A 71,536-nucleotide genomic window follows, 5' to 3' on the forward strand; every position below is an offset into this window, starting at 1 on the left:
ATTCCAAGCTTTCCCTGTGGATTTGGCTTGAGGAACTGGCCTGTGACAAGACCGCCACCTTCAGATCTGTGAGATTATGGTTAGGTAAACAGAAATGTTCTGCCACTGGCTTCTGAGTATTTTCTTTACATATATCCAATTTGTGTCCATTGATTCTTTCACGTAGAGAACGTCCAGTTTGACCGATATACATAGTAGAGGGGCACTGTTGGCATTTGATGGCATAGATCAAATTATTAGATGAGCAGTCAAATGACCCTTTGATTTTGTGGCTAGTGTTGTTTGCTCCAGTGATGAATTCGTCAGTGTAGATATGTGGGCAGAGTTGCCATCTTTTCTGGTTGCAGGGTCGGGTTCCTGGAGGCTTATGATGTGGTTGTGTGGCATGTGGTTGTGTGGCAGAACATTTCTGTTTACCCAACCATAATCTCACAGATCTGAAGGTGGCAGTCTCAATATACTCTCCTTCCATGGCTTGGCTCTCCAGACAGATCATTGTCCTTACCTTCAGGGTTCCAAAGTCTTACTGGATGACTATCCCAGGCAGTCTTCTGCCCTACTGCCCACTTAGCGGGTAGTCTGCAGCAGATAGTAGGGGAACCTAGGCTGAGTTCCAGCCCAGGGACCTTGCAACAAACATCTGCACTGTCACTTCACTTACATCAGACTTTCTCCAGCCTCTTCTCGGGTCACTTTACCCACGGGCACAGCTCCAGGGCTTCTATTCTCTCCCTTGTTTCCTTCTTTCCACTGCTGGTGCACAACAGCAGGCCTCATATTATAGCCCTTTCTTGCCTCAACTTCTAGCTTTTAAACCAACTCAGCCTGTTCCTCTACAGCTAGGCTCTATCTTGTAATAGGGCTTGCCTCACCCACTTTGTTCTCTCCCAGGTGCACCCTGTGAGGCTAGTTTTCCCCTTCCCAGCTACCTTAATGCTTTCAAGGAAAGGGGTGGAATGAACCATGTATCACCCTTGACAAAGCATTTCATAATTAAGTCATTTTGAAACAAAACCCAAAATCAAAAAACATGAAAGCTTTTTGTTTAAACAAAAATCATCATCATGGATACAATTTTACCAAAAACCATCAACTCTAAACAACTTTATTTTATGAAAACAATGTTTATGTAAAATTTTCCAATCACATCTATGAAGAAAAGGGAAAATAGTTTTCACACTGGCATGGTTCACAACATCCCATGCTTGAATTTCATTACCTAACCTACCTAGTAGATCCCAACACTTGGCAGCTCACACCACAGAATTAATGTCCTGAAGAAATCTAATATTTGAAAAGAGTTACCAAAAATATAGAACTAAAAGAAAAATTATGCAACTGTAATAAATGCTGCTTATTCCTCTCTTGCACTATATCATACTCACTGAAAAGGATTAGATTCATACTGGCTATGAGCAAGCTCCTTGGCTGATGTAAATCAATGTTATTCCATTGAAATCAATGCTACTATGCAGATTTTGTATCCGGTGAGGTTCTGGCCCTATGGCTCTCTTCAGCATGAAGTTACATCAGGGACTACAATGTCCCAATGTCTTGTTCGGACAAATTGCCTAATAATAGCTTCCATTTCTGATAAGGAGATGTATTATACTGCTCTACCATTATGGTTTTAACTTTTATAACAGAACAACGAGTACTATATTTTCATATCATGAAGCGGAGGCTATTAAATTGTCAGAAAGTAGGTGTATAGGGAGGAAAAAATAAGATTTAAAATGAGGCAATGTTGCATCAAAATGTATTCTTTAAGGTGTACGAGTCCTGGGATTGTAGTTGCTGCTCTACACCAGCTAACAAAAGTAGTAGTAGTTCTGGATAAGGTTTATACCCTCTGCTAAAAATAATGAATGATACTGCTATTGCTCTATATTCAAAGGGATGTCCCTCAAATGATGTAAACTGTTACGAGATACAGTCAAAGACAACACTAGAGATAACGAGATAGAGTAAAGGACCCCATTATCGGGATTTAGGGAGTGGGCAGAAGCTGCCCAAGGAAGTGCCAGCAAAAAGTTGACCATGCTAACCAGGGAACACAAAGACAGAGGTTTTGAGGTGGACAGTGTTTCTCCCTCACCAGAGAAGCTGGGCTGAAAAGAATGTACAGAAGCTAGCAAGGAAAGATAAGTATGAGTAAGTCTATGTCTAAACTACATTCCTCTTTCAAAAGAGGAATGTAAATGAGGCCAAACGAAAATTTAAATGAAGCATGGGTTTACAAATCTCGCACTTAATTTGCATAATTGCGTGAGAGCGCTTTTTTGAAAAAGGATTTTTCAAAAAAGAAAACGCAGTCTAGGCAGGGTTCTTTTGGGGGAAAAAACCCTTTTTGAAAGAACCCATACACCTCATTTTTTCAGGAATATGGGTTCTTTAGAAAAAGGGGGGTTTTTTCCCCTCAAAGAACCCCATCTAGACTAGTTTCTTTTCTTTTTCGAAAAACACTTTTTTGAACTAGCGCTCACGCAACTATGCAAATGAAGTGCAAGATTTGTAAATCCATGCTTCATTTGAATTTCAATCGGCTTCATTTACATTCCTCTTTCAAAAGAGGAATGTGGTTTAGATGTGCCCTAAGAGCCAGGCCTTTTGCTGGTTTTCCCCTTTGTGCTAGATACATTGTACCTTCCAGTGAATAAATAACTTGGCTTTGAAGACCTATTTTTGAGTCACTCTAATCAAATTGTTGGTCACAATCCCTCCCCCTCCATGCTATGTCTACATTCGCAGCTTCTTGTGCAAGTATGGCCGTTCTTGCACAAGAATCCGCAGAGCATCCACATTGCCCGCCCACTCTTGTGCAAAGAAATTTACAGTACGGCGTGGTAAGAGAGGGCTTCTTGTAGAAGAGCTTCGCTCTTTTTCAACAGGTGTAAGCCCTCTTGCGCAGGAGCTCTTGCCCAAGAGGGCAGTGTGAACGTTCGACAGGGATTTCTTGCACAAGAAAGCCCTATGGCTAAAATGGCCACCAGAGCTTCCTTGTGCAAGAGAGTGTCCACACTGCCATGGGCACTCTTGTGCAAAAACACAGTTCGCACATGGCAGTGTGGACATTTTCTTGTGCAAGACTTCTTGCACAAGAACCCTTGCGCAAGATGTTCTTGCGCAAGAAGCCGCCAGTGTAGACATAGCCCCAGAGGGAAAGGGCTTACAACAAGTGGCAAATCTAGGTAGGCCTGTTGTGTTAACATGGTTGTTAAACAGGCAGAAGGAGAGCAGACACCTAAGGACCTACTTCCAGAGTGATTTGGACCACGTTGTTCTGCTCAGAAAGGTACAGGGAGTCGGGCCTGTCACCTAAAGGGCCTCTCCTAAGAAGGACTAAGAAGAGTCTAAAGTATAGTTCGCCTGGTAACCATGACAGAAAGAAAAAAAACAGTCTTCATGTAACAGGTTAGCAATGTTTCTTGCGGAAAATAATGCCTTTTCCAAAATATCCCTTATCCCTCCATAAATGAAACTACCTTCAACTTTTACTCAACAAGCACATTTATTCCTTTGGTTTGAAAGATTTTGGTTCAACAATTTTTCAACAAACTTCAAAACGCGTGCTGTAAATATTTGGAGCATAGCATCTTACTTTGCAGTGGTGTTCAGAATGTTGACAAGGTTTACCACAAGGTTTACTTCAGTTATACAATAGGGCTACGTCTAGACTACATCCCTTTTTCGTAAAAGGGATGTAAATTAGGCGTATCGCAATTGCTAATGAAGCGGGGATTTAAATCTCCCCCACTTCCTTAGCATAAAAATGGCTGCCACTTTTTTTCGGCACGAAGCTTTGCCGGAAAAAGCGCCAGTCTAGACGCTGATCTTGAGGAAAATAAAGCCAATAGTTCACCAATGTACTACATACCAGAAAATAAGGGATATTTTCCCTTTTTTTTTTTAAGCCTCTCATTGTACAGCTATTGGAAACCTCTGAAGGGAGTCATTTGTGCCATCCTTTTCAATAAAGAAACAAACTTTTAATTTATTCCATATTTCTACAAAGATTTGTTTTCATAAAAACTAAAATATATAACTGATCATACAGCAGATGATCCCCACTACTGGGTGAAAGGAAGGTACAGTTAATAGAGGCTGAAGACACAGAGTACATGTACAATAGGGCAGTCTTGGCACAAGTGGGGCTAACCAAGGCCAGCTGACACAGGCTAGCGAGGCTTAGGCTGCAGGGCTAACATTTGCGATGCAGACGGACGTTCAGGCTCAGATTAAGCCCGGGCTCTGAAACCCCACAACTTGGGGAGGGTCCAAGGGCCTAGACTCCAACCTACTCCCAAAAATGTTTACAATGTAATATTTAGGCCTGCAGCCCCAGCCTGAGCCAGCTGACCCAGGCTCCAAGACTCAGTGCTGCAAGTTTCTTATTGCAGCATAGACAGACCCCACTAACAGTAGAAAAAGCAAGACCACTATTTTAAAAAATAAAACAAAAAGAATATCAAACATGATTGGATTTTTCCCAACTATTTCTAAAATAATTTTTGTATTTCATAAATAAAGTAGAAAAATACTAAAATATTTTGCTGTATAGTATAAAAAAGCATTGAAGTGTTTTTCAGTTGCCATTTAAGCACTAGATGCAACTGTGTAGAAGTAAGTATTTGGAGATGGTTTTATATTCTGGTCATTACAATTTTCCCAGCATGGCAGGGCTGCCACCAACAGAAGAAGTCCACCAAGCAGAACACAAAGCCCACTAAAGCAGAATGCAATGTCGTAAGTCTGTGTCCAATCATAAAACCAACCTGAAAAGAAAAAAAAAAGTGCGAGCTCAAATATACACAATTACTGAACATACAGCAGAAATATATTGAAAATCGTATTTGAAGAACAAAATGTATCATTACATACTAAACCAGAAAGCATGCAAAAGTAACAAATATAATCTAAAAACTGTTAAGAACAGCAGGCAGTATTTTGTCATGTTTTTCCATCATATTCCCCTTTCAGTAATCTGGTCAGATAAAGGGAAACCTCCAACTTTCTAAACTTTCTTTAATTTTATCATTCTACTATCATTGTAACTAACTAGAACCGACTTCCATATAAATGTATATAATTTGGGCCTGAGAAATTCATGAAAATTACAATCTGACATCACTTAACACAACATCTTACCAACAACTGGTGGTCCAAGGCTATTTCCAAGTCCAGCAAAGAACATTAATATTCCATATGCGTGTGCCAATTTCTCAATTCCCACAATCTTTGTGGTTACATATGGGAAAATTGACCAATTCCCTGTAAGAAAACCTAAAATTCCGGAAAGTATTGCAAATACAATGTAAGTTTTGGCAAATGGAACTGCAAACAAGGCCACTCCAGACATTATTAATGTAATTACATACAGGTATAAAGTATTAATCCATTTAAAATCAGCCAGTACTCCTAAAACAAGTTTGCCAATTGCAGTCATAATCCCTAAAATGGAGATAAGAGGCATAACATATTCTTCTTCACTAATGTTTGAACTTCTTGCTACATCTTCCATAAGCAGTGAAGGGGGAAATCCACCAATGTCAAAAAGTAAGATTGCAATAAAAAGTGATAAGAATACTTTGTTTTTAAAAAGAATCAGTGTTTCTTCCCAGTAGTTTAAATACAGTTGCCACTTCTTCTTGGCAAGCTGTTTGCAAAAGTATGTTTGTTCTACAACTTTCTGTTTATAAATGCCTGTCTCTTTTGTATATGTTGATGATATTAATCCATTCTTATTTAAAATGCTCTCCTGTTTGCAATCATGACAAGACATATTATTCACACATTTTTCTTCATTGTAGCCCTTTTCAAGGATGCTTATATTTTCTTCAACAAGTTCTTTCTTCTGGAAAATCAAGTATTGATCTGAAACTTTTTCTACGCCTGACTTCTCTGGCAAAGGTAAAGCAGATAACTTCAAAGGTCTCATTAGACTGCCACATGGTAGTATATTTAGAGATAATGCACCCACTATTAGCAAACATCCATCCACTCCATATAGCTCAATAAGTTCTCTTTGTAATGCTGCATATATAAAAAGTCCAACACTTGAACCTAGAAAAGGGAACAAGATATTTCATTAGGTTACCTCAATTCTTCAAAAGGAAACTTTAATATTACAGTGACTATGAAATAAGGGTATGTCAACACTACAAAGTTAATTCGAACTAATGGTTGTTAGTTCGAATTAACTTTCATAGGCGCTACACATACAAACCGCTAGTTCGAACTTAATTCGAACTAGCGGAGCACTTAATTAGAACTAGGTAAACCTCATTCTACGAGGACTAACGCCTAGTTCGAATTAAGTAGTTCGAATTAAGGGCTGTGTAGCCACTTAATTCGAACTAGTGGGAGGCTAGCCCTTCCCAGCTTGCCCTGGTGGCTACTCTGGGCCAAACCAGGGAAACTCTTCTGCCCCCCTTCCAGTCCCGGAGCCCTTCAAGAGCCACAGTCTGGCTATGGTGCTTGTGCCAGGTGCAAGCCTGCGAGCACCCAGCCAGCAGACCCTGCACCTGGCACGGCATGAGCCAGCCACCCACTGCCACCCAACCCTCCGCCTCTTCCTGGCTCCCAGGAGCCTGCCCAGGGCCCAGGGCTCCCGCCTGGTCTAGTGCGGATATCGTGGACCTCATCGAGGTTTGAGGGGAGGCCTCCAACATCCATGACCTCCGCATTAGGCACAGAAAAGTGGCCATCTAGGGCAGGATAGCTGCCAGCCTGGTCACCAAAGGCCACATGCGAACCCAGGAGCAGGTCTGCATGAAAATCAAGGTGGTCCAGTGAGACCCCCGACCCTGAGCCCTGAGCTTAGAACATAAGAACGGCCGTACTGGGTCAGACCAAAGGTCCTTATAGCCCAGTAGCCTGTCTGCCGACAGTGGCCAACACCAGCTACCCCGGAGGGGATGGACCGAAGACAATGACCAAGCCATTTGTCTCCTGCCGTCCATCTCCAACCTTCTACAAATAGAGGCCAGGGACACTGTTCCTACCCCCTGGCTAATAGCACTCCATGGACCCAACCTCCATGAATTTATCTAACTTCTCTTTAAACTTTGTTATAGTTCTAGCCTTCACAGCCTCCTGTGGCAAGGAGTTCCACAGATTGACTATTTGCTTTGTGAAGAACTTTCTTTTATTAGTTTGAAGCCTGCTACCCATTCATTTCATTTGGTGTCCTCTAGTCCTTCTATTATGGGAACTAATGAAGAACTTTTCTTTATGCACCCTCTCCACACCACTCGTGATTTTATAGACCTCTATCATATCCCCCCTAGCGGGGTAATGTAGGCATACCGCACTTGCAAATGAAGCCCGGGATTTGAATTTCCCGGGCTTCATATGCATAAGCGGGGCGCCGCCATTTTTAAATCCCCGCTCGTTCGAACCCCGTGCCACGCAGCTACACGCGGCACGAACTAGGTAGTTCGGACTAGAAGCCTAGTCCGAACTACCTAGTTCATGCCACGTGTAGCCGCACGGCACAGGGTTCGAACGAGCGGGGATTTAAAAATGGCGGCGCCCCGCTTATGCAAATGAAGCCCGGGAAATTCAAATCCTGGGCTTCATTTGCAAGTGCGGTATGCCTATATTACCTCCTAGTTTGAACTAGGAGGGTAGTGTAGACATACCCTTAGTCTCCTCTTTTCTAAGCTGAAAAGTCCCATTCTTTTTAGTCTCTCTTCATATGGGACCTGTTCCAAACCCCTAATCATTTTAGTTGCCCTTTTCTGAACCCTTTCCAAGGCCAAAACATCTCTTTTGAGGTGAGGAGACCACATCTGTACACAGTACTGAAGATATGGCGTACCATAGTTTTATACTTCCCCTCCTCCTTCTTCCCCTGGCTTCCCCCTTCAAGCTCTCTCCTCCCAGGTTTCCCCCTCCCCTCTCCCACTCTCTCTCTTCCCCTCTCCCACCTCCTTTTCCCAGTCTCCCCAGAGGTTAATCCCCCCCCCCCCAGTTTTGTTAAATAAAGAAAGTTTCTATTTTTGAACACACGTGTCCTTTATTTTTTACATCAGGAAGGGGGGTTAGGGAGGAATAAGTGGAAGGAGGTGAGGGAGGAATGGGGTACGAGCCCCCGATGGAGAGGACTGGGGTGGCTCTGTGGGCTCCTCGGGGTGGAAGCTCTCCTGCAGGGTCTCCTGGATCCTGACAGTCCCCCGATTGATCCACCCCTCGGATGGCAGCCTGCAGCAAGTGCTGTGATGTGCCGAGTGTGGGCACTCAGGGCACTCCAAGACAGGACTGCTTTGCTGTCCCTCATCAAGGTAGGCAAGCAAGTGAGGAACCCTAAGAACTGTCTGTCCGGGGTGGGGGTCGGGTCCCTTTAAGCACAGCCCTCAGCTAGCCTGAGGCAGCAGCTCCACACTCTAAGTCCTAACCTGATGCTCTGCCGGCACATGTTCTGGCCAGCCTTAACTTCGGTTCAGGGTACACTCAATGCGGACATGCTAGTTCGAATTAGCAAAACGCTAATTCAAATTAGTTTTTAGGTCTAGATGCACTAATTCGAATTAGTATAGTTCGAATTAACTAATTTGATTTAAGTTAGTTCGAATTAGTGCTGTAGTGTAGACATATCCTTCGTGACAGGGCAATTTCCTTGAAAGATCTTAATGTATTAAGCATATCTATTATTGTGGGCTGGGATTGTATGCAAGATACAAAACTAGGAAATGAAGACTGTGTGTGTCAGACAAATATGAACTTTTGGGGAAACAAAAATTATTGAAGACCTAGAAAACATGAGCTATGACGGAGGTTTCACGAGGTTTTCCGCGGTCGAAAAAACTGCTGCATTCTTTCGATTTACTTTCGAAAGAACGCGGCAGCAATCTAGATGCAGGGAAAGTTGTTTAGAAAAAAGGCCACTTTTTTTGAAAAAGCCCTGTAGTGTAGACACACCCTCAGTCTTCGCATTTCTCAATTAAACAAGCCCAATTTTTTGTCTTCTCATAGACTCATAGACTTTAAGGTCAGAAGGGACCATTATGATCATCTAGTCTGACCCCCTGCACAGTGCAGGCCACAAAATCTCACCCACCCCTTCCTGGAATAATCCTCTCACCTACATCTCAGATATTGAAGCCTTCAAATACTTTGAAGACCCCAAGATGCAGAGAATCCTCCAACTGTGATCTGTACCCCATGCTACAGAGGAAGGCGTAAAACCTCCAGGGCTTCTGCCAATCTACCCTGGAGGAAAATTCCTTCCCAAACCCAAATATGGCGATCAGCTAAACCCTGAGCAAGTGGGCAAGACTCACCAGCCACACATCCAGAAAGTTCTCTATAGTAACTCCTATCATCCCTCCATTGACCTATTTCGAAAGAGGCTTCCAGGCTAGACGTAGCCTGAGATTCATAGAACTGGAAGAGACCTCAGGAAGTCATGAAGTCCAGCCTCCTGCCCAAGGCAGGACCAATCCCAACTAAATCAACCCAGACAGGGCTTTGTCAAGCAGAGACTTAAAAATCTCTAGGGATGGAGATTCCATCACCTCCCTAGGTAACCCATTCCAGTGCTTCACCACTCTCCTAGTGAAATAGTTTTTCCTAATATCCAGCCTAGAACTCTCCTGCTATAACTTGAGACCATTGCTCCTTGTTCTGCCATCTGTCACTACTGTGAACAGCCTCTCTCCATCCTCTTTGGAACTTCCCTTCAGGAAATTGAAGGCTGCTATCAAATCCCCCCTCACTCTTCTCTTCTGCAGACTAAACAAACCCAAATCCCTCAGTCTCTCCTCATAGGTTGTGCGCTCCAGCCCCCTAATCATTTTGGTCACCTCCGCTGGACCCTCTCCAATACGTCCACATCCTTTCTATAGTGGAGGGCCCAGAACTTGACACAATACTCCAGGTGTGGCCTCACCAGAGCTGAATAAAGGGGGAAAATAACTTCTCAAGATCTCCTGGCAATGCTTCTCCTAATGCACCCTAATATGCCATTAGCCTTCTTGGCTACAAGGGCACACTGTTGACTCATATCCAGCTTCTCATCCACTGTAATCCCCAGGTCCTTTTCTGCAGAACTGCTACTTAGCCATTCGGTCCCCAGCCTGTAACAATATTTGGGATTCTTCCATCTCAACTGCAGGACTCTACACTTATCCTTGTTGAACCTCATCAGATTTCTTTTGGTCCAATCCTCTAATCTGTCTAGGTCACTCTGGACCCTATCCCTGCCCTCCAGAGTATCTACTTCTCCCCCTATCTTAGTGTCATCTGCAAACTTGCTGATGGTACAATCCATCCCCTCATCCTGGTCATTAATAAAAATGTTGAACAAAACGGGCCCTACAACTGATCCTTGGGGTACTCCACTAGAAACTGACCGCCAACCTGACATCGAGCCATTGATCACTACCCGTTGGGCCCGACAATCTAGCTAGCTTTCTATCCACATTATATTCCATTTATCCAATCCATATTTCCTTAACTTGCTGGCAAGAATATTGTGGGAGACCGTATAAAAAGCTTTGCAGAAGTCAAGGTATATCACATCCACTGACTTTCCCAAATCCACAGAGCCAGTTACCTTTTAGAAGCTAATCAGATTGGTCAGGCACAACTTGCCCTTTGAGAATACCTGTTGACTATTCCTGATCACTTTCCCCTCTTCCAAGTGCCTCAAAATGGATTCCTTAAGGATCCCTTCCATGATTTTTCTAGGGACTGAGGTAAGTCTGTAGTTCCCCGGATTGTCCTTCTTCCCTTTTTTAAACCTGGGCACTGCATTTGCCTTTTTCCAGTCATCCAGGGTCTTTCCCAATCTCCACGAGTTTTCAAAGACAATGGCCAAAGGCTCCGCAATGACATTTGCCAACTCCCTCAGGGTATGTCTACACTACAGCGCTAGTTCAAACTAACTTAGTTCGAATTAGTTAATTCGAACTAAGCTAATTCGAACTAACGCGTCTAGAACTAAAAACTAGTTCGAATTAGCGTTTTGCTAATTCGAACTAGCGTGTCCACACTGATTGGACGCAGGGGGGCATTTAAGGGCAGCTGAAACCGGTTCTGGCAGGGCATCAGGTTAGTAGTTGCTTTGTGTGGCTGCTGTCTGAGGCTATCTGAGGCTCGTGCTTAAAGGGACCCCCCTGGACAGCCGGTTCTCAGCTTTTCCTGCTTGCTTGCCAACCTCGCCGAGGGACAGCAAGGGGTCTCTGTGCCCGTCTGTGTCGGTGCTTCCCTTCGGGGGGGGACCGCCGCAGGCGGCAACATGGAGCCACGGCTCGCCCTGCACCTTCTGGTGCACGTTCTGGACGTGCTGCTGCAAGCCTGCCAGCAATGGCTCGAGGCTGCCTGGCACCACCTGGGGAACGTCAGCCCCCTGCCTCTCCGCCTGGCCGCCTTGGGGGCCGTGGAGGAGCCGCGGCAGCGCCCCGGCACCGGCGTGCCCCGCCGCGTCTGGCGTCTGGACACCAGCACCGACTGGTGGGACCGCATCGTCCTGGAGCGCTGGGACGACCGACAGTGGACCCAGAACTTTAGGATGAGGAGGGACACCTTCCTGGAGCTCTGCGAGTGGCTCGCCCCTGCCCTGCAAAGAACCCCCTCCAGAAGCGGGTGGCCATCGCCCTATGGAAGCTCTCCACGCCGGACAGCTACCGATCCGTCGGGAACCAGTTCGGTGTGGGGAGATCCACCGTCGGAGCGGTGCTCATGCAGGTACGGCACTCGTCGGCCACCGAGCTGGGGGGGAGAGGGGCTGCGAGGAGGGGATGGGCCGCCCCAGGGACAAAGGGGGGGGCGGGAGGAGGCGAAAGAGCCCCGCACCGGAGAGGTCGGGCTGTCCCGGCCGTACTACACGCCGCCAGGGGGTTGCTTCCGGGAGTGGGACGCGGGGCACTGCCAGGACACGCACGCTCCCAGCCACCCGGGCGTCCCACTGATTGGGAGGGAGGAATGAAGGTGGGAGAAGGGAGGGGGAAACCTGGGACGAGGGAGCTGGAAGGGGAGGGGAGGGAAGGGAGGAAGGGAAAGGAAAGCTCAGGAGTGGGAGTCCGGCTGCCTCTCCCGTCTCGCCACACTGCGGGTCCGGGGGCGTCGGTGGGGAATGGTTGTGGAGGGGGGGGGCAGGAGGAACAGGGGGTGTGGAGGAAGCAGGAGCGGAAGCAGGAGCAGGAGCAGGGGGAACAAGAGGAGGAGCAAGAGGGGAAGCAGGGGGAGGAGGAAATGGGAAGCGGTCCAGCAGACTCTGGAGGTGGCCTCGCAGAGCACGGCCCTGCTCCTCCAGGGCCTCCAGACTCCTCCGGCGCAGCATGAGGTCCTCCTGGACCCAGTGGTCCTGGAGACGGAGCTGTCGATCCAGAAACCGGAGGTGCCGGCTCTGGTAGTCCTCCTGGTTCCTGGCTGTCCTGCTTGCCTGGGCGCGGGCGGCTGCTGCAGGCGGGGTGGTGCGCCCTGCAGGCCCAGGTGCTGCAGCTGTGGTGCAAGAAGACCAGCGGTCAATTACCCCAGGGGCCCAGGTGTGTGAAACCCAGCTCCCCTCTGCAAGGCCAGGGCCCCTGCAGGATCCCCAGCTGCTGCTCCATGGTGGGCAAGGCCCAGGCGCACGGTCCCAGGGCTCCCTCTCGCCCCAGGCCCCCGTACACATAAGGGGAACATGAGGGTACTCACAGGTGGACGCCTCCCCGGCCTCAGACAACGCAGACAAGCGGGTCTGTGGCGTGCCTCGGGGGTCCCGGGTCCTGGGCAGGCTGGCGGCAGGCTCCTGGCTCTCAGAGCCCTCTTCCTCCTCCTCAGTGTCCAGGAGCGGTCCCTCTGCCCCGGGGTCAATCACGTCCCGGGGGGCAGGGACGGCATGAGCCCACAGGATGTGGTCCAGGGCATGGAAGTGGGGGCAGGCCTCCGGGTCGGCCCCTGGCAGGCAGGCCCGGGAGTAGGACTGCCGCAAGTCCTTTATTTTGCAGCGCACCTGCTCCCGGCTGCGCTGGTGGCCCCTGGAGGCCAGGCTGGCAGCCATGCATCCGTAGACGGCCGCGTTCCGGTGGCTAGTGCGGAGATCGTGGACATTGGAGGCTTTCCCCCAAACCTCGATGAGGTCCACGATCTCCGCACTTGACCAGGCGGGCGCCCGCCTTTTGCGCCCCCGGGCAGGCTCCTGGGAGCTGCCAGGCTGGTCCTGGGGAGCAGTGGAGGGCTGGGAGCCCTCGGATGGCTGGCTCATCCTGTGGCAGGTTCAGGCTGTGCAGGCACGGGTGCTTGCAGCCTTGCAACTGGCACAAAGTGAGTAGCCAGCCCATGGCCCTTTAAGGGCTCCGGGGCCGGGAGGGGGGCAATAGAGTTTCCCTGGTGTTGGCCAGAGTGGCCACCAGGGCAAGCTGGGAAGCCTTAGCCTCCCACTAGTTCGAATTAAGGGTCTACACAGCCCTTAATTCGAACTAGCTAGTTCGAACTAGGCGTTAGTCCTCGTAAAATGAGGTTTACCTAGTTCGAACTAACTTAGTTCGAATTAAGTTCGAACTAACGGAGCGCTAGTGTAGTGCCTAGGAAAGTTAGTTCGAACTAACTTTTCAGTGTAGACATACCCTCAGTTCTATCGGATGCATTAAATCCAGACCCATGGATTTGTGTATGGTTAGCTTTTCTAAATAGTTCCTAACTCGTTCTTTCTCCACTAAGGGCTTTCCACCTCCTTCCCCTGCTGCGTTGTCTAGTCAGTGTATTAGTCTGGGAGCTGGTTTTGTCCGTGAAGACAGAGGCAAAGAAAGAATTGAGTACGTCAGATTTTCCCACATCATCTGTCACTAGGTTACCTCCCTCATTCAGTAGGGGCCCCACACCGTCTCTGATCACCTCTTCTTGCTAACATGCCTGTAGAAAACTTTCTTGTTACCCTTCACATCCCTTGCTAGCTACGATTCCAATTGCATTTTTGCCTTCCTGATAACTCCGTGGCATTCTTGAGCAATATATTTATACTCCTCCCTAGTTATCTGTCCAATTTTCCACTTCTTGTAAGTTTCCTTTTTGTGTTTAAGCTAACCAAGGATTTCCCCGGTAAGTCCATCCGGTACACGATAGCATTTTTCAAGTATTTAAAAGGGTGTCACAAGGAGGAGGGAGAAAAATTGTTCTCTGATGATAAGGACAAGAAGCAATGAGCTTATACTGCAGCAAGGGAAGTTTAGGTTGGACATTATGAAAAACTTCCTAATTGCCATGGCGGTTAAAGACTGAAATAAATTGCCTAGGGAGGTTGTGGAATCTCCATCACTGGAGATATTTAAGGGCAAGTTGGATAGACATCTATTTGGGATGGTCTAGACAGTGCTTGGTCCTGCCGTGAGGACTTGATGATCTCTGGAGGTCCCTTCCAGTTCTAGTGTTCTAGGATTCTATGAAATTGTTAAGTGGTTATATTAGGGAATCTCTAGGAAGAAATTAATGAAATTAGGCAGTCTGGCTTGCTGGAGATATATCACAGTGTAAAGCAGAGATGGTCAAAAGGGCCTCCGTGGGCTGAATCCGGCCCACCAAGCAGGTTGATCCGGTCTGTAGAGGCCCTGCTGCACCCCAGCCCCCAGGCCAATTTGGGCCTGGGGGTGGGGGAGCTATGCGAAGTTTCCTCCCCCCTGTGCTGCAAGGAGCGCACAGCACTTCAAAATGCCATATGCTCGTGCAGGGTAGGAACAAGGCGAGGGAAGCTTCATACAGCTCCCCCACTCCCAGGCCAATCAGGACTTGGGGACTGGGGAGTGCGTGACATCTCCTCCTGTCCTGCGAGTCGTGCGTGGTGCTTCAAAGCTCTGCGTGCTGGTCACAGGGTAGGAGGAAGCTACGCGCGCGCCCCCTCCCCCAGGCCAATCAGGACCTGGGGGCAGGCGAGCGTGTGACGTGCCCCATGCACTTTGAAGTGCCCTGTGCTCCTCGTAGGGCAGGGGTAGGGCAGGAGGAGGATTCGCATGCTTCCCCCACCCCTAGGCCAATCAGGGCCTGGGGGTGAGGGAGTGTGTGAAGCCTCTTCCTGCCCTCCCAGGGGCATGGGTGCCCAGTGGGAAGGGGGGACAAAGGGGCTGCCCCAACCCCAGACCAATTATGGTCTGGGGGTGGGGAAACCCAGAAGCATTCTGGTCCTGCCTCTTCTGGATTAGGCCCTGCCCCTTCCAGATTAGGCCCGGGGCCACTACACAAATTTTTCAAGTGGCCCTGGCCAAAAATTATTGCCCACCCCTAGTGTAAACCCAAGGAGTGGGGCCTTTTGAAGATACATTTTCTTTTTTGAATATGCTTTGTTGTGCAGGGGGTGGGCAATAACATGGTGTCGGTTCACCAGAATCAGCCCCTGGCAGACCCTCTGCTATATTTACCTCCACGGCCACATGTACCGGCGATTGCAGCTCCCGGTGGCCATAAATCATTGTTCCTGGACAATGGGAGCGGCAGGAAGTGGTGCAGATTAGGTTACTGCTACCTGCAGCTCCCCTTGGCTGGGAATGGCAATCTGCATGTAACCGGAGCTGTGATTGCTAGTACCGTGGCCATGCAGGTAAATATAGAGATGGGGGCCCACCAGGAGCAAACTCTGGCAGACTGAATCTGGCCTGCGAGCCGGTATTTGCTCACCCCTGTTGTAGTGCATACTTCAACATATCTCAAAACATACGGGGAGTAATCACAGCAACAAGGATTAATAGGAGTTAAAATACCAATATGAATGAAGTGTAAAATGAATGGACTTAAAGGGCATTAACTTGAAATATAAGCAAAACCTAGCAAAACCTTAACTTTCCTTGGAATTTTTCTCTAAGGTTTTTCAGAAGGAACACAAGGTAGGGCCCAAAAGTGTTCTAGAGCTCAGCAGGACCACAGCCAACGTTTACAAAAAAAACTACTGAGGTCAGTAGACCTGGAAGGTCGGCTTAAGGTATGTAACTTTGATGTACCTTAAGCTGAGCTTGACACTGTCTCCACAGCTGAAGTCGACAGGAGTGTTTTCTCCCACTGACTTCCCTTACTCCTCATGAATTGTGGAGTACTGGCACCAACCAAGGACACCCTCAGTTTCTGATTTTACAGGTCCTTACTAAACCCACTAATTTGAACACCAGAAGGTCACTCTCCAACTCAGTAAGTCTAGATGTGGCCTAAGCAATTATTGTCTATACCCTAACTAAAGTAACCAAAATTACTATTTTATAATCAAATCTTCCAGCCAAATTCAGCCTTTGGTTTAAGTGAATGCAGCTCCATAATGTCAACTACTTATACAGTTCCAACTACTTATACAATGTTGAATGTGATTGTCTGAATAAAGTTAATAGAACATTTTCATGTGAATTTGCTATAACTATGGTGGAGAATGTCTACCAATTTCTAAATTTAGGGCTTTTTTAAATCTACACAGCTTTGACATAAATAAGAACAATTTTTTATTAAACTTTTCCCACTGTGGTACAGATATAAAAATCCACAGAATTTTGTGTCTTCCACACATGAAATGGCCACCAAAAACAACCACGACTTTAACAAGTACCTATATAATGGGTCAGATCATGCTCTGCCACAGCAAGACACTCTAGGAATGAATATTTCTGTAGTGTCCCCCAGCATTGCACTGAGGTAGGACAGTGTGTGGACTTTATGCTGAAGGACTACACACCTGCTCCAGTTAAATAGGATTTCACATCATCACTCACAACTATGCTCTGGGTGGCCCATTCCCACAATGGCCTACTTAGTCAAACCCTTTTCAGTACAATTCCAGGGGACCAGAGGATGGATAGGACAGGGCTGTGAAGGAAGCTGAGCCCCACTTTCTTAAGGGATCCACACTCAAACGATCCCTTCCACGCACATATCTAGATAGCTTGATTTGGGCCTTTGATGTAAAGTTTTACATTTTTTCCTTCGTTGTCTTATTAAAAAGAGAAAAACAATGTTTAGAAAAATCTTCCATTTAAACTACAGCTTTGCTGACCCACTGAAAAGCAAGAGAGTTGTATTTTATTCTAAAGCATCATTTCTGTTATTTTGCACTACTATACAGACTGCTACTAACTATAAATATAAATCTTTTGATTGATCAAATTATGTCTTTGTTACAGATATTTGTCTAATCCTTCATTAATTAATAATACCAGCATTTAACGGTTGTATGACATACAGTATTTTAAAAGCTTACCTGTTGAAACCAAACCAAGTGCAAGGCCTCTACGTTTATCAAAATACTGACAGGTGATGGTTACCGTTGCAGTATATAATAAGCCACAGCCAAGCCCTAATAAATATAGGAAGTTTATTAACAAATAAGGCATCCTGTAAAATGTTATATAGTTTACCTTTTTAGAAACTTCAAGAACTTACTTGAACTTTGCTTGGCAACTTTCAGTTAAAAGATGCAGAACAGTATAATTAAGAAATACCGTTAAAAACTGAATGTGAAGATTCAACCCATAAATACAGTCTTATGTCTACATCAGAGGTGGGCAATAAGATGGAGTTGGCTCACCAGGGTTAGCCCCTGGAGGGCTTCCACTACTTATTTACCTGCACCTCTTCAGGTACAGGTGCTTGCAGCACCCACTGGCCACAAATCACCATTCCTGGCTAATGGGAGCTGCGGGAAGTGGTGCAGACTGATAGTAGGGATGTAAAATCCTGTGTAATTGGTTAACCTATTAAATATATTGTTTAACTGGTTGACCGATTAAGGGGAGGCAAGTGGGGGGCTGCTCTGGTCCAGGCCTCCCCTACCCCCACCAGCCAGAGCAGTCCCCACCTGTGGCCCAGAGCAGCCCCATAATGGGTGAGGCTTACTGTTTACTGGTGTTTCTCAAAGTGGTCCGCAAAACCACGTTGAGAAACCTGCTAACTGGCCGCAACGGTGTGTTTACTTACCAGCTCTGCGGCCATGGAGTCTTGCAGCTCCCATTGGCTCCGGTTCACTATTTGCAGAGAAGAGGAGCCACAGCCACTTCCTGCAGCTCCTCTTGACTGCAAATGGCAAATCGGAGCCAATGGAACCACAAGGCTCCGTCACTGCGGAGCCAGTAAATAAACACACTGGAGCAGCCAGTTAGCAGGTTTCTCAGCGTGGTTTCGCAGACCACTCTGAGAAATACTAGTTTAAATCATTCACATCCCTATACAGGACACCACTTTTCAAAGCTCCCATAGGTCAGGAATGGTGATCTGCAGCCATATCTGCAGAAGTACAGGTAAACATAGCAGCAGGTTAACCCTCAGGAATTGCATCCGGCCTGTGGGCCAGTATTTGCCCACCACTGGTTTACATTCTTGTTTCCCTCAAGTTACCTTTATTGTTTGTTTTTCCTTACATCAGAAAAATTCACATGTATCTTTCTATGCAGGTTTTAAAATAAACCAAAAAACCACCACCATGCTTCTGAATTGTAAAAACTTACTTTCAAAGCACAAGCAATACCTTTTAAAAAAATACATCAATTTGTTTGTTCTAGGTCTCCAGTCCCAACAAATAAAGAGCATAATTGATCTATGATATGTTTTCTTAGTCTATATCACAACTACCTTAATGTTGTACATCTATAGCCAGACTATCGTTTAAAAATGGCAGGAGTGACTTTAGACAAGTAAAAGGACACAAATAGGGAAATTTCAATGTTAATTTTCCTGTTTAAAGTCACATACTCTACCAATGACTACTGCTTTATTGTCTTCCTTCCAAATTGCTATGACTGATTTCACAAACTATCAAATTGCTAATGTGTCCTGGGTAGTTTCAGATTACAATACTAATCCAATCATGATCAAATAGGAATGCGTCTCTCCTTTGTTTTACTCTATATCAAATTATTTCAAACAGATTGGCTGGTTGCAAGCTGGCTGGAATACAGCTGTTTCATGTAACTGTCACTTTGAATTCAATTAGATAAAAAAATGCAATGATTTCTGGTTTGTTAACTAAAATTAATAAAATAATTATTCCTTCTACTTAGGGTTGCTAGGTGTCCGGTATTGAACCGGAGAGTCCATTATTTTCGCCTCCTGTCCAGTAAAAAATTCAGAAAATACCGGACACCTAAAATGTCCGGTACTTTCTAATTTTTTCCCATTCAGGAGACGAATATCCTGGGTTGTCCAGCTTAATATGGAGGGAGCCTGCTCAACAAACTTTTTCCTGGCGTGGTTTTTTTTTTTTTGGTTGTTCGGTATTTTTTCTGAAACCATCTGGCAACCCTACTTCTACTATGTAATTCTTTAAAAGCTTTAAGTCTTATGAGTTTACAGTTTCACAGCTCTGGGAGAAAACTTCAAATAGTTCTCTAGGCCTTGATAACTAAGGTCTCCAGTCCCAACAACTACAACTGCAAATGTGCAACAGACCCCTAGGCCCACTCATAGCCCCAAAAGTAAGACCTGCATGTGTATTTGCCAAATCTGGTCCTTATTCTGAAAATAACAACCTTTATACAAATTCAACACAGTTTCAGAATGATTAAATTAGTCTAATATGAACAACAAATTAGTCTAATATAAACAAAGATCTTACCAACTACAATGCCATATGAAAAAACCAGAAAATAGATATTTGGTGCAAAACTGCTCAGCACCAGGCCACCAGCCACTATAAAGCCACTGAAGATTGTCACAGGTCTTGCTCCAAAAGAAGATACACATGCACTACAGATAGGACCTATAGGAACGGGGAAGAAGAGAATAAAGAAAATAACTTTTACATATCTATCCCAGTAAACAAGAATTCAAAGTTTTCTGTCACAGTAACATCTCTGGTGTAGTTCTTAAAAACTATTCAGAATCCTTAATGATACTATAGTCTTCAATACAGTACATCTTGGACTACTGTATAATGTCACAACACACTTGCATGTATTATGCAGTCTAAAGTTCCATTCACAGTCACAAATACTACAAGGAAAATGTTTTTAGAAAAGCCTAGTACTATAACATTTAAAAATTGCAAGATTTTTTTATTTTTGAAGTCATGTTGGTCCCAGCATATTAGAGAGTAATCTCTTTTAATAGAACAACTTTTGGTTGTGAAAGAGACAGAGTTCTTCTTCAGGTCCTAAAAAGCCTGTCTCTTTTACTGAACAGTGTCTGTTGGTAAAAGGTATTATTTCACCCACCTTGTCCCTTTATTATTAATTTTTCCTTACGTTCATGGCAACAGTGCCATCTGGTGCTTACAGAAAGAAAACATCTACTCTGTATTACCTTTCCCCCAAAATCTTTTGGGAAATGAAAGCTTGACTACAAATAGACTATTTTGATAGAGATAATTAAAAAAAATCTTTTCTGGTGTTTATTTTAAAACTGGCATGCTATGAGAGATTTAGCATCCACCATAGCTACCAAGGAAGCACTTTAGCTGAAACAGTGGTCATGAAAATCTGTATTAGAGGCAGAAGCATGGAGGTAGCAGCCAGCTTGCCAGGAGTGGGGCTGCAGGTTGGAGCCAATGCGCATCATGCTTAAAAACCGGCTCCCGTGGAGCCGCAGCACAGGGAGGCAGACAGGTGCCAGCTGCAGGTGCGAGTAACCGCTGAAAAACCTCAGCAGTTACACGATTACCCACACTTCAACACCTCCATTTTCCACACTTCTCCCTCACCTTTTCGCAGAGGAGGAGGCTACTGAACAGAGCCTATATTTTTAAATGTGAGGCAGGGACTGGCACAATTCAGGGAAATTGCACCCTTCATTCCCCATTTTAGTCCAGCAAGAGCAGCCACTCTAGGCTCCTGGTTTCTCTACTTTCGTGGGTAGAGACTGTATCTCTCCCTAGCCAGGGTTTTTCCAGGCTGCAGTTCCCTGCTGAACTGAGTTCACCACCAAGCCAAACTGTGCTTGTCTTTCTCATCAGAGTCTACAACCAGGTTAATTGCCCACAGTTAAGTTACAGGACAGCTTTTAGTCAGCAAATTTATTCTTAAGATGTAAGCACAAGAGAAAACATAAAAATAATGAAAGAATCAACATGCATACTCATAAGTTTACCAGAGATCATCCCCAATTTCAGATGATTCTGTTTATTCACTGGGTCAGAAAGAAAGCCCCGACTCAATTTAAATACAGGCTATTTCACTTATCCTTTCACCTGTTGATTTTGGGAGGATCTATTTTGAACCAGTGTCTGTGAGTCTCATTAGATGAAAGGTGGGAAATACCATCCCATAGGACAGATCTAGTCTGCCAAGGTTAGGCACTGGTGGGCCCCCATTCCCCCATATTTACCTGTGCCTCCCCAAGTACAGGGGAATCACAGTTCCCATTGGCCAGGGATCACCATTCCCAGCCATTAGGAGCTGCGATCTCCCATACCTGTAGAGGTGCAGGTAAATATAGTGGCAGCAACCCACCAGGGGCTAATCCTGGTGAACCGCCACTGTATTATTGCCCACCCCTGCATTAGATGATACCTAGTCTCTGGAGGAATTACAACTTGAGTACATTTGCCTAATCATTCCCCACTGGTCTTAATTCCTGGAAGAATGGTATTCACACTCTATCACAGAATTACCTGCAATCCCCAGACAACAATGATACATAAACTCAATATTGTAGCCTCAACCAAAGATATTGTAAGAAGCTGCTTTCTCTCACTGAGGCTCTATACCCTTTCTGGTTAAAGCGTCACACAAACTCATAGTGTTACATATAACTTGTAACTAACAGTGGCTTTGAGCTGCAAAAATAAGGGCCCATGTCTAATCGTAATTCTAGAAGATGTCACTAATAGAGACTTCTCCTGAACTAGATGACATTTATCAAATTAGTCATGCTTATGTTAAGGTGAAACACGGAATTTCCAGAAGATGGGCATTCAGGCAAGGTGGGTAACAGAAGGAAAATAGCAATTGTGAACTGGTGTAGGTGGGAACAAACAACTGGGATGTAGGCAAGGGTTTTTGTGTAGTTATCAGCACAAGCACAAGCACAAGCACTTGTGGGAAGCAGGCCAGGATGGAGTACAGATTTGGCACCCGGAGCGGACTATAGGTAAAGTGCAAGGCAGATCACAGATAGCTTTAGGATTCTTCAAGATGATTTAAATGAGGGCTCTATCCAGGTAAGGGAGAAAGTGTTAGTGGAACAAACCAGGAGCTTGACTGTGGAGGCTGGTTATTCTGATTTTAAAAAGGGTGAGGAAGCTAGTGTGACGGAGTGAGGAGGTGGAATAAGCCCAAAGGGTCTCTGCTGGAGACCTCTGGACTGTGCCACTCCCATTCCATGAAGGGTTCAGTGAAGAGGTCCTCCAAGCAAGCTAGCAAGGCTGCACGGGAAGCAACCAATCACGGCCCAGAAGAGCCATATAAAAAGGAGTGGCAGAAGAGAGCAAGGGGAATGCCCAGCTGCCTGAAGGAACTGCAGCACAACAACAGCTAAATTAATTAATTAGTAAAATGGCAAATTAAAATTGGTGTTTTTAAAACCACAAGATTTAAAAATAAAATGCAAATGATTATGCCTGTGTCTTATATAAGAAGTTTTCCTATACCAAAAACATTAGGCAGTGGTAAAAATTCCACTGAGCAGAGCAATCTGTACTCCCTTCTTTCTCTATTTCTTGGCCAGTATCCTATGAACAAGAGAAACAGTGTTTCCTTGTTCCACTTTTTATGAAGATAATCTCCAAATTCCAGGATATTCTTCTTCCATAGCTTCCCACTATTGTTTGGTAGGCCAGCAGTAATTCAACAATTTACCAAGCAGAAGATCAGAGTTGAAGCAGTAAGCTTGGTTCTTTGTTCCCATGCCAGAAAAGTGGAAACATGCAGCCCTGTGAGAAGTGCTTCCACATACTACTCTCTTACAACCTGTTACCTTGTTTGAGCACAATCATGAACAGCTTTAATAGGGTCAAGAGGAGCCACATCAAACATGCCTCATTGAAAGATGTGTCATTCCAAACGAGGGTTGGTGATGAAGAGAGAAAACAATGATGGGGGAGGGGAGGAATAAAGACTATCGTTCCTCCCTCCCCACTTCCCCGAGGAAAAAGCATCTCATGGCTGCATTATCAACGCATTCTCTCACTACTTTGTAACAAAGAAATTTGGCATTCCAGTGATGGATCTATATACCACCAAAAGGAATGCCCGAATAGCTATTACAAAGGAAGCCCCACGCTGATCCTCTATCGGTAAATTGTTTCACTCTTAGGTTATGTCTACACTGCAATGCTATTTCACGATATTACTAGAGTATCCTGAAATAGCTATCCCACATCTCCACAGCAAGTGCATTTTTTTGGGCTCGCTATTCCAACTTCCCTGTAAACCTAATTCTACAAAGAATCATAGAATACTAGGACTGGAAGGGACCTCGAGAGGTCATCGAGTCCAGTACCCTGCCTCCAACAGTAAGGGACATTTCAGAATAGCGCTTTATTTCGAAATGCTATTTCAAATTAGCATCGAAATAAGATACACCATTTGCATAGCTCAAATAACGTATCTTATTTCAAGTTACAGTGCAGTGTAGAAAAACCCTTAGTAAAAGCAGAATCTCACACAAGGAGACATAATCTCTCCTTTATTCAGATTTCAAAGGGACATTAATTAATAGGGAGGTAACCGAGTGACAGATGATGTGGGAAAAACTGAAGTACCCAAAGCTCTTTTTTCCTGGCTTTCACAGACAAGGTCAGCTCCCAGACTACTGCACTAGGCAATGCAGTATGGGAAGATGGCAGGCAGCCCTCAGTGGAGAAAGAACAGTTTAAGAACTATTTAGTAAAGCTAGACATATACAAATCCATGGGTCTGGATTTAATGCATCCGAGGGTACTGAGGGAGTTGGCAAATGTCATTGAAGAGCCTTTGGCCATTATCTCTGAAAACTCGTGGACATCGGAAGAGGTCTCGGATGATTGGAAAAAGGCAAATGCAGTGCCCATCTATAAAAAAGGGAGGAAGAACAATCCAGGGAACTATAGACCGGTCAGCCTCACCTCAGTCCCTGGTAAAATCATGGAAGGGATCCTCAAGGAATCCATTTTGAGGCACTTGGAAGAGGGGAAAGTGATCAGAAATAGTTAACATCAAGGGCAAGTCTTGCCTGACCAATCGGATTAGCTTCTATGATGAGGTAACTGGCTTTGTGGACATGGGGAAGTCAGTGGATGTGATATACCTTGACTTCAGCAAAGCTTTTGAAACCGTCTCCCACAATATTCTTGCCAGCAAGTTAAGGAGGTATAGATTGGATAAATGGACTGTAAAGTAGATAGAAAACTGGCTAGACTGTCGAGCCCAATGGTTAGTGATCAATGGCTCGATGTCAGGCTGGCGGTCGGTTTGAAGTGTAGTGCCCCAAGGATCAGTTCTAGGGCTCATTTTGTTCAGCAACTTGATTAATGACCTGGACGAGGGGGTGGATTGCACCATCAGCAAGTTTGCGTATGACGCTAAGCTGGGGGCGAGGTAGATATGTTGGAGGGCAGGGATAGTGTCCACAGTGACCTAGACAAATTAGAGGATTGTGCCAAAAGAAATCTGATGAGGTTCAACAAGGACAAATGCAGAGTCCTGCACTTGGTATGGAAGAATCCCAAGCGTTGTTACAGGCTGGGGACCGAATGGGTAAGTAGCAGTTCAGCAGAAAAGAACCTGGGGATTATAGTGGATGAAAAGCTGGATATGAGTCAACAGTGTGCCCTTGTAGCCAAGAAAGCTAATGGCATATTAGGGTGCATTAGTAGGAGCACTGTCAGCAGATCTAGAGAAGTGATTATTCCCCTTTATTCTGCACTGGTGAGGCTGCATCTGGAATATTGCATCCAATTCTAGACCCCCCATTACAGAAAGAATGTGGACGCATTAGAGATGGTCCAGAGGAGGGAAACCAAAATGATTAGTGGTCTGGAGCACATGACCTATGAGGAGAGACTGAGGGATTTGGGCTTGTTTAGTCTGCAGAAGAGAAGAGCAAAGGATGATTTGGCAGCAGCCTTCAACTTCCTGAAGGGAGATTCCAAAAAGGACGGAGAGAGGCTGTTCTCAGTAGTGACAGATGGCAGAACAAGGAGCAATGGTCTCAAGTTACAGTGGGGGAGTTCTAGGTTGGACATTAGGAAAAACTATTTCCCTAGGAGGGTGGTGAAGTACCATCCCTAGAGGTTTTTAAGTCCTGGCTTCACAAAGCCTTGCTGGGATGATGTAGTTGGGGCTGGTCCTGCTTTGGGCAGGGTGCTGGACTCAGCGTCCTCCGGAAGTCTCTTCCTCTAGGATTCTATGATTAATAGCTCAGCACATCGCTCTCTCTCTCTCTCTCTCTCTGCCTCCAGCCCCAAGTTGACATTCAGTCTCAAAGGACACATACATTGGATTCTAACTTCATGGGATTTTGAACAAAGATTCTAATAGAAGCAAGATATTCTGCAGAAATAATTCAAATTATTTCCAGAAAGCTTATAGTCTTTATCTCAAAACCTTAATGCAGGAAAAGCAAGTGAAGCTAGTAGACAGACGTGAAATATTCTACAATGTTTTCAAGATGCTGTGGCTCTAAGTTTAAGAATAATTTCTTTAAATGTCCTTTTTCAGGTGTGCTCTTAATTCAGATGCTGAATCTTTTAATACTTCACATCCCCAAATTCTCACATTTCTAGGTGCAGTTAAACTAGGGGAAACTCCTGTATTAGCCATCTTTCTGGAATCGGATTTAAACTCTGTTCAGATGGGATTTCTTTTCCTATCTTTAGGGCCATGCATATAAAATATCTACTATCTGTCAATAAAATATGCTTTCTAGTAGCCATTATCTTGGATAGGAGAGTGCCAGACACAACAGCACTTTCCATGGAAGAATCATACAGTGGCTTTCCCCAAGATAAAATAATTGTCAGACAAACTCATTTCTTACGTAAAGTAATCTCCCAATGGTTCCTAAGTAGTAATTACTTCCTCACAGTTGCTAAACATTTGCAGGACAATCTTCAGCGTGAGCTTGATGTCAGAAGACTTACAAATATCTGAGGGTATGTCTACACTACCCCGCTAGTTCGAACTAGCGGGGTAATGTATGCATACCGCACTTGCTAATGAAGCCCGGGATTTGAATTTCCCGGGCTTCATTAGCATAAGCGGGGAGCCGCCATTTTTAAATCCCCGCTGCTTCGAACCCCGTGTAGCGCGGCTACACGGGGCTCGAACTAGGTAGTTCGGACTAGGGTGCCTATTCCGAACTACCGTTACTCCTCGTGGAAACGAGGAGTAACGGTAGTTCGGAATAGGCACCCTAGTCCGAACTACCTAGTTCGAGCCCCGTGTAGCCGCGCTACACGGGGTTCGAAGCAGCGGGGATTTAAAAATGGCGGCTCCCCGCTTATGCTAATGAAGCCCGGGAAATTCAAATCCCGGGCTTCATTACAAGTGCGGTATGCATACATTACCCTCCTAGTTCGAACTAGGAGGGTAGTGTAGACATACCCTGACTCAATCGCTTTAGTCTTTCCAGCAAGATTATTAAGGACCTTAAATTGCCTACAGTTAAGGCAAAACACCTCATTAGAAAGCTACAAGGAAGACATATAGACCTCAAGCTCCATCTTTACAAGACACAACTACTGTAATTAGATCATTTGGCCACTGCGGACATATTCTATGCAAGGCAGAGGCTTCAGTCCAGAGGTTCCTAGACAGTTATTATTCTTTATAGACAATAGGATTTCGTTCTGCTTTGCAAACCATCAGTAAATCTGTCTCTTTACTTTTCCCCCTCAATTTGCTATTCCTTGCTTTTTATGATTTTAGCAAAAATGAGAATGGAAAAAAATCTATCTTTAATTACTATAGTCATTAATCTGGCCTGTCCAAATAACAAATACCTACCTGAATCTGTTTAATGAGCATGCAATGTAACCATGATATTTAGTCCTCTTAGGCAAAGGTTAAGCTATTTTTATTTCCAGTCAGATATCTACATAATAAGATGTTTCAAACTAACAGGTCTCCACACCTTTGAAAGAAAACTTCCAAATGCTTCCTCTTGGTCCCAAAAGCTCTTTCACATTGGAAAGCAACCTACTTGTGACTGATTAATAGATTTCATTTTTCAAAACCTGTTTGAAAAGATTCCGTTAATCTTAAAATGACAAAGCTTTGGGCATAATCGCTGATTCTGATCTCTGATGTCCATTTGTAGCTCCCACTGACTACTGTTGGAGTTGTATACAGGCAATATTGGGCCTTAACTCTGTATTCACTGAAAGGTGTCTTAAAAAATCATTGTAAAAAACTATGCAAAATTTAACCTAATGGAAGAGTTATGTACTCGATAGTTAAAACCACCAAGAGAATTCCACACGTTTACCTTGATTAAATATTTAAAGCAAATTTATAGTCTCTATTTCTCTTCCACATTTTTTAAAAAAATATTCTAATTGTCTCCTGTACTGCAGGATGTTGTGATGCCATCAACTATAAAGTGCTATAATGCAATATTGCACAGGCTCAGCTATTGGGTGATTTTGGGGAGAGAAGAAGGAACAGATGGTTGTTTTGAGGGAGGTGATGAAATTGGAGTTCAGTATATTGCATGGTTTGATTTTATTTTGGTGTCAATATCAAGTAGCTATAAAATTTAGAAATGATTTTAAAGGGAGAAGGAGTTTAGGAACATAATTAAAATTCTCACTTTTTAATAGACATTCACAATAACCTAAATGGCTAGAACTAGGGGAAAAAATTACTTTCCCATTGCTGAGATTAATATCAATAGAATTAAAGAGTAGTTTCCTTCTGTACTTAAGTCTTCTTTGTATCCTCTATAAAAATAAATCATGCAGAGAATTAACAATAGCTTTACTGAAAGGCTTGTGTGTCACATTTTAATAGAGAATATTTTATAACCCCTTTTTTTGATTGGTACACAATTTCTAATCTGAACATGAAAAGGTTGTGACTAAACTAGGTTGTGATGCCACAAAAAGACACCCTTTATTTTAAACCATATTGACATAAGACACCTTACTTATAAGGAATCTGGTGGCATTTTAAAGACTAACAAATTTATTGGGGTATTAGAGCATAAACTACAACTCACTTCTTCAGATGAAGCGGGGAAGGGGACATAGACATGGGACTGTGACATCAGTGCTAACTAAATCAGAATGGATATAACTCATCTCTAACAGTGGTGAGAAGTGGGAAAACTTGAATAGGAAGTTATCTATTGTAATGCGAGAACCGCTCCATATGTTTATTTAGACCTTTGTTGAGGCTGTCAAATTTCCATATGAATTCTAGATCAGCAGTTTCTCTCTGCAATCTGTTTTTGAAGTTTTTCTGTCTGAGATATTGCCAAGATTATATCTGAGATAGAACAAGTGGGAAACTAAACTTATCTGACATTCGTACCAAAAAAGAAGTCCAAAGAAAGTCCAAAGTGCAACTCGATTTCTAGTTCACCTCTTTATGAGTCTCATGTAATCTGAGCAGCCTTGTACTCTTTCCTAAGGGAAGGAGTTAAAACTCACTATAATCAGCAGGTCTGACATTTAGATTTTTGAAAACACTGAACCGATGAGAGAGAATACATAGATAAGTATTTTTAAAGAACACTGTTTCCAGTGCCAGTCTGAAAAGTGCACATTTGAGGACACATTCTTGCTTCAGCACATTGGTGTACTATAATCTCCTGGCCATCAATGGAGCTACACCAGATTTACACCACCATAAATAAGAGAACTTAGCTCTCATTTTCTATATCAGTGGGGAAGTCCTCAGATATTATTGTGCTCTAAAACACCAAAAACTATATGAAAATAGTAACAGAGAAATGTATCAGTAGCCCAAGTGATATGCTCTCAGGATATGGTATACTGGGGTTTAAATCCCTATGTACCAGATGTGGAACAGAGATTCAAATCTAGCTCTTCTCGCACCTTCATGAGTGCCTCGTCACTGTACTATAGAATCACTTTCAAGTTCTCTCTGGTCCCAAGAATACTAATTATCATATGAAGTGGAACAGCTTTAACACCAGTAGAGGATGTGCAAGAGACAGATCAAAGACCTGGTTCAATTCCCACCTTCACATTAGTGAAGAAATTTGAACTAGGTCTCCCATATTCTGCGAGTGCTCTGCCCAGAGGACGCTTGGGTCAATAAGAGGATGGAGAAATGGTATCACTGCAAAGCATACAAAGGACATTAAACACAAGCCAGTCCCTCACTTCAGAAGAGGACTGGATAGTGAAAACTAGCAATGTTGCACAGTTCTATAATCTGTGTTCTGTATTAAAGTCATACACTGTTATTTCATCTATAGGCATGCCAGAAAATAATCACCGAAGATCCATCTGATCCTCTTGGAATTATGCACACATTCAAGAAAAGCTCCCCATTACTGCCTTTTCTGACTTTAGTGGGAGTTTCTCCTTGAGTAAAAGTGGAACTGAACTATTCACTTCCTTTAATAATTTAATTTCTCAAGCTTGAAAAATTACAAACTAGTCCCTTAACTGATCTCTCCTTTTGATCCAACAAATCATTGCCAGGATAATGGTTGTGTTCTGCTTTCAGCAAAAGGACACATTTATGCGCCTCACAAACTCTTATTTTTATTCGCAGTATAAGAATTCACAGAAGCAATTTTTCTCAGCTATTTTTAATTTACTAAACTAAGTTATTTTGTGTTTATCCTTAGGATAACTTTATTAGTGGCAAGCTTTTTGTTAGACTGACATTGTAAGATTTTTGCATTTTTTTTTTTAGTGTACAACAATGTTGCTACGAATATGCCATTAACCAGCTTGGATTAAAACAAAATACAGTATGGAAATCCTTTGTAGAATCCATTCTTAAATTCATCATTTAGTGCATTTTAAAAGTATTAATAGCTGTTAAATCTATATAAAATGTGAAAAGCATGTAATTTATAAACACATATTGCTTCTAGACTTACTGGCAAGCAATCCGACTCCACTTGCAAGGGATCCAACCCAAGCAGTCTTTCCTTTTCCTTCTCCAAAAGTATCCAACCATTCCAGATACAAGACTCCAACTGCTAATGGAGACCCGTAACAGAAGAACTGAGTAAAGAAGGAAACAAGGACAATCACCCAGCCCCATCCACCATCTGGTGATTTCAGCAATACCATTTTTTAGTGTTGGTTCTGTACAAAGCAGAGAACAAAACATAACATTGAAAATATGAATTAGTCTACACTTGCTTACATTTGTTGTTGGGGTTTTTTTTGTACACAGAGCTGAACTTGTCAAATTAACCAAGCAAAAAATCCATACAGCAGAAGGGTTCTTCGACAGTAACCAAGCAACCCTGCTTGGAAGGAACAAATATGATACTTCAAACGTCACTCGCCTTTCTTGTAAAACATGCACAAGATCTAACAAGACCTGAAATGTCAGTGGTAAGCCATACATATATACACTTATACCACTTAACTCTTCTTTGTATTCACCCAGATAGATGTGCTTTAATTACCATGAGGCCAATTGTAGAGGGCTCAGAAGGAGGGAAAATTTAATCAAAAATAAAACTGCTTTAGACTATACAACTCCTAAACTCACCTTGGCTTCTACCCAACCATCAGCTCAAAGTGCATGAAGGGTTTCCAAGTTTTGCAGGAGTCGCCTAACTCTGGTAGATCCTGCAGTCATTCTGGCTTCCTAGTCAGTTTCCTTGAGTTATTCAATTTCTCTCTTTATTTCTGCATCATTTCTAGATTTCTCTCCCTGCTGTTTGTTTAAAGTACACAGTAGCTGCTGAAGCATTTGTAGAGTGTGGATCAGGCCCTCTGTTTCAGCAGATATAATAAGCAGATCTGCAGAGCATCAGTTTAAGAGTCAAAGTATAGCTTCTATGAGAGTAGTGACATACTAGGGAGACAAATCATGGAGCCTGGCTGAAAAGCAAAAAAGACCACACAAAATAAAGTTCCAGAGCAGAAGTAATCAGCCTTTTTCTTTCTGATCCCCTCCCAACAACATGCTGGAAAAAAACCCCACCTCCATGGCCCACCGCTGTCACAATACCTGGTGTTCTGAATATAGATATATATATTTTAAAAAAAATCTATGCTGGTATTGGGGGTAGCAAGCAGGGCAACAGCCTGGGTTCCCACAAAATTACATTGCTCAGGTTTCACCTTCAATCCAGGTGGTAGGGCTCTGGTACCCAGGCTTTAGCCCCATGTAGAAATCCTGGGTCCCAGCAAGTCTAATGATGGCCCTGCTGAGTGGTCCCCTGGTTAAGAACCATTGCTTCAGATGGTGCCTAGCTGCCTATCTTCTGCAGATGTTAGGACTCTGTTAGGAGTATGTCTGCACTAGCTCGTTAATTCAAGGTAGGTAGGAAAATCAGGCAACCGGAGTTGCAAATGAAGCCCGGGATTTAAATATCCCAGGCTTTATTTGCATGTTCCCGTCTGGCCGCCACTTTTAATTCCCCTTAATTCGAACGAACTGCCCGCAACTACACACGGCAGTTTAAAGTTAATCCAAACTAAGTCCTTAGTTTGGATTAACTGTTACATATCATTCCATGAGAAGTAACAGTTAATCCAAACTAAGGACTTAGTTTGGATTAACTTTAAACTGCCGTGTGTAGCTGCGGGCAGTTCGTTTAAACTAAGGGGATTTAAAAATGGCAGCCGGATGGGAACATGCAAATAAAGCCTGGGATATTTAAATCCCGGGCTTCATTTGCAACTCCGGTTGCCTGATTTGCGTACCTAGCTCAAATTGACGAGCTAGTGTAGACATACCCAAGGCTATTCTGTTCACTGTCTCCATAGGTAGAAAAGCTTTTTTTTTTTAAATGTGTGTAATAAACACAAAGAAATTCATAGATAAAAAACTTTGCTAAAATGGAGTTCATGTTAAGACTATATCTTGGTAATTTAAGCACAAAAACAACATTGCAAGAACACTACAATAATCAAAAACCTATTAGAAACTTGACAACAAAAAAACCCCAATCACTAAAAAATATGAAAACACATAGTTAAAGCACTTAAACTACTGTATCTTAAACTTAACATTTAGAGGAACTGATGGCAATTTTCCATTATGTAGTAATATTGACTTAGTAATCATAAATTGTAATAGCCATAGCGGAGACACAAAGGATATTTCAAGAAGCTTTATGAAAGCCATAGACCACTGCTTTGACATTTTAAACTTTGGAGCTAAGACCAAGTTAGCAAAGGTTTAAAGTATAATAATGAAAATGTGCACAACAGAGAATTGTTTTGCAATTCTCACCTCTAAATTCACATATACATACGTATCTATAAATAAAAATGAATTGGACTTAAAGTGCATATGTTAGATTCCTATAAATGGAACACAGCATCTGAAATCAAGAGATGGGAATGATTAGGGGGCTGGAGCACATGATCTATGAGAAGCGGCTGAAGGATTTGGGCTTATTTAGTCTGCAGAAGAGAAGAGTGAGGGGGGGATTTGATAGCAGCCTTCAACTTCCTGAAGGGAGGTTCCAAAGAGGATGGGGAGAGGCTGTTCTCAGTAGTGACAGATGGCAGAACAAGGAGCAATGGTCTCAAGTTACAGTAGGAAATATTACCAAAAACTATTTCACTAGAAGGGTGGCGAAGCACTGGAATGGGTTACCTAGGGAGGTGGTGGAATCTCCATCCCTCGAGGTTTTTAAGTCTCGGCTTGACAAAGCCCTAGCTGGGTTGATTTAGTTGGGGTTGGTCCTGCTTGGGCAGGGGGCTGGACTTGATGACCTTCTGTGGTCTCTGCCACCCCTAGGATTCTATGATTCTATGAATGACTATCTTCAATTTACTATGTATCTAGCTACAAATGTGTAAAGTACATTATTTTCTGACAGCAGATAGCTGTATAGGAAGCAGAGGTCAGCAAACAGGAGAACGATTAGAACTAAGTCATTCCATATTTTTAGGGCATTGGTATGGAGTTAAGACAACACGAGTATTTTAGTTGTGAATGGTCATGCTTTCAAATGGTAGAAGTTTCTCTTATGTCTTATTGTACTTATTCCTTAATTACAACATTTTTGTAGCTTTTTATTCTAAAGTTACTCGCATGCACTTTCTACATTTAGTCTAATTTTTATATTTAACTTTTCCCTATTCTCCCTCAATATCTTTGCTATACTACTGAAAAAATGAGTGCAGGATTTTTCGAAAAAGGGTTTTATTTTCAATCGATCTCCATCTAAACAGCCGTTTTTCTTTCGAAAAGCCCCATTTCAAAAAAAACCATGGCTGCGATTATGCAAATGAAGCACGGGAAATTTAAATCCTGGCTTCATTTGCAATTTCAAAGTGTCTAATTTACATCCCTTTTTCAAGAAAAGAGATGTAGTTTAGACACAGCCTAAAGCTGAATAAAGGGGAATAATGACATCTCTGGATCTGCTGGCAATGCTCCTCCTAATGCACCCTAATATGCCATTAGCCTTCTTGGCTACAAGGGCACACTTTTGACACATATCCAGCTTCTCATCCACTCTAATCCCCAGGTCCTTTTCTGCAGAACTGCTACTTAGCCATTCGGCCCCCAGCTTGTAACAATGCTTGGGATTCTTCCATCCCAAGTGCAGGACTCTACACTTGTTCTTGTTGAATCTCATCAGATTTCTTTTGGCCCCATCCTCTAATCTGTCCAGGTCACTCTGGACCCTACCCCTGTCCTCCAGCGTATCTACGGGTATGTCTACACTAGCTCATTAGTTCGAGCTAGATAGGGTAATTAGGGCAAGCGGAGTTACAAATGAAGCCCGGGATTTAAATATCCCGGGCTTTATTTGCACGTTCCTGGGCGCCACCATTTTTAAATCCCCCTTAGTCCAAACTCTGTGCCCGCGGCTACATGAGGCACGGAGTAGGTAGTTCGAATTTAAGATCCTAATTCGAACTACCGTTACTCCTCATTCCACGAGGAGTAATGGTAGTTCGAATTAGGATCTTTAATTTGAACTACCTACTCAGTGCCGCATGTAGCCACGAGGAGTAATGGTAGTTCGAATTAGGATCTTTAAGACCCTGAACTCCACGTGGCGCTGCCACTTTGGAAGGCCACAGCAGTATATCAAACGGGCAGTGATGCACAGCTGATCCTGAGCTCTATGCAGCGCTGGGCTCTATGCTCCCATAGCGTTTCAAAGGGGCAGCTCCACACAGAACCCAGGGGCAGCTCCATGCGGTACTGGCCCTTTGAAACACCGTACCATGCTCTGTGTCACTGCTGCTTTGAAGTACTGCCTCTTTCCCCTGATAGAGGCAGCAAGGGGACGGGGAAAGCAACTAGTCGACTAATCCTTAATTCTTTGATTCAAGAACATGAATTTTTTGTCACTATTTTTTCTATAAAGTTTTTGTACTCTGATTACAGTATAACAGTTTCATTGCACAAACTAAACCCATATGAAGTCGCATCAACGTGTACTTAGATGAACTAACTTCAAATGCATCAGTCTTAAGTATAGCCAATTATATGGTTTTCAAATTCTAGTCAGTCTATACACAAAAAAGGTTAAAATAATTAGTAGCCACAAACAGGATACTATTAAAATAATTTTTGAAACCATAAGTATTAAGAATGGCCCCCAAACTTCTTGAATAATAGATGTCGGTTACAAAGGTCAAAAGCAGACAGCCTTATGTGTCAGAATTTATATCAACTCCTTCTGTTGTCTGTCTTCTCAACAAGTACCTAGGTTTCTGAGAGGTCCCTTTTCTATGAATTGATGCAGTGTTTTATAGCCATCAATTCTCATGGTCTCTCTCCCAGTACAAATCTTCCTCTTTGCTAATATTACACAGAGACACATCTAGAGATCAATGCTAAGCAGACCTCCTCTCAGATTAATTCCAAGATTTTTCTTGTCTGTTAGGGAATTTTGTTCAGTTCATCCCATTCATGGATAAACAGAAATTAGACACTCCACGCGCTCTTGGTTCCCCTACATAGAGTGTTTAAAGATACTGAAATTAACAGTGGTAGAAATGTAGCCGTGTTAGTCTGGTGCAGCTGAAACAAAAAACAGGACTGTGTAGCACTTTAAAGACTAACAAGATGGTTTAACAGGTGATGAGCTTTCGTGGGCCAGACCCACTTCCTCAGATCAAATAGTGGAAGAAAATTGTCACAACCACATATACCAAAGGATACAAATAAAAAAAATGAACACATATGAAAAGGACAAATCAAATTTCAGAACAGAAGGGGGATGGAGGGGGGAAGGGGGGAAGTAAATGTCTGTGAGCTAATGATATTAGAGGTGATAATTGGGGAAGCTATCTTTGTAATGGGTAAGATAATTAGCATCTTTATTCAAATTTGAGTGTAAAGTGTCAAATTTAAGCATGAATGACAGTTCAGAGGATTCTCTTTGAAGTGAAGTCTTAAAAGGTCTTTGAAGCAGGATGCAGGTAATCAAGTCGTTGAGACAATGTCCTTTCTGGTTGAAATGACAAGAAACTGTTTTTTCTTTGTGATCCTGTCTGATATCTGTTTTGTGGGCATTGATCCTTTGGTGAAGTGTGTGAGACGTTTGTCCAATGTACATAGCAGACGGACACTTTTGGCATATGATTGCATAAATTATATTTCTGGATGCGCAGGAATATGTGTTCTTGATCTTATAACTCACTTGGTTGGGTCCACTAATGGTATCAGCAGAGTGACTATGTGGACAAAGCTGGCAACGGGGTTTGTTGCAAGGGAAGGTACCAGGGTTGGAATTAACAGGACTCTTTGCTGCACAAGTTTTATAAAACACAATGCTTCCAATTTTAAACTATTACTATCCAATCAAAAGCAACTGTGAAATTGATAAAACACATTATTACTCCAAATCTAACACTAGCAGAAATTCTTTATCACACTGAGATATACTGAGCAGTATTATGTTAGCACATAATAAAAACACCATGCTATCTGGTACCTGTATGTGCTGCCTAGTGATAGGAAATGAGACACAATGATACTCTACATTTTATAGCTTCTTGCATTATAAGACATGATGCTTCAGAAACTTTCATGAAGCCTCATAATACCCTATGGCAGGGAAAAATTTAAAATGTACTTTTAGTACGAATTATGGACCTCTCCATTGCGGTAGGGCCTGGACCTGGGCTGACCTTTACGAACGACATTATAGAACACATTGGAAATACCAGTCCTGTAAGTGGGACCAACTGAGGCACCGCGCTAGGAAATGCTTTACCGCGATCAATCAGCAAGTTAGTGGCAGAACCTGCAAGAGAATCCAGGTGCCCTGGATCTGTTCCCTCTTCTATCCCCGACTGCGGTCCCTGTGTCTGGCGCGTCCCGGCACACACGTCCTGGGCGCACGGCGCCGAGCCAGGGGAAGGAGTTCGATCCCCGGCAGGTGCGAAGCCAGACGCCTCGCACTTGCTTCTGACCCAGACCCAGCGCCCACGGCCGAGAGCGCTGACCCCGCCCCGCGGCGAGCCGCGGCCAGTCCACCGCAGTGGCTGAGCCAGCCCGGCGACCGCCTTCGGCAGCCCTGGAGAGTTCCCAGGGAGCAGAAGCCGCAGGGCCAGGGCATCAGCGTGCCCGGCCGGGGAGGGCAGCGCTGCCGCGGGGGAGCCGCGGAGCCCCCTGGCCCTGCGGGGTGCCCAGGAGCGCCCCCGCCGCACCTCGGCTCGGCAGCCCCGCGTGTTACCTGCGATCCCGCTGACGCAGACGGCAGCGCACTGGGGACGCGGCCCCGCGCTGGCTGCTGAGAACTCGCCGCCGCCGATTTATGACCCGGACCGGTCCCAACCGGCTGGGACCTAGGAGGCCGGCGGGCGGGGCGCTGTAGCCGCCGCCCGCCCCGAGATACGGCGGGCGGGAGAGCCCTGTGAGCGCCTCCCCCTCCCCCTGTGAGCGCCTCCCCCTCCCCTGTGTCTCTTGGCCCGCAGCCCGCCCGGCGCTCGGAGCCCCTCGCTCCTTCCCCGCGAGCCTCACCGGGGAGAAGCGGCCCCGAAGGAACGTGCCCTGCAGAGACGCGCCAGGCCGAGTTGTTCCGACACGCAGCCGCCGCCGCGTATCTCTCAGCTTCTGGCCACCTGAACTTTCCCCATGTTAGCGCAGCTTCCTTTAGGTACAGCTACGCCCACCCCAACCAAGTCATTGCCTCGCACCTCGCACCCTGGGACCTAGCCCCGGGGCCTCCTCCAGCTCTCTTCTCCACAGGCCTCTCCTCACTGCCTTCACACTTCTTTCCACTTCCCAGACAGGCCACAGCTACAGTCTCCAAGAAACAGTTTCTTGTAGCCCTGCCTATGAATGTGTGTTCCGGGACTTCGCTGCACTTCTGAGGCCCTGTCAAGAGTTGGGAATTTTCTCAAAATTTGTCAGAGCTACTGTCCATCTCCACTGATACTACCATTTACTAGCTGCTACCCTCTTTTAAGCACCACATCAGTTCAAGTAATGGTCCATCAGCTGGCAGAATTGATCCTGTGTGAGGGTAACCCATACACCTAGTGTGGTTCACTGTCCCATGTAGTGGCACCTAGACCACAGCAAAAGATAAGATCAAGAGACCTCTACAGCATGGGCTAAGTGCTAACTGGCTTTGTTGATCAAGCTGTTGAGTCTCCTATGCTAAGTTTCAGAGGTCCCAGATTCAAATGCACCTGGTGGTGGCTACATTATCATAGAATACTAGGATTGGAATGGACCTTGAGAGGTCATCGAGTCTAGTCCCCTGCCCTCATGGCAGGACCAAATACTGTCTAGACCATCCCTGATAGACATTTATCTAACCTACTCTTAAATATCTCCAGAGATGGGGATTCCACAACCTCCCTGGGCAATTTATTCCAGTGTTTGACCACCCTGACAGTTAGGAACTTTTTCCTAATGTCCAACCTAAACCTCCCTTGCTGCAGTTTAAGCCCATTGCTTCTTGTTCTATCCTCAGAGGCCAAGATGAACAAGTTTTCTCCCTCCTTCTTATGACACCCTTTTAGATACCTGAAAACGGCTATCGGCCTCAGTCTTCTCTTTTCTAAACTAAACAAACCCAATTCTTTCAGCCTTCCTTCATTGGTCATGTTCTCTAGGCCTTTAATCATTCTAGTTGCTCTTCTCTGGACCCTCTCCAATTTTTCCACATCTTTCTTGAAATGCGGTGCCCAGGACTGGACACAGTACTCCAACTGAGGCCTAACTAGTGCAGAATAGAGCAGAAGAATGACATCTCGTATCTTGCTCACAACACACCTATTAATGCATCCCAGAACCATGTTTGCTTTTTTTGCAACAGCATCACACTGCTGACATATTCAGCTTGTGGTCCATTATAACCCCTAGGTCCCTTTCTGCCATACTCCTTCCTAGACAGTCACTTCCCAGTCTGTATGTGTAACACTGATTGTTCCTTCCTTTATGCACATAAAATTAGCAAAGATATTAAATACTTTCTTTTGAAAGTGTCTCTGATATTTTGGTTATAGCACTGACATGTTGGAACCACTGCTCATCAAGGTGACTAACATGTTTCATTATTTCTTGTGCTCCCCTGGGGGTGAAAATAACAAATTTCTTACAGATACTGTCCTATTGCATCCACCCCTGTTGGAAGGGGCCAAGAGTGCCTGTGGGAAGGGGGGTGTTGCTGTAAGCAATTTAAGTGTGGGATAGAGAGTGGGGGCTCAGAGGAAGTGTTTGGCATGCCTATGGGTATAGGAGAGCTGATGACTGGGGCTGAGAGGTGTGGGGAATCTGAGGATTAGAGAAGGGGGGCGCAGGAGTCAGGGCAGGGGCTTGAAAGGGGAAGGGGGTCTCAGGACAGGGGATGGAGAAGCAGAGTTCCCTGTAAGCTGTGTGCTTGTGTGACCATCAGGGAGAGATTCAGGTACTGCCCAGCTGATTATCAGTGCCCACCACCACCCACAGCCTGCAGCATATGTTTCTACAGGTAGCAGACATCCACACATGCCTCAATGAACATAAAATTTATTCCACACATAGATGAAAAACATTAAAGGAATCATTGGTGGGGGTGCAAGAGTCAAGGTAGGGGTGGAGTGGCTCAGGATAGGTTTATGAAGAGAGTTAAGGCAAGGGGTTGTGGTGTGGAGGGGCTCAGGGTCAGGTGCAGGGCATGAGCTTGGGTCTGGGAGTGTAGCCACCACACCGTCCTGGGGCATTAGGGACCTTACTGCCCAGCGCTCCAAACATGAGTAGTGACTCCTATGTGCTCTGTGGCTGCTCAGCGCACATACTAGCAGCAGCCAAAGGCGGGCCTTCAGCCAGCCAGTATCTTACTGGTGCACCACACTGGGACACACAAGCTTGCGTTCACCTTTGAGGCTCAGTTCACACATGTATTTCTTCTAGCCACCTGTTGTCTATAGTCTTAGAACAGGAATGGGCAAACTTTTCAGCCCAAGGGCCTCATCGGGCATGGAAAGTGTATGGAGGACCATGTAGAGAAGGATGGAGGAGGCTGTGCCTCCTCACACAGCCAACCTTTGTCCCCATCCAACCCCCCACCTCACATTCCCTGACCAACTACCTAGGGCTCCCCACCCCTTAATGGCCCCAGGACTCCCCTTCCTATTTAATAACCCTTGCTTCCCATTCCCTGACCACCCCACCCATCAGGGTCCCTGCCTCTGCCTCTTGACCCTAATTTGTCCCTCTAGCTTAGGCTCTAAACTCTTCAGGGCAAGGACCATCTCTCGGAGATTTCTTTGTACAGGTATAGCAGAATGCAGGGAGAGAGGGGCAATGAAGTCAGCAGTCTCCTCAGTGGAAATATTGTAGGCAGACACTGATGTAGGTTTCCACCCCCATGCATAGTTCCTAAAATATTTCACATGCCCAGGCTAGAAAAAGCTCTACTGATGCTTCGGGTAGAAGAGAGAGCAAGATCCAGAGGATCTAGAGTAGCTTCCATGGTGTCTGAAATTGCATGAAGGAGCAGAGCCAAAAGTAGCTATGCTTCCCAAGAGAAACACAGAATCTGACTGCAAAAGCGACGAGGAGTCCTGTGGCACCTTATAGACTGAGGGTATGTCTTCCCTGCATTCCTCTTTCAAGAGAGGAATGCAAATGCAGCTGAGTGAAATTGCAAATGAAGCGCAGATTTGAATTTCCAGTGCTTCATTGGCATAATCGCATCCGGCCGCTATTTCGACATTCCCTATTTCGAGATAAAAAACACTGTCTAGATGCGGTTATTTTGAAAGAAATCCCTTCTTTCGGAATAAACCTTACTCCTTAAAAAATGAGGTTATTTTGAAAGAAGGGCTTTCTTTCAAAATAATCACGTATGCACGGCGGTTTTTTGTCTCAAAAAAGGATATTTCGAAATAGCAGCCGGATGCAAATGAAGTGCGAGAAATTCATTTTCAATTTTGCTCAGTTGCATGTGCATTCCTCTCTCAAAAGAGGAATGCAGTGTAGACATCCTTAAGGGTATGTCTACACAGCAAAGTTATTTTGAAATAACAGCTGATATTTCGAAATAACTTTACTAGTGTCTACACAGCCAAACCGCTATTTCAAAATTAATTCGAAATAGCAGAGCACTTATTTTGAATTTGGTAAACCTCATTCCAAGAGGAATAACGCCAAATTCAAAATAGCTATTTCGAAATAAATGCTGTGTAGACACTTATTTCAAAATAGGGGGCCTCCAACCTTCCCAGGGAGCCCTGGTGGCCACTCCAGTCCCAACCAAGAACACTCCTCACCCTCCCCTCTCCCCGGATCCCTTAAAGGGGTAGACTCTGGCCACAGTGCCTGTGCCAGCTCCAAGCCTGCCAGCCCAGAGCCAGCAGTCACTGCCCCTGACCCAGTGGCCCCAAAACATGAGCCAGCAAGCTACTGGCAGCCAGCCTTCCACCGCTCCCCAGGAGCAGTCTGCCAGCTCCCAGGAGCCTGCCAGGGCCTGGAGAAGGTGGGCGCCTTCCTGATCCAGGGCAGAGATCATGGACCTTATTCAGGTTTGGGGGGGATGTCCCCAACGTCCATGATCTCCGCACTAGACAGAGGAACGTGGCCATCTATGGCAGGATAGCTGCCAGCCTGGCTACCAAAGGCCACATGCAAACCCAGGAGCAGGTTCGCATGAAAATCAAGTTGGTCCAGCAAGATACCCCAACCCTGAGCCCTGAGCTTCCCCATCCTCTTCTTCCCCTTGCTTCCCTCTTCCCGCTCCCTCCTCCCAGGTTTCCCCCTCACCTCTCCCACCTCCTTTCCCCAGTCTCACCAGAGTTTCATCTCCCCCGCCCCTCCCAGTTTTGTTAAATAAAGAGAGTTTGTGTTCATGAAAATACGTGCATTTTATTTGATATCAGGAAGAAAGGTTAGGGAGGGGTAAGTGGAAGGACGTGAGGGAGGAATGAGGCACAACCCCCCAGTGGGGCAGACCAGAGAGGCTCTTAGTGCTCCTCAGGGTGGAAGCTCTCCCGCAGGGCCTCCTGGACACTGACAGCCCCCTGATGGACCTCCTGGATGGCAGCCTGCAGAAAGTGCAGCCAGGCTCACAGCAGTGCATCCACAAGAAGCACCAGAGAGCCCAGGGGCAGCTCTGGCTCCATGTTGCAGAGTGCTGTGATGTCCCAAGTGAGGGCAACCAGAGTACACAGAGACAAAATGCTTAGCTGTCTCTCATCAAGGTAGGCAAGCAAGCAGGGAAAGCTGAGAACCGGATGTCTGGGGGGGAGGAGGGTGTCCCTTTAAATACAGGCCTCAGATAGCCTCAGGCAGCAGCCACACAAAGTAACTCCTGACCTGATGCGATTCAGCGTCCACTCAATGTGGACGCACTATTTCAAAATAGCCAAATGCTATTTCAAAATGCATTTTGTGTGTAGACACGTTATTTCAAAATAAGCTATTTCGAAATAACTATTTCAAAATTAGATATTTTGAAATAATGCTGTAGTGTAGACATACCGTGAGGGTATGTCTACACTACAAAGTTAGTTCGAACTAACGGACGTTAGTTCGAACTAACTTTCATAGGCGCTACACTAGTGCTCCGTTAGTTCGAATTTAATTCGAACTAACGGAGCGCTTAGTTCGAACTAGGCAATCCTCATTCCACGAGGATTAAGCCTAGTTCGAACTAGCTAGTTCGAATTAAGGGGTGTGTAGCCCCTTAATTCGAACTAGTGGGAGGCTAGCCCTCCCCAGCTTTCCCTGCTGGCCACTCTGGCCAACACCAGGGAAACTCTATGCCCCCCTCCCGGCCCCGGACCCCTTAAAGGGGCACGGGCTGGCTACGGTGCCCGTGCCAGGTGCAAGCCTGCCAGCACCCAGCAAGCAGACCCTGCACCTGGCACGGATCGAGCCACCCACCCAAAGCCCCCCAGCCCTCCCCCTCTTCCTGGGACCAGGCTGGCGGCTCCTGGGAGCTTGCCTGGGACCGCAAGAGGCGGGCACCCGCCTGGGCTAGTGAGGACATCATGGACCTCGTCCACGATCTCCACACTAGGCACAGGAAAGTGGTCGGCTTGGGCAGGATAGCTGCCAGCCTGGCCACCCAAGAGCAGGTCTGCAAGAGAATCAAGGAGGTCCACTGAGACCCCCGACCCTTAGCTTACAATGGCCGTCCTGGGTCAGACCAAAGGTCCATGTAGCCCAGTAGCCTGTCTGCCGACAGCGGCCAACCCTAGGAACATTGGAGGGGATGGACCGAAGATAGTGACCAAGCCATTTGTCTCGTGCCATCCCTCTCCAGCCTTCCACAAACCTTGAGCAGGGACACCACTCCTACCCCCTGGCTAATACCACTCCATGGACCCAACCTCCATGACTTGATCTCACTTCCCTTTAAACTCTGTTCCAGTTCTAGCCTTCACAGCCTCCTGCAGCAAGGAGTTCCACAGGTTGACTCTTTGCTTTGTGAAGAACAACTTTCTGTTACTAGTTTGAAGCCTGCTACCCATTCCTTTCCTTTGGTGTCCTCTAGTCCTTCTTTATGGGAACTAATGAAGAACTTTTCTGTATGCACCCTCTCCACCCAACTCGTGCTTTTAGAGACCTCTATCCTGTCCCCCCTCCGTCTCCTCTTTTCTAAGCTGAAAAGTCCCAGTCACTTTAGCCTCTCTTTATATGGGACCTGTTCCCAACCCCTGATCATTTTAGTTGCCCTCCCCTCTCCCAGCCTCTCTCTTCCCCTCTCCCACCTCCTTTTCCCAGTCTCCCCCAGTTTTGTTCAATAAAGACAGATTCCATTTTGGAAGACACGTTATCTTTATTTTGTAGATCAAGAAAAGGGGCTAGGGAAGGTTAAGTGGAAGGAGGTGAGGGAGGAATGGGGCACGAGCTCCCGATGGGGAGGACTGGGCTGGCTCTGTGGGCTTCTGGGGGTGGAAGCTCTCCTGCAGCCCCCCAATTGCCCCCTCTCCCCACATGGCAGCCTGTGGCAAGTGCAGCCGGGCTGATGGCCGAGTGCTGTGATGTGCCCAGTGTGGGCACTCAGGGCACTCCAAACCAGGACTGCTTTGCAAGCGGGGCACCCCTGAGAACTGTCTGTCCGGGGTGCGGGTCGGGACCCTTTAAGCACAGCCCTCAGCTAGCCCGAGACAGCATCTCCACGCTCTTAAGTCCTCATCTGATGCCCTGCCGGCACTGCTTCCGGCCATCCTTAACCCCGCTTCAGGGTCCACCTAATGTGGATGCGCTAGTTCGAATTAGCAAAACACTAATTCGAACTAGTTTTTAGTTCTAGATGCGTTAGTTCGAATTAGCTTAGTTCGAATTAACTAATTCGAACTAAGTTAGTTCGAATTAGCGCTGTAGTGTAGACATACCCTAACAGATTTATTGGAGCATAAGCTTTCATGTGCAAAGCCCCACTTCGTCAGATGCATGTAGTGGAAATTCCAGAGGCAGATATAAATATATAGGCATAAGAAAAGAGTTCCAATCAAGAGTAAGGCTAGAGATAACAAGTCAATTCAGTTGGGGAGGATGAGGCTCACTTCTAGCTGCTGATGTGGAGGTGTGAACACCAAGGGTGTATCTAGACTACAGGGATTTTTCAAAAAAAGTGTCCTTTTTTTGAAAAATCTTTACCTGCATCTAGACTGCTGCCGTGTTCTTTTGAAAGTAAATTGAAAGAATGCGACAGTTTTTCCTACCGCGGAAAACCTCGTTTTATGAGGAAGAATGCCTTTTATCGAAAGTGCTCTCTCAAAAAAAGGTGCTATGTAATGAAAACTGTGCTTTTTCTAAAGAGTGTCTAGACTGGCTGGATGCTCTTTTTCGAAAAAGCGGCTCTCTTTTTCGAAAGAAATAGTTGCCGTCTAGATGCTCTCTTTCGAAAGAGGTTTGTAGTCTAGATGTAGCCCAAGAGAGGAGAAGCTGCTTTTGTAGTTGGCTAGCCATTCACAGTCTTTGTTTAATCCTAAAACGATGGTGTCAAATTTGCAGATGAACTGTGCCACAGGACTCCTCGTTGCTTTTGCAGATTCAGACTAACACGGCTACCCCTCTGATACTTGACTATCTGAATGGACTCTCATTCACAGCCTGGAGCTAGCTGTTCATCCTCCCCTGCTGAATCTCAGTATCTGCACTTCCTCCCCAGGTGGTGCACCCATTGTGACTTCCCCTGACACCTATACTTCCTTATGTTCGCCCTGAGTTACCCTGCTCCTATTTAGGTTTTACTCTGTAGCTCCACTCTCCCATCCAAAATGAGCATCTGCACCTCAGTTAATACAATTATTATTACAACTGGGCTAGCACCTCTGGACACTATTGTAATAAAATACAATAAAAGTAATAAAAGCTCTCTCTCTCTGATGTCTAAGCAATTAATGATATTTTCTTTCTCTGAGGCACTCTGTAAAATATTATTTTACTGTAAGTGTTCCAGTCAAAGTGTGCTCCTCCTGTTAATACCTGTGCAATCTTTTTAGTTTAGATCAAATTCAAGGGCTTGACAGTATATCCAGCTGTAGACTGAGCAGTGTGAAGGGGTGCAACTCACCATACTAGTGCTGGTTGTCTTGCGTATGTGCTCCACCTGTGGGTGCATCAACTCTCAGTTGTCACTCACCTGCTATCACATCTATGCCTGGACTCATATCACTCCAAGGACTTCGGCATCCTCTTCAGAACACAGCCCTCCAGTTGTGTTGAACTCTATGCTCCCCACTTCTGGGGAACATTACTGTCGTCCAACAGTCCAGCCACTTCTTCTGTAGTGATTATGGGGAAACTTGGTCCCGCCCACTACATGCTGCATCCCCTCCAAACTCTGTCTACTTCCCTGAGTCATTTCTCTTCAGCCGCAGTACCATCTCCAGGCCTCAGTATGCCAGTCTTAGCAGTCTGTCAGGAGCTTGCTGTCAGTCCCTTGATCCTGCCCCACATAGCTCATTCCAAGGTACTATAGTTCTTCCACCTGCAAGGCAGCTACTTCTCCTTCCTCAAGCTCCAGGGAGCAACTGAAGTTGCTCAGCCATGCTGTTCTTTTTATGTGGACCTGCTTGGCTTTGATTGGCTGCTCCTTGCAGTCCCTCTCTACTTGGTTGTCACTTTCAAAGTTTTCCGTTAAAAGCATTTTCGGAACAGAGCATCTAGATTGGCACAAACGCTTTTCCGCAAAAGCACTTTTTGCGGAAAAGCATCCATGGCCAATCTAGACGTGCTTTTGCGCAAAAAAGCCCCAATCGCCATTTTCATGATCGGGGCTTTTTTGCGCAAAACAAATCTGAGCTGTCTACACTGGCCCTTTTGCCCAAACGGGAGCAGCATAGTATTTCCGCAAAAAGCACTGATTTCTTACAGTAGCAAGTCAGTGCTTTTGCGGAAGTTCAAGCAGCCAGTGTAGACAGCTGGCAAGTTTTTCCGGAAAAGTGGCTGATTTTCCGGAAAAACTGGCCAGTCTAGACACAGCCAAGACGTGGATCTTTGGAGCAGCTGTCCCCTTATGACCTATCTGCCCAGACTTGGGTGAAATATTATCAAAAAATGGCTGTAACCTTTTGTATCTTAAGCCCCTGCTATGACTTCAATCAGGATGCATATGAGGACAGCTTCTGGAATGAAAATGAGGCGCTAACATGCTCAAAGTTCACTTTTGTTAGGTGGTATGTTAACTTTCTGGTTAAAACATTCATTAAGGATTGGGACAGAAAGCAATGAGAAAAGCAGTTACTAAATTGGCTATGGTTTTGTTAAGCAATGTAAAGTCTAAAGGGCACTGAGGCCTCGATCTTAACTGCCTTTAAAAACAGTATTTTAGTAGTTACAACTCAATGCTTTCTATGAAATAAAAAGACTGAATTTTGTCAAGTGCTGTTTCACCACAGATGATAATTAAGCACCACTCTCCAATTAATAAGAGAAGATGTGATATTAGGACTCTCATCATTGTCACAGAGTATCTTTTGCATAGCTACCAGATCTGATTATTTACTGTCTACAAGATATGGTCAAATCTTTTAGGGTCAAATCTATTTCTGGTCACCAAATTTTGCAAAGTTAAAGGGTCGTGTCCCCACTGTGAGGAAGAATTCAACATAGTTTGAAGTAGCACATCCCCATTAGGGAGATTGCAGTCAACCTTGAGAGCAATGCACTGTGGGGAACCTATTCCCCAGTGCCTGTGCTGCTTTGCATCCTGTGTATGCAGGGACCAAAACTGTGCAGTAGGTGGTTCTGGGTTCATGTCATCAGCATCCCATAATACATTCATCTACTTCTTCCCCCTCGCTCCCCCTTCCCACCCCTTGCTTGAGATCAGTGGGAAACAGTCTTTTGCAGCCTTTTTTGGCCCTGGTTAACCACACAGATGCCATAGCAGTGCAAACATGGATCCCATTTTGCATCAAACCATTGTGATGTTGATGTCTGCCTTGGTGCTCCTAATGGTGTAGTATGTCGAGAGCATACATGTGTCTCTCCACCATGAAGGGAACAAGGATGAATCTCAGGATCACATTGACTCGTACAGGTAATCCCTTGTACTGATGGAAACGCAGCTGGAAATCAATCCTCTGGACCAGTTCTGATACAATGAGATAAGCACTGATTGGTCAGTCTGCATAGAGCTGCAGAACTTCTGAATGCACAAGGCCACTATAGTGGAACTTTGCAAATGGCTTTCCCCTGCCGTGAAGTGCAGAGACACTTGAATGAAACCTGCTAGGACTGTGGAGAAGCACAAGGCAATTGCCCTATGGAAGTCTGCAACACCAGACAGCTCCTGGTCAGTTGGGGAATCTACAGTGGGAGCCATTGATATACAAGGAGCCAAAGCAATCAATACCATCCTTCTACAGAGGGCTCTGCCAAAAAGGGGTTTCCTTAATGTAGTGGGGTGATAGATGGTACACACATCCCTACCTTGGCCCCTGACCACCTTGCCAAGGAATACATTAACAGCAAGGGGTACTTCTCCATGATGCTACAGGTGCTGGTGCATCACAAGGGCCATTTCATTGACATCAACATGGGATGGTCAGGAAAGGTGCATGACGTGCATCTTTGAAGCTCCCGCCTCTTCAGAAAGATGCATGCTGGAACATTTTTTCCAGACCAGAAAATCAGAATTGGAGGTGTAGAAATACCAATAGTGATCCATGGTGACCCAGCCTACCTCTGTCTCACGTCTCATGAAGCTGTAGATGAGCAGCCTGGACTGCAATAAGGATCAGTTCAACTACAGACTGAGCCAGTGCAGATTGTTGGTTGAATGTGGTTTTAGGCATTTAAAGGGAAAGATTGGGAGTCTACTGACTAGGTTAGACCTCAGTGAAGGCAACATTCCCTTCCTGCTGTGTGCTCTATAATATTTGTAAGAGCAAGAGGGAAAGTTATCTGGCAGGGTGGAGGACTGAGGCAAAGTGCCTAGCCAGAGATTTTGAGCAGCCAGACACCAGGGTGATAAGGAGAGCACAGAAGGGGCAGTGCAAATCAGAGAGACTTTGAAAGAAAGTTTTATGAATGGCCAGTTTTGAGAGTCTTTTATTATGTGTATAAGAAACACACGGGATCTTTTTAGGGGGAATGGCAATATACCCATTTATTAAGAATGCAATAATAAAAAGCTAGCATACGCTTACATACACACACACAGAATCCCACCAATCGATGTTATATTTACCAGTTCACAGTCCGGATCTCTCTGGCAGCCAATTAGATTGCTCACAAATAGGGAGGAGCAGGGCTCTATTGGTCTGGACTGATGATCCAGTCTTGGCAGGTCAGGACCCAAAACCTGTGGCACAGCAGCCTCTTTTTATAGCAGTTTTCTTTCATTGGGATCAGTAAGTTACACGTCATTATGCTGCAATCAATTGCTGTTTCACAGCGCTTCTTTTCTTAAATTGTTCTTCTCATATCACAGTTATCTTGTTCCAATGTATAGGTGTTTGCTTCATCTTTTAGAGTTATCAGTCTGCGCATCATTCACATCTCAATAGGGGTATACAAAAATCTCCTGGCGCTTTTACATCTGTCCTTGGCTTCTCCCTACAGCTGTGGTCATCAACCCATCGATCGCAATAAACTGGTCGATCCTGGGGACTCAAGCAGTCAATCATGAGGCTTTTGGGGGCCCTCCTCAATGCCTCCTACCCCCAAGATGAACCCCATGCTGATGCTACCCCCAGGGACAATGGAGGTAGTACGGGCTTCCTGCGGGGTGGGGGGGGAGTTCTGCAGCTGCGCGCCAGGTCCCGGAAGTGTGTGGGCCTCTCTTCCCCCCTCCCCAAACAGCCGACACGGTACCTAAAATGCCAGTCCATCGTGCGTTGGGGACTTTCTTCCCCTGCTGCCTTCCTGCGTGCAGGGAAGGGAGGGGAGGAGTGGGAGTCCAGGACTGCACCAGCTCCAACTGCTCAGGCAGCGTGCACACCTTTCTTCCCACAGCAGCACACACTGTCCAAGCAGTTGGAGCTGGTGCATCCAGGACTCCCACTTCCCCCTACCCCCTGCACAGGAAGGCAGCAGAAGAAGAAAGTACCTGGCAGTAATGGACTGGCATTTCAGGTACTGCACTGCTGTTTGGAAGATGGGGGAGCACCCTGAGCACTTCCTGGGCCTTGGCACACAGCTGCAGGATCCCCAGCTGCAGGATCCCTGTCCACTCTCCCCACCCAGACCCCCACAAGTACCCTGTCCCCTACCCCAGCACTCACTAGCATCTTGTCCCCTTCCCCAGCATCCAGTTCCCTGCCACCACCAGCATAGTTCGGGCCACATTACTGAGGCTTGAGGGGTTTAGACGGGTTGTGTTTTTGTATCTCACTTGTGTGGCCCTGACTGACTCAAAACAGGTTCCCCGCCCCTCTCATAAATAAAGACAATGCTGAAACCTTTTGTGTTTGACATAATATTTTAAAAATGAAGCCTGGCCAACAAGCCAACAATTGGGGCCAAGCCCTCATCTGGCCACAGAGTCATAATACTCATTTACCTTCCATCCCGACCCCAAATCTGAGCCTATCATACACTGCAACCCCTGTCCTGAGCCTCTCACATCCCCAAACTCCTGCACCCCCACATCCCCAGTCTTCTGCCATAGCACTCTTGCACCATTCGCAGCAAGATCGGCCGTGAGACCTGGATTCTAGTGATATGAATATCTTCTGTGAGAGTCGTGATGGTTAAGGTGATCATGGTGATAGAGTCTATCCAAGGGCAAGCATCTTTATGAATAAGCAAATCGGGTATGCTGCCAATGATGGATATGCGGAGAGTGTGGAGAATGAGAGCGGATGTAAGAAGCTCTGGACGAAGCAGGATAGATGGAGCGATAACGATGGTGATGTCTGCCATGGTCAGGGTACAATGCAAGAAAAGTAGATGGTAATCTTTGTGGAGAGTACGAAGACCTGTGATGGCTAGCGCAGTAAGATGGAGAGTGTGGTGCCGGTGGAGAAGGAGACGGTGCCGGCAAGAAAATTAGTGAACAGGAGCAGCTTTGGCACAGGTGAGTTGTCAGTGCCGTGCTCTCAGCTCCACCCATAGATGGATGCGGTGCGACGCTCAGTGGTGCCACATGGATGTTAGGCACCATATCGCTATCGGTGCCAATGACGCTCTCGGTGCCGGTTTGGCTGCTGGTGCCGGAGGCTTGGGTGCAGGCGGAGCCGATGTAAAAAGAAGTTACTCACCCTGTGAAGTAACGATTGTTCTTCGAGATGTGCCCCGTGGGTGCTCCACTCTAGGTGTCGGGTCCCGTCCCAGCGCCGCGGCTCGGAGACTTTTCATAGCCGTGCCCCGCCGGCTCGCGCATGCGTGGTTCAGCAGGGTAGCGTTCGCGCCTTTGATCAGCCGCGCGCGAGCCGGCAACCGTGTGGATTCCTTTCGACTGTGCATCAACACCTCCTTGACTCGCCGAGAACATGATTGTTCGAAGTCGGTGAACCAGCAAGCATCCATGCGGTGAGGTGTAGAACTTCGGGTCTCGGGTGCCTGAGGGCTCCGTTGTCCTGGGTCAACAGATTCGGAAGAGGAGGCAGAGCATATGGCGCTCTCACTGACATCTGGTGGAGCATCGAGAACCAGGGCTGACGAGCCCATGACGGTGCTAGAAGGATCACCTGGGCTTCGTCCATGTTGATCTTTTCCAGAACCCTGGGAATTAACACTACCGGGGGAAAGGCGTATAGTAGCGATATGCCCCAGTGGAGAAGAAAGGCATCTCCCAGGGAGTGGCGTCCTATTCCGGCTCTCGAGCAATAAGCGGGACATTTCGAATTGAGTTCTGTCGCGAACAAATCTATTGTTGGAAATCCCCATCGATCGAAGATACGAGTCAGTACGTCCGTACGTACCTCCCATTCGTGGTCGTGAGGAAAACTTCTGCTGAGAGAGTCTGCTATTAAATTGTCGATGCCCGGAAGGTAGGATGCTGTGAGAACGGTGTTGTTGGCGATACACCAATTCCATAGACGAGTGATCTCTGCGCAAAGAGAACGGGATCGGGCACCCCCTTGTTTGTTGATATAAAACATAGTCGCCATATTGTCCGTTAAAATCCTGGTCGTTGTATTCTGAATGTGGGCTTGGAAATGTTTGCAAGCATGCCGTACCACTCTTAATTCGAGCACATTGATATGCAGTAGCATCTCGTGTGTCGACCAACGTCCCTGAACCGTAAGGTTGCCCATGTGAGCTCCCCAACCTGTAAGGGAGGCATCTGTAGTGATTTGTGTTGAGGGTTGTGGTCGATGAAATGGCACGCCCGTGAGAAGATTGGCCGGGTTGATCCACCACTGGAGGGAATCCCGGACATACCGTGGCACCACTACTGGCCTGTGGACAGAGTGCTTTGACGGAATGTAAACCGTGGCTAACCAATGCTGGAGGCAACGAAAACGTAACCTTGCGTTGCGCACTACAATGGTTGCAGCGGCCATGTGTCCCAATAGCTGCAGACAAACACGTGTGGGAATTGTTGGAGCATGCACCACGGTGTGTACCAGCTCTTTGATTGCCGTAAAACGTTCTAGTGGTAAGTATGCTCGCGCTACAGTTGAATCGAGTCGCGCACCTATGAACATCAGGCTCTGGGAGGGAACTAACGATGACTTCTTTGAGTTTATGAGGAGACCCAGAGCTGCAAATTCGTTGGATACTGTCCAGACCATGTGACATGTTTCCATATACGTTGCACCCCTGAGGAGACAATCGTCTAAGTAAGGAAATATTGTCACCCCCAGTCTGCGTAAATGGGCCGCGACCACCGCTAATGTCTTGGTGAAAACTCTCGGAGCACATGCTAGACCAAATGGCAGGACCCTGTACTGATAATGCTCGCTCCCCAACTGGAAACGAAGAAAACGTCTGTGCGCCACATGAATCTCTACGTGGAAGTAGGCGTCCTGCAAATCGAGGACTGCAAACCAATCCTTTTTGTTCAATGACGGAATGATGGTTGATAAGGTTACCATCTTGAAACGGAGCCTTCGAAGGTACCGGTTCAGCTTTCAAGGGTCTAGAATGGGTCTCCAAACTCCCGACTTCTTTGGGGTGAGAAAATATCGGGAGTAAAACCCCCTTCCCCAGAACTGTTTGGGGACGTCCTCTATTGCTCCGATGGCAAGCAAGCGTTGAACTTCCTGCTTCAACAGTTTCTCGTGAGAGGGGTCCCTGAAAAGGGACAGGGGAGGGGGAGTGGTAGGGGGAATAGAGAGAAAAGGGATGGAGAGGCCGGACCGAACTACTTCTAGTACCCATCTGTCCGTGGTGATTGCAGACCACCGGTGATAGAAAGAACGTAGACGATGGTGAAAAAGATGATGATTTTCCGTGTTGATTAAAGGTAGTTGGCTTGCGTCCTCGACAATGAAGTCAAATTTGCTGCTTAGTCGATGACTGATTAGCTGGACGATTCTGCTGTGGCCGCTTGCATTGAGGGCGCTGTTTAGGGCGCTGGTTGTCGAAGGGACGTGTCTGCTGTCTAGCAAAATTGAAATCATATCTCCGTTGATAAGGGAAATAACGTCTGTGTTTGAAGGAGGGAGTGTACATCCCAAGCGTACGTAGAGTTGTACGGGAATCTTTCCCCTAATGGAGAACCTCATCAGTATTTGCCGCAAAGAGTTTTAGTTTGTCAAACGGCAGATCCTCGACCTTATTTTGCAACTCCTTTGGAGCCCCTGCCGATGAAAGCCAAGATGATCGCCTCATGGCTATACCTGTAGCAGCGGCTCGAGCTGCTGTGTCAGCCACATCCATGGCAATCTGTAGTGCAGTACTACATGATGCGTATCCTTCTTGAACTATTGCTTTCAGGAGTGGCTTTTTGCTGTCTGGCAGATGGTGTAACAGCTCTGTTAACTTCGAGTAATTATCGAAATTATGATTCGATAGATGGGCTGAGTAGTTTGCAATTCGTAACAACAGCGTGGCTGAGGAGTAGACTTTCCTGCCAAAAATATCTAATTTTTTATTCTCCCTGTCTGGAAGGGTATTTCTGTATTGTGGCGCCTTATTCCTACGTTGAGCCGCGTCTACTACCAACGAATTAGGTTGGGGATGATTGAATAAAAAGTCCAAGCCTTTCACTGGAACAAAATACTTCTTGTCAGCCTTCTTACTCGTAGGGGTAACCGATGTTGGGGTTTGCCATATCTCATCCGCCACTTCCATTATTGCATCATCGATTGGTAATGCGATCTTTGCACGTTGTTGTGGACGAAGGTTTTTCAAGAGGCGGTGTTTCTTAACTGGAACATCCTCCAGCTGTATTTCCTGCGTGCCCGCCACTCGTTTGAAGAGATCCTGAAAGTGTTTCAGATCATCCAGCGGAGAGATGTCAATCGGGCATATCGCCTCATCCGGGGAAGACGAGGAACAGTGTGCTGGAGGAGTCCCCGGCTTAGGGTCCTCTGTTTCAGACAACTGTCCCTCTTCGGGTTCAGACTGGTCCAGCTGGATGGTGGGACTTTTAGCTGGAGAAGGCGAATGTAATGGCTGTGATTGGTGAGGTAAGTATTTCGCTGTTGGTGATTGGCGGACGCAGGAAGATCTTCTGCGTGATGATGGAGTATAGTCACGTTGGGGACGATCGTAATATGATCTATGATAGCGGTCATAATAGCGCTCGGAGCGCGACGGGGAGGAGTGCCGAGAGGAGCGTGCACTATCATGATGTATATAGTAGACGCAGTATGGAGAACGTCTAACAGACCCGTACCTCGAAAAACGGGAGGGTGAACGGGACCGATGTGTGTCTAAATACACTGCATCCCTGTAGTCATGGCGGCTGCGCCCAATTCGTGAAGGAGATACGTAAATACGATAGCGATCATGAATTCCCGATGAAACCGCTGGAGAAAGGGATCTGTCCCTATAATGAGTCTTGGATAGTGACTTTCTAGGTGTAGAAGCCCCATCCATCCCCAGACGCATGGGGGAGCCAGGCACCGAATGAATGTGAAGCGGTGCTGGAGAAGTCAGCTGTTGTGGTACGTCCGGTGCCGTGGTTAACAATGGTGCTGGCCCTGAAGCATCAGCCGGTTCTGGCTCAGGCGGTGCTGGAGGGGGCGGTGCCGATGCTGGGGCAGGCAGGATAGGCACCGATGCATCAGGCGCCGCTGAAGCCAGTGCGGAGAGGCTGGTCAGTTGCGGTCCCAGCGTGTTTGTCAGTTTCAGGGAGCGCGCTGCTGAAGCCGGTGCAGACCTGTCGGCCAGCTGCGCTGCCGCTCCCGATGTCGGCGCTGAAGCCGATCCCCCTCTGGGCAGCGGGGGTTCTCCCCTATCAGCCCCAGCAGGGTTACCAGATCTCCGGGGGGTCTCCTTGGAAGCTCCTGCCGACGCTGTGGCTGCCGCAGGGAGAGAACGCGTCGGGGATGGCTTTGTTGACTTGGAGAGAGCCGACCCCGGAGAAGCCGCTCTCCTCTTATGCCCCGAGGCTTTTGTGGCTGCAGGAGGGATCGGATCAGGCTGCAGAGCCTTGTCAAACATTAACATCCTGACTTTCATCTCCCGCTCCCTTCGGGCTCTTGAAGTTAATTTTCTACAATGAGTGCACTTGTCAGGGACATGAGTTTCCCCCAGGCACCTGATACAAGTGTCATGGCCGTCAGCCGTTGGCATGGCTTCACGGCACTTTAAACATTTTTTGAACCCAGTTGAGCCAGGCATTGCCACCAAAAGTAAGGGATGCCTGTGTAATCCCCCGGGTAGTCAATTTCACCAGCACTGAGGCGGCTTTCGCTGAAGTCTTGAGAGAGAAGTTTCTTCTTCTTTTTCTTTCTTTTTTTTTTTTTTTTTACAGAGAGAACAAGAAAAGGAACACGACTAACACTAACTTTAACTGACTAACTATTTACAGTGGATAACTATCTAAAGAAACCATCAGTGAAGAGAAATCAGGGAGCTCCGACCGCGACCTGAGGCGGTTGAGAGGAACTGACGGTTGCCGGCTCGCGCGCGGCTGATCAAAGGTGCGAACGCTACCCTGCTGAACCACGCATGCGCGAGCCGGCGGGGCACGGCTATGAAAAGTCTCCGAGCCACGGCGCCGGGACGGGACCCGACACCTAGAGTGGAGCACCCACGGGGCCACTCGAAGAAGAACCCTCGGTGCCGCAGGCAGTGCCACTTCTCCTGATTTTGTCGGCTTCAGTGCCACGGGTATTTTTTAATGTGGTTTCACCATGCCGGAAGTGCCAGGCTTGTCTCCAGAGCTGACTCTGCTGAGCGAGATGGCAGGTAAAGATCTGGTTAGCGACATCTGAGATCTCTTGGATGAAGCTGCTGAGGGAGACAAAGCCCTGAGCTTTGAGGGCTGACTCTCTGAGGCAGAAACAGGGCGTGATGGTTGAAGTGCTTTATCGAACAATATCATTCACAACTGCATCTCCCTGGCCCTTCTGGCCCTTGCTGTGAGCTTAGTACAGTGTGGGCACTTCTGGGGGACCTGGGCCTCTCCTAGGCATCTGACGCAGGAGGAATGACAATCCGAAGCAGGCATTGCCTCGCAGGAAGTGTCGCACTTTTTAAACCCAGGCGACGACGGCATAATCATTATTTTGGGGTTTTTTTTAAGAGAATGGGATGAATATTATTAATATAACTATGTATAAACATAGAGGAGGGGTACAGTCAAAACTCTAAGGTATGTAACTATATATATATATTATTCTAATACATTTTTTTAAGATAAAAACCAAACGGGAGGGATAATAGCTATAATACAAAGAGGAAAGTAAGAACTATGCACAAGACAGGGAGAATTGAGAAAGCATGCAGTTCCCTCCCTCTGCAGCCTGAGGCAGTCGAGAGGAACTGGCGAGGGCCAGTCCGCGCACTCAGGCAAAAGAGCATGAACTCTGCGAGACACCGTGTCACATGCGCAGTCCGGCTGGGTACTGCTTCCAGAAAAATCTCCATTCTATGGTGCTAGGGTAAGCCCAGCACAAACAGTGGAGCACCCACAGGGACATCCTTGAAGAAGAACAATCCTTTTACTTATTTCAGAAAAATAATTTTTAAAACTGAAAACAAAAACCATAAGAATCCATTCCCACCTTGGAATCAGCTTCAGACACAAAAGTCTGGCTGGTGCACATTTACCAATAGTATGGTAATTTAATACCTAAACTACTACATTATTATTTTCTTATTCTAATATGTACATAATCTAAAATAGGTGATATTTCTACCCAGTAAAACTTCTTTACTACACATGCATGTTGCTCTCAATGAGGTGCCCCTACAGTCAGTGTGTTTGCCTATAATCCCCACCTCACCCCAGTAGTACAAGCAATACAGAGACTATTGTTCAGAGCTCGTACATTTCTATTTAGGGAAGACAGCAGGGAGAGAAAAGAAGTCCATGCTGGGACCCAAAGGTGGGGGCAATCAGAAATACAAGAAGGACAGCCTTTTCCTTCCTGAGGCCCTGGAGGTTGAGTGTGAGGCTGAATTTAAGTGCTTCTTACCCCATGTCCTGGGCCCCTGGTGGTGGACACTTCGGAGCTGAGTGAGGAGGGAGAGTTATTTTGTATAGGGTATAGGAGATTTGACAGGAGGTGTTCTTCTCCAGGCGTGCCACCCAGCAATCCATCACTGGCATCTAGGAGGCAAAGTTATTCTGCTGCTGCCCAGCTTGCAGTTCCCTGCACACTCTCCTCTCCCATCGCTCTGCCCACATCTCCTCTATGAGCATGTTCCTCCACTCCATTTGGTCCTTGGACATGTCTTCTCTTGTCCAGTTTTGCCTGTGGATTTGTGTGAGACGGACAGTGCTGGAACTAGAAGAGTAAACAGCAAGCTGCCTGCTGTTCCTGCTGCAATGAAAAGTAACAAGAGCACACATTACAGGAGCTACATTGTGGAGCCTAAAATCTAATCTGGTAACATACAGCAAAGGTCTCTCTAAAGACAATGGAGATGTGTTTGGTGCAAACCTAAAGTTTGGCTTTAAATCAGCCACTGTACAGCAGGTACACAGCACAGTTCTCAAGGGACTTTCTGGACTCATGAGGGTTGAAGGCAAGTTTGGTAAGGGACCACACTCCACTTCTCAGGAGAGTGCTATTTTCCCATCTCGCATGAGCTTGTGGGAGGGCAGGAGGGAGGGTGCCAGAGGCTGAAGCCATGGTAGCAGCAGAGACAGCAGCTAATAGCTTCCCCTTCTCCTTCATGCAAGTTGCCATTCAAGATATCAATCTTCTCCAAATCACACAGAGGGGTCAGGAGCTGATGCTGACTGATCATGACCAGAAACCTGAGACTTATGCTGCAATGATGCCAGAGCATTTAATGCTGGCTTGGCATGGGAAGGTGTCCAATCATGGAGGACAGAAAAAGGCAGGCCTCCTCAGAACCCTTTTAAAAAGGGTCAAAAAGTTCCGCTATGAGAGCTTCATGGAGATGTGCAGGGAGGACTCCTGCTCTGTTAACCAGTTGTTCTGTGCCCTCCGAGCTACGTAGGCACAGAATAGTCTACACACATCACAGCCAATTTTTCACTTAGGCAGCTTGTATCAAGAAAAAAATTGTGAATTCACCAGAATTGTACACCCCAGGATCAGTGCTCCATTATGAGACATCCTGGGAGGGGACTGGCTCCAAGGTTATAAAAAGCTCTTGGCTCTCGCTGATCACTGGCTGGCCAGTCTCCTCCTCCTCCATCACTATGCTGTTCTCCACACTGCTGCCCAGAGTCCCTTTGGCAGACTCCACAGTCTGGTTTGGGAAGCTGTTTGTGATCTTTGCATAAATAGCATGCTTCTTTTGTTGTTTTGGACCTCTGAGAACATGGATTTATCTTTCTACACCTCAGTGAAGTTCTAGTAATCACTGTCTGTTCTCCAGCACCACACATAGAACTCGGTCAAAATTACTATTAGTATTCCAGAGCAACCAGCTGTGCACAATACCCCGCTCAACTATGCCACTGTGACAGGTTAGATCAAAGAGATCTTGAGAGTGACATCTGATCATTGCATTGAGCCCACCTACCTGTGCTCCTGGGTGCTGTCAAGTTCCTGTAACTGAGCCCTCCCAGAGCTTGGGTGTTATCAGTGTCTGTATTACTCATAGCCTTTGCTGAGTTCACCACCAAGGCAGGACAATCCCATGGTGCAGCAGAATTGTGGAAACCCCTGATTCTCATCCATGCTGGGAAGCAGGGGTTTTCATTCACACATGGCCATACTGTACCCTGGGCAGGAACATCTTGGGGAGATCAGTGGGAGGAAAGGGATACTAATGGCCACTCATTTCCACAGGCTGCATTCACCCTGGAAGACATTTCACTGCTTAGGGTGAGCAGGGAAGCAAGTCAAGTCTTTTACTTGACTGTGGGTTCTGTCCAAGTCCATACGCATCTTGTCTTTGGCAGAGATGCTCTCCCTTTCCCCCCACTGATAACACAGTGGTGAGAGAATGTCAGCCTTCAGGGGACGAGCACAGCAGCATTGCTAGCATATTTGCAGAGATGTTTGGCCCAGCAGTTTGTACACCTATAGTGTTGGGATTCATCCACTTCTGTTAGATCCGAGTTATCTTTCAACTGTAGGTGCACTGCAGTCTTTTCTGCCCCTTTAAAACTGGCTGAAGTGCAGTGGGAATTTGCCAGTGGCTGAAGTGAGCCAGGATTTCACTGTTGGGTGTCCACAAAACCAGTGATGGCAATAAAGACTGCATGAACTCAGCCGGGTATCTTTACTCATGCACGTTTTCATTACTCATGTATTATACCCTCAAAACTGGATTTTCAGGGTTGAGCTTTTAGCAATCAATCCTGCTCTCACTCACATCAAAGGCAAAATGCCCTCGGACTTTAGCAGGAGCAGGGTACAGAGCAATACAGATAATACAAAGCGAATGCACATCTTGGAAGACTAAACTGAGCACTTTCTAAAGAGCAGTGTTCAAAAACACATGTGCATGCCTTTTCTAATTATGAAACAACTTGAAAATCCTTAATTATCTTTAGAAACTAACATCATTCAAATAGTTCACGATTAAACATTCAGGACAACAATCATAATAATCCGAGAGCGGCTTAATAGTTTGAGGAATGTAGTAAAGTTTTAACAGAGTTAATTCTTTAATATGTTGTCATGGATAATTCTTGTTTTGGAAACAAAAAGAAAAAATCATTTAAATAAAACTGGTATGATATGTATAGCTCATTAAAATCTGCTGAAAAAAATTCTGTATAAAAACAAGTGAATGGGTGGTTTTAAAATTAAATAGGAATATGCTCTGACAAGTAACATGAAAATATACCAAGAAGTTAGAATTACCTAAGTTTTCACATTACCTTTCCAAGAAAACTTGGATTTCTAATTTAGAAGAGATCAAAGAATACTTTGCATGTATGTTATATAATAGTTTCCAGCCGAGGATTTAAATGCACCACATATATTATTATTTTAATTATGAAAGCATCTCTCAGGCTGCAGAGTTAAAGTTTGCTGAGTTCAAATACTCGTAGCAGAATAAATCCTGATTAATGTGAAAAGTGGAGTTTACTTTTGGTAAGGCTAGGCATGGTCTAAGTTGGGCCTCGACCTTAAAGAAGACTATGTACAGGGGTTCTGTAGTCAGGGTTCTGATCTCCGAGATCCATCTCACTGAAATCACCACCACCAGGAATGTCACCTTCCATGACAAAAAGGACAGAGAGCAGTAACTGGGGGGCAAAAAGGATGGCCCGGTGAGCTGGGAAAGTGCTTGGTTGAGGTCTCATTGTGGGACAGGGTCCTTGACCTGTGGATAGAGTCTCTCAAGGCCCCCTAGGAGCCTCACCATCATGTCATGGGAATAGACCATCTGCCCTTGGATTGGCTCATGAAAAGCAGAGAGGGTGGCAAGGTGCACTGTGGTGCAGGAATGCGCCAGCCCCTGAATTCCTCAACCGCAGCATATAGTACAGGACAGCCTAGACTAGAGCATGTCCTGGAAAGATATCGTGCTCTGAAGCCAAAGAGAGACCCTCACTCATTTTGCCTGATATGTTAAACATGTAGACAGCTTCTTGCTACCAAGGAGGGGCCAATGGGTGTAGAGCACCATGCTCATGAATCATGCTGGTGGGGCTACGCTGAAGCGAGCATGATCACTCAAGCTGTGCTTGCGTGATCCAATATAAAACCCAACTAATGATAGGAACTGGTGGGAAGGCGACAAGAGACCCTCATATAGGACAAGTGAAACCCATTGGAGAGGGCACCCCAGCCCAGTCCTCCTCCTGAGAACCAAACCAGTAGAACTTTCAATTTTGTTTGGTGATTAACAGGCCAGCACAGGGAAATCCCCACCTTTGGGAGATTGCCCTGGCTAAGTCTGGATGGAATGACCACTCATCATAAGAAGAAAAAGTCCCTGCTAAGGTCCCTGCCAGGGCATCATTGACTCCTGGGAGATGACAGATCTCCAAGTGGATGGTGTGACAGATGCAGAAGTTCCACAGAAGGAGACTTTCTGTCATAAAGCCAACAAGCACCCCTGTTGATGTAGAACATGGAGGCTCTTTTGTCCATGAAGACGCTCACCACTTTGCTCAACAAATGTGGCAGGAAGACCTCCCAGGCCAGACACACTGCTCTGAGTTCTCGGGCATTTATGTGGAGCCACACCACCCCTGGGGTTCATATTCCCTGGGCTTTGTGACTGCTGTGGTACATCCCACGGATGAGATTCAAGACATCCAATCTTAGCTCAAGAGGTGGAGTGGGGGCATCAAATGGGACTCCCTCCAGAACATTGTCAAGCAATGTCCACTGCTGCAGGGTGCTAAGAATTTGCAGGGGGATTGTGACCACCTTGTCCAGTGGTTCCAAGACTGGGTTTAAGTTGATGCCAGCCACTGCTGGAGCCACTGCAGACGCTGGCATGGGGAACCACATACACACACACTGCCATATGACCCAATAAGTGCAGGCAGATCCTGGCCATGATCAAGGGACTTAGACACCTTCAAAGATCGTCAAGGGTTGGAATGTGTGTAGGGACAGAGACGCCCTTGCACAGGTTGAGTCGAGTACCACCTTGATTAATTCTGTCTTCTGGGCCAGCACTAATGTGGACTTTTTGTCCTTGACTAGAAGCCCCAAGGACCAGCAGGGTGCCAGGATAACCACTCTGGTGCCTTGAACCTGGAGCTGTGCTTGACCAACTAATTGTTGAGGTAAAGGTAAACCTGGAAACCCTAGCACCTAAGGAAGGCTGCCACTACCACCATATACTTGGTGAATACTCTTGGGGCTATGGTCAGGCCAAAGGGGAAGACCATAAACTGGGAGTGGGAGGATCCCCCCATTAAGCAGAGGAAGCATCTGTGACCAGGGAAGATTGCCACATGGTAGTACACGTCCTTCAGGTAGAGGGCAGTATACCAGTCTCCCAGATCCAGAGCAGGAATACTTGAGCTAGGGAGACCATACGAAATTTAGCTTCTGGAGGTATGCACTGAGGTTTCTCAAGTCTGAGATGGACCATAGCTTCCCATGGCCTTTAAAATTAGGAAACATCTGTAATAGAACCTCCTGTTCTGATACTGGGATGGAACTTGGAACTTCTTCCACTGCCCACAACAGCAACAGCTCCAGAACTGCCTGCAAGAGAAGACTCTCATGAGACGAGTCCCTGAAGAAGGTCAGGGAGGGAGGAATAGAAATGAATTGTAGGGTATGACCCTGGGAAATAGCATTCAGGACTGAATGGTCTAAAGTTATGGAATCCCAGGCTGGAAGGAAATGGGAAAGGCAGGTGCCTAATGACGGGAGGGGGGAATGGAGTCACATGGTTGTCAGATATGTCACCCTCAGGCACACCCTCAAAATTGTTTCTTTGCCCCTTGCCTGGGATGGATCAAACCTGACTGGGCTGGAGCTGAGGGATGACTCAGCTGGCATGTAGCCTTTGCTCTTCAAGGCACAGCTGCCTACCCTGACAGGCTTGTGAGTAGGAGCAGGAATATACAACCGCAGGGTGTTAAGAGTAGTGCAGGAGTCCTTAAACTCATGTAAGGTTGAATCTGTTCAGCAAATAGAGTATGGCCAGAAAACAGGTCTTGCAGAGACTGTAGAGCCCCCACTGACAGACTGGAGAGGACCAGCCAGGAAGCCCAAACACATTAAAATGGCCGACACCATTGTGTAAGAATCTGAATCTATCACATCAGAAGCTTCTTGCTGGGCTGCTCTGGCCACTACTGTTCCCTCTTCGAGGAGTGCTCTGAATTCCTTTCTGGAGCCCTCTGGAAGCACCTCCTCAAACTCAGCCATGGCTCACCACAGGTTGGAGTCATAGCAGCCAATAAACGGCTGTATGATTTGTTAGTCTATAAAGTGCTACCAGACCATTTGTTGGTTTTTTTGTAATGTGTCATCTTGGTTATTCTACATTTTCTTTTCTTTGAAGGGGTATATATATATATATATGCATAACAAAGAGATCTGAAAGTGGTCTTGAATCCTTTTAGGTGTTCAAGGATTCATTACTGGATTCCCTAAAATGTTTCAGTTAATCAAAATGAAGGTCTTCTATGGTGTGGAGTGGAGAAAAGAGAACCTGGCATCACAGGGATTAAAGAAAGCTTGTGGGCCCTGCCAGCCTCACCCTGCTTTTCCTGCAGCCAATGCCAGGTCTGGAGGGAGGAGAAAAGGAAGGCCCTGGCTCAGTTAGGGGCTGATTAGCAAGGAGACAGGAGCCCAATTCAGCATTCTACAGGACATGAATCAGAGTCTGTCCGCTTAGCAGCACGGAAGTAAGCCATCCCCTGGGAAAAGCGGGGAAACCTACAAAGAAGCCACGACTAAGGAGAATCTGGACTCTTGGGGACACACCTCAAATTTAGGGATTTGATTAGGCAGTAGTTTGGAGTTCCTAAGCAAGGAATACTGTCATCAAGGGTCCACAGTCCTCCTCCCCCACACCTTCACCTGCATGCTCTATGACCTAGACCAGGGCTGGGCAAAATACAGCCCAGGGGCCAGATCCTGCCTGCTCCAAGCTACTGGATCCAGCCCACGGACAACCCTTCATATCACCATGACATGTGTTCAACACATATAGATAGGCATGGATGCAATAGGTCTCTAGCATGGTTAAGCTTGATTTGTTATTAGGTGATACTGTTGTTAAAATTGCTCAACAACAGTCTGTGAAGACAGAGCTACGGAAGATAAGCCCACTCCCAATATTGACCACGGGATCCTTGTGACTACCTTGGGTTATAAACCAGTGGGCTGGAAAAGAAAAGAAACTATTGGATACTTGAAGGTGTACTGTATGGAGTTAATGTAAAGAAATGCACATTGGAAAAAATAATCCCAACTATACATACAATATGATGGGGACTAATTTAACTACAACTACTCAAGAGAGAGATCTTGGCATGAATGTGGAAAGTTCTCTGAAAACATCCACTCAGTGTGCAGTGACAGTCAAAAAAGAAAATAGAATGTTAGGAATCATTAAAAAAAGGAAAGAGAATATGACAGAAAATATCTTAGTGCCTCTATATAAGATTATGGTACGCCCACATCTTGAATATAGATGTGGTCGCCTCATCTCAAAAAAGATATCTTGGCATTGGAAAAGGTTCAGAAAAGGGCAACAAAAATTATTAGGGATTTGGAACAGGTAACATATGAAGAAAGATTAAAAAGACTTGGGCTTTTCAGTTTAGAAAAGAGGAGACTAAGGAGGGATATGATAGAGGGCTATAAAATCATGACAGGTGTGGAAAAAGTGAATAAGGAAAAGTTATTTACTTATGCCCACAATATAAGAAGTAGAGGCCACCAAATGAAACTAATGGGCAGCAGGTTTAAAACAAACAAAAGGAAGTTTTTCTTCATTCAGCACACAGTCAACCTCTGGAGCTCCTTGCCAGAGGATGCAGTGAAGGCTAGGTCTTTAACAGGGTTCAAGAAAGAGCTAGATAGATTCATGGGGCTTAGGTGCATCAAAACCTGTAGAAACCTTTCTTGTTATCCTTCACATCCCTTGCTAGCTGCAATTCCAACTGCACTTTCGCCTTCATGATAACTCCCCTGCATTCTCAAGCAATATATTTATACTGCTCCCTAGTATCTGTCCAATTTTCCACTTCTTGTAAGCTTCCTTTTTGTGTTCAAGCTCACCAAGGATGTCCCCGGTAAACCAATCTGGTTACCTACCATATTTGCTTTTCTTGCTGCGCATCGGGATGGTTTCTTCCTGTGCCTTTAATGTCTGTGATAGGAACCTTGTGTAGGTAGGCAATGGATGAAGCCACTGCCCTGGTGCAATGAGCTGCCACTGAGGTAGGCTGGTACACCTCGCAGGTCTCATAGCATAGGTGGATACAATATAAAAGGAAAGTTCTGTGGGCATCCAATGTATGCATTGTTGATTCACGTTGGTTAGCATGAGGCTTAGAAAAATAACACAGGAAGATGAATCCTCTGGTTTATGTGAAAAGATGATCGAATTTTTGGTAAAAATTTTGGGTGGGTACAAAGGGTCAGAGCCAGCCCCAGAGCCAGCGCCCAAAGAGGTGTGCATTTGGCACAACAGGATTGCAGGAGGCCAGGTGCCCCAATACTTGGAGGCAGTTGTGAGCTGTGGCCTGAGGACTGTGATCTGTAATTTGGTGACTAGATCCTTACTTTCAAGAATATGTCCTTTGGTAGGGTGGCTGTTGCCATTCTTGCCTCTAGTTGGGCCCCTATGAACTGAATAGTTTGAGATTGGAGTGAGAACGGATTTTGTTCTGTTTACTTGTAGACCAAGGGCTTTGAAGCATGCGACAGCCAGGGAGCTCCTATAGCTTGAATCGATTTCTGAGTTTGCCTTGATAAGGCAGTTGTCTGGTAAGGGAAAATGATGACTTTACTTTCTTAGGTAGGCCGTAGCCACTGCCAGCAATTTAAAAAAAACCTCTCAGTGCCATGGAAAGGACAAATGGCAGGACAGTATACTGGTAGTGTATGGAACCTAAGATAAAACAGAGAAAACATCTATTAGCAGGATTAATCGTAATGTGGAAATAATCATCCTACAAGTCGAGGGATGAAAACCAGTCCCCCTGCTCCAGTGCTGGAATAACTGTAGTGAGTGTTGCCATCTTTAATCTCTGCTTCTTTACATATTTGCTAATGGCTCTGAGATCTAGAATTGGGCACCAACCTCCACTTTTCTTCTCTGAGAAAATAATGAGACTAGACCCCCTTCCTGTCTCTGTGGCTTTGCGCCTTTAGTTCTGAGCAGTGGTGGCAGCCCTGAGGTACATGAGACTCCCCCAAACAACATACATACTCAGAGTACTCATTCAACACTGGCATGGCATCATTATAAGCACTTAAACCCTGGAGAACCAGGCATACTAACTGTCTATAAGTATTAACTGGAATGGTAACACAGAGAAGATATTTTTGAGGGAGGTCTTGGAGAGCTGTAACTGTATAAGGGAGAAAACGAAGAAGGAACAGGAAAGTCCACTGAAGGTGAGTTGGAGGAACACTGCTGAGCTCCATCTCTGGCCAGGGATGGTAAGAAGGAACTGAAGTAGCAGTGAGAAGTGTCAGCATGATGAATCCACGTGGCCAGAGCACTGTGCATGAACAGCCTCCAGGATACTACTTTGAAGACTCCGGTCGGCAGCACAGGGGCACACCGACACCTGCTGTGGAGAATCCACAGGGACATCTCTCAAAGAACCACCAGCTTTTCAAAACCCAGCAAATCTTTCACTTACCTGGGATGTGGGTGTCTCCAAAACAGAGCATACACTGGGAACACCCATCATTGACCAGGATAGCTTCCTGGCAGGTAAAAACAGTGCTTCAATCCTGGGGATCCTGGCATACAAGTTGACAATAACCCTGAAGTGTGGGTCAGAACCAAGGAGGAAAACAGTGAGTGATGGAAAAACCAAATGGAGCCCTCAAAAATAGAAAGAAGGAGTTTTCAAAGAACAAAGTACGCTAAAGATGACTGACCTGTTTTAACTGCTTTCGCAACTGGTGTTCTTCAAAATGTGTTGCTCAAGTCCTTCAACCCAAGTTTGTGAGCTCACCCATGCACCAGTGCCACAAGATTGTCTCTTAGCAGTACCTGTAGGGGAACCGACTCAGGTGTCCCCTGGAGTGGGGCACACATGCCAGGCTAGATAGGGTGCCTCTGCCCCCCTCCGCCTTCAGTTTCTTCTTGCCACAAGTGATGGTGCTTGGAACCTGCTTGTCTCAGAATTAGCTGAGCTGGAATCTGTTCTCCCAGTAAATAACTTTTATTGTTAACTTACTGTTATAGTGTAGATCCTCTAGGGACTTAATCTGGGGTCAGCGCATGCACCATTCCCTGGGCTTCACATTGTCTCACACTTGCAATCACCCCATGCCCAGGCCATCAGTGACCCCACTGTGACTGTTGGCAGTGCTTAGAGGAGGCAGACATAAAAGATAAGTGCAGCCTTTACAAGTCTTTCAAACACCGTACCAAAAAGGAGAGAGAAAATCATCTCAAGGCTCTCCTAATGGAATTTGCTTTAGCTTCAGTTTGTGAACAGTTTTGGCACCAAGCATCAGCGCTTAGGGGTGCAGCACCCTGCGGGTGCTTTCGGCTCTTGGAACCATTCTGTGCAAGGCAGGGACAAATCTCTGGGGCCTAAGGAGGATAGGCCCAGGACGCTGACTCTGGTGGACCCTCCTCCTGTGGCACAGCAGACACCTCAGGCCCCTTTAGAGGGCAGTTCCCCTTCTCGCTTACCAGCTCCTTCTCAGAGCAGTGTTGAACAGTTCCAGGTACCGTCAACGCCGGAGACTCAGGACACGTGGTCAATGCTGGCACCATCCACCCCATACTGAGGACTGAGCCATAAAGAAAAAAGTCAGCTGCCCCAGTCTCCGCAGAGGCATCATTCTCTCAGGAGGAATGACTAAGGCCTCACATCCATGCAGCAAGAGTCACAGAGCCTGCAGCCTGGCTCAGTCCATAGTGGGGCCTAAGGCTGCAGTGGACATGAGGTAAGGCTCCCCAGGATTTTGGCGCAGATCTCCTGAGGCCACAGTTACAGCTGATCTGAAATTCCATCTTAATACCAAAACAATCTGTAGTTTTAGCTCAGAACTTAGGCTGAGGGCAGAGGACTAATGCTGGAAGAGAGTTTATTGCATGCTCTCCGAGGCAGGATGCACGGCAGCAGGATCAGACTAATTTAAAGGGGAGAAAGTAACTAGCTCAGCAAAGCTGACTCAATTTGATTGGACACGCCATCTCTTTGCTTCCTGAAAACATTCAGGACGAGGTTGTTCAGACAAATGTCAGAGCAAACATGTGAAAGCAAACGTGCAGCAGAACTTCTCATTCACCTGCCTTGAAGGCACATAGACTTTGTTTCAAAGTGAGGGTATTAAGAAGACAAGACCAGGACAAAAAAACAATTTAATCGCTCATCATGCAGAAGAGCAGAAGGAAACCAGTCTATATAGTTGAAGAGATCTTGCTTAGAGAGATTTTGCATGTTCCATGACCACAACATGAGCAAGTCATCTGGAGTGGGCAGGTGGCAAACAGCACAGGGACACAAGCTCAGTGGAACAGCCTCTGCATACAGCAGAGGACCAGTATGTGGTCCTATTGGCAGATAATCTGCAGCCATCATGGGTACCAGGGCCACTGACGAGGGTGAGGTATTTGGTTGCAAAGGGTACCTATGTATGAACAAGCAATTGTGCCAATGAGGGCTGGAGATCACAGGAGCAACACGCAGTTTGAAAACAGGGTTGGAAAATGCTCCGGTCACCACTGCATTTGACCACAGGATGGCATATATCAGGGACGAACGAGACTCTCAGCGGGAAACTGCTCTTGCCAGGGCCACTGCCACGGCCAGGAGGGGCAAAGACGGTAATTGCCCTGGGGCCTGGTAATTTAAAAGGGCCTGGGCTCTGGGTTGCTACCATGGCAACAGTGATGGCTGGAGCCCCGGTCCCTTGAAATCGTGCCAGAATCCTGCACAGTCCAGTCTAGGAAACGCTGATGGCTGCTTGTGGGAGGTGTTGTGCCGACTGGGTGCCACTGAGGATTAGCGGCTCCCAGCCACGCTCCTTCCAGGGCTCCCAGAGCTGAGCCCTCACCCCCCCCCCCCCCCCCCACACACACACACTGCCCAGGAATGTTTGTCACTAGCTCTGGCTCTTGCTGTGAGTACTCGCTGGCGTGGACAGGCAAGTACTTGCAGAAAAATGACACGATGAGCCTACTGGACTCTTGACAAATACATGGACTATGAGCATACATGAGACAAGAATAAAAACGTTCATTGACCACCCAAGCCAGAGCACGGCACTAATACAGCACGACACAGTGACTGTTACCTTCAGAAAGAACACTGAAGACACAGAATTGTCATTAAGAACTGCACCCAGTAGTGGAGGAACCACAGAATGAAATGGAGACTAAAGCACTGATTTCAAGGGGAAGTTAGGCCTTGCAGTACTTTTGAAAATCCCACTAGACATCTGCATGTGCAAAATACATTTAAAAATTTGGTCCTAAATCTAAACACGTGACCAATATATGAAACGATACATTATATAGGAAATAGAAAACAGAGCTGTCTTCCAAAAAGTCCTAGCTCAGGGGTGGGCAAAAGGGCCTCCACAGTCTGGATCCACCCCTTCTACCTGAGGCCCCGTCCCTTCCATTGCCTTGGGGCCACTTCAAAAATTTCTAAAGTGACCCCTGGTTAAAAATGATTGCCCACCACTGTCCTAGCTGGCAGCCTTGCATTCAGACAACTAAGTATCTTAGTGTGGGAACGTGTTCACCGAAATGCAAAGTGTCTCATTCTCCCTGCATAAGGGAAGTTATTTAAAAACCAGGACTCTACATGTGCACTCACACAGAATGTGGTCTTATTCAATAGTAGGCAGGAAGAGATTTACAGAATTTTAACATTTCCTACTCTTGCTTATTTTCTCTGGTCTCCTGATGATGCTCCTACACTGAGATACTTCCTCAGATATCTGTTCCAGTTGTAATACACTCAGAACACTTATGAAGGGAATAGAAATAATGTCATGTGATTTATGTGACCAATCATCACAGCCTGAAAAGGAGAACACTAGAGCAAACAAAAAACTCAGTTTCAAATATATGCACAATAAAAATGATTTGATAACGGATCAACTCAGATTGGTAAAAATCATGTTACAGAACTGTCCAACAGAAAGACAAGGCAAGTGAAGTAATCTCTGTTATGGGAACAACTTCTGTTGGAGAGACACACAAGCTTTTCAGCTAGATAGAGTTCATTCAGGTCTGGGAAAGGTACTCAGTGTCACAGCTAAATACCAACTTGAATGGATAGCTTAGCATATTTTAAGGAATCATTCAAGAAGGGGAATATATGCAATACGGTTGTGGAAAAAAAGGCTCAATCTTACAAAAAATGTTTACAATCAAATAACTCTTCATACGTGATTGTAAGAAAAAGGGTTTGAAAGGTGAATAGTAATGGCTAGATGCAAGGACCTTTGATGCTACAAAGAAAACACGGAAACTGCCTTATTTTGAATAGCAGAAGGTGTTGTAAACCTCCTACGTAAACATACAATCAGTATTTGGAGAATAGCTAAAGAAACCCTAGCAAACTATGCCAGGTGAGGACCTCTTTGTCCTCCAGAATGTAAGCGTTCATTATTTAAAAGTAAGTCTCTGGTTGCTATGGTTTATGTGATAATGACATCACCTATTTGCAAATCCTGAAGCAGCCGAGAGGTACGTTCTATTCATTTCAGTGAGTTTTAATGCAGGCATTGAAAAGTACTTTCATGGTCAACATATTAGAAAAGAGAAAGATAATCATATAAGGAGACTCTGCAGAGACTATTGCGAATGACCATGCAGTACCACAAATCAATCAGGCTGAGGAGAGTACCACTGCTTGCCCTTACCCCCAAACAGATGCCAACTCCAATGGGGCAACACACCTCATGAATGTGGCTGAACCCTACTGGGGGGAACCAACCCTAAAGTGGGTATGTGATTACATTTTCAGCATCGACACAATCTATTGCAAGTGGCATCTCATGCACACAATTTATTTCATTGATGGAACTCAATGGTTATCTTCTACTTCCCTCCAAATCTGACTCCTGAATGGAAATACTAAAGTCCCCACTAGAACTGGAACAGCAAGATGGACAACAAGGTCAGCAAGGGCAGTCTCGCTGTTGGTTTTCTAATTCTTGTCTTCCCTCTCCTCATGGACAAAGATGAAAAGGGGGCTGAGGGGACATTTCTAATATCAGGAGACCAAAACAAGGCATGTTTATTTCAAGACAGAAGGAAGGTGCATATGAACTTGATTATACACATTATATAGCCACACCCACCATGCCCTAAGAAAACAGACACAAAGTAGTGATACAGGTAATAATATTGGAAAGAGGCGAAAGTGAACTGTTAAGGCCTTCCCCGAAGTGTGTAAGATCTGTATCTTTCCATTACTGATTAGCAATGTCCAGTCCAAGTCAGAATAACATCAGGCACTGCCTGGCTGTGTCTAGACTGCATCCCTTTTCCATAGGGATGCAAATTAGACACATCGCAATTGCAAATGAAGCGGGGATTTAAATCCCCCCGCTTCATTTGCATAAACATGGCTGCCGCTTTTTTCCGGCTCGGGGCTTTGCCGGAAAAAAGCACCAGTCTAGACGGGAATCTTTCAGAAAATAAAGCCTTTTCCGAAAGATCCCTTATTCCTCTTAAAAAAAAGGAATAAGGGATCTTTCGGAAAAGGCTTTATTTTCTAAAAGATCCCCATCTAGACAGGCGCTTTTTTCCGGCAAAGCCCCGAGCTGGAAAAAAGCGGCAGCCATGTTTATACAAATGAAGCGGAGGGGATTTAAATCCCCGCTTCATCTGCAATTGCGATGTGTCTAATTTGCATCCCTTTTACGGAAAAGGGATATAGTCTACACACAGCAAATGCGCACTTAGTTTAACAAACCTTCATCTATCCAAGGATTTCTAAGAAGACTAGATCACATTTGAATAGTGTCCCTCAGCTGGGGTCAGGGAGACACAAGGGTAATTCAACATAGGGATCTCCGACATCAGGTGGCCTGAAAGCTTGGATTCTATTCTCTGTGGAAGTTACCATAATGAAGACAGTCACAGACTTCACAGCTCTGGATAGTTCAGTTTTCGATACTAGCATATATATTTGTCTATTTCAACAATGACAAGACAGCTTGCTTGCTCCTAGGTAGGCCATGCTCATGTGAAAAAGCTTTAAAAAAAAATAAGGGGCGTAAGGGCAGCGTCTTTTGTTATCAGAGATCCCACTGTGAAAGGCATGGATGTAAATGTCACATGTATATAAAAAATACATGGATCTGAACAGTCAGAGGGAGGCATTATTTAGCTGCAACTTTTGCTTGAAGAGTTTTGCTTCCACAGAGCCATGTTCTAGGAGTCTTGTGCCTAGCCTCTCTCAGAGCAAGTTAGCAGTGAGGGAAGAGATATGCATAAGTCTCAAGCCCAACAGTTTTCCAAGTCTTCTAAACATCTACCCCTTCCTCACTACCTTTAGAAACTTATTTGGACTGAGATTACAAAGCAAAGAGCGAAGATCTAGATAAAGACAATACATTCAGACCACAAATTAGTGTAAGTAGCCTCTCTCCAACTTCTCTACGGGT

At 45.8% G+C, this 71,536-nt stretch overlaps 2 protein-coding genes across 3 annotated transcripts; both read right to left on the bottom strand.

The window, feature by feature from the left end:
• Window positions 1-2,533: 2,533 nt before the first annotated feature.
• On the bottom strand, window positions 2,534-36,759 carry SLC16A9 (solute carrier family 16 member 9). Of its 2 annotated transcripts, XM_075934857.2 has the most exons (7): window positions 36,622-36,759; window positions 30,507-30,841; window positions 29,881-30,091; window positions 19,499-19,642; window positions 17,150-17,245; window positions 5,149-6,063; window positions 2,534-4,775 (listed from the first exon to the last, which is right to left on the bottom strand). In XM_075934857.2, exons 3-7 carry the CDS (start codon window positions 30,074-30,076, stop codon window positions 4,597-4,599), a joined length of 1,530 nt encoding a protein of 509 aa, XP_075790972.2. In that variant the 5' UTR covers window positions 30,077-30,091; window positions 30,507-30,841; window positions 36,622-36,759; the 3' UTR covers window positions 2,534-4,596. The 2 variants fall into 2 exon arrangements, with proteins under 2 accessions (XP_075790972.2, XP_075790973.2); XM_075934858.2 differs by lacking the exon at window positions 30,507-30,841 and having other exon boundaries at window positions 36,622-36,757.
• Window positions 10,996-17,143, bottom strand: LOC149523986 (uncharacterized). The gene is made up of 2 exons (XM_089780072.1): window positions 12,643-17,143; window positions 10,996-12,447 (listed from the first exon to the last, which is right to left on the bottom strand). The coding sequence occupies exons 1-2, from the start codon at window positions 13,190-13,192 to the stop codon at window positions 11,684-11,686; spliced, it is 1,314 nt and encodes a 437-aa protein (XP_089636198.1). The 5' UTR covers window positions 13,193-17,143; the 3' UTR covers window positions 10,996-11,683.
• Window positions 36,760-71,536: the final 34,777 nt, after the last annotated feature.

Source organism: Pelodiscus sinensis, chromosome 8, assembly GCF_052426305.1.
Source record: "Pelodiscus sinensis isolate ZL-2025 chromosome 8, ASM5242630v1, whole genome shotgun sequence".
Classification (NCBI taxonomy): Eukaryota; Metazoa; Chordata; order Testudines; family Trionychidae; genus Pelodiscus; species Pelodiscus sinensis.

What these genes read in the sequence shown, in the direction of transcription:
- SLC16A9 (XM_075934857.2), bottom strand. Translation starts at nt 30,076, where the DNA reads ATGGTATTGCTGAAATCACCAGATGGTGGATGGGGCTGGGTGATTGTC. An exon ending in TTCATATGGCATTGTAGTTG is followed by an intron (nt 17,246 to 19,498) that starts GTAAGATCTTTG and finishes TATATTTATTAG; the next exon opens with GGCTTGGCTGTGGCTTATTA. An exon ending in ACTTGGTTTGGTTTCAACAG is followed by an intron (nt 6,064 to 17,149) that starts GTAAGCTTTTAA and finishes TCCCTTTTCTAG; the next exon opens with GTTCAAGTGTTGGACTTTTT.
- LOC149523986 (XM_089780072.1), bottom strand. Translation starts at nt 13,192, where the DNA reads ATGAGCCAGCCATCCGAGGGCTCCCAGCCCTCCACTGCTCCCCAGGAC. An exon ending in GGCCGGGGAGGCGTCCACCT is followed by an intron (nt 12,448 to 12,642) that starts GTGAGTACCCTC and finishes CTTGCACCACAG; the next exon opens with CTGCAGCACCTGGGCCTGCA.